General features: G+C 37.4%; 1 protein-coding gene across 4 annotated transcripts; it reads right to left on the bottom strand.

Moving 5' to 3' along the window:
• Positions 1–715: 715 nt before the first annotated feature.
• On the bottom strand, positions 716–58,578 carry LOC107870656 (DExH-box ATP-dependent RNA helicase DExH5, mitochondrial). Of its 4 annotated transcripts, XM_047413006.1 has the most exons (20): positions 58,009–58,144; positions 38,852–38,994; positions 37,042–37,196; positions 36,877–36,964; positions 36,398–36,625; positions 28,626–28,721; positions 19,619–19,807; positions 19,364–19,523; positions 19,159–19,289; positions 7,858–8,025; positions 7,511–7,783; positions 6,958–7,152; positions 3,578–3,781; positions 3,311–3,380; positions 3,076–3,224; positions 2,651–2,956; positions 2,308–2,367; positions 2,077–2,229; positions 1,832–1,942; positions 716–1,675 (listed from the first exon to the last, which is right to left on the bottom strand). In XM_047413006.1, the coding sequence occupies exons 3-20, from the start codon at positions 37,053–37,055 to the stop codon at positions 1,220–1,222; spliced, it is 3,051 nt and encodes a 1,016-aa protein (XP_047268962.1). In that variant the 5' UTR covers positions 37,056–37,196; positions 38,852–38,994; positions 58,009–58,144; the 3' UTR covers positions 716–1,219. The 4 variants fall into 4 exon arrangements, 3 of the variants coding, with proteins under 3 accessions (XP_047268962.1, XP_016572734.1, XP_016572735.1); XM_016717248.2 differs by lacking the exon at positions 38,852–38,994 and having other exon boundaries at positions 58,009–58,578; XM_016717249.2 differs by lacking the exon at positions 38,852–38,994 and having other exon boundaries at positions 58,005–58,135.
• Positions 58,579–72,089: the final 13,511 nt, after the last annotated feature.

Raw genomic sequence — 72,089 nt, forward strand, 5'->3', positions numbered from 1 at the left:
TTTTACTTCCAAGTGTTTTGTGTATAGCATAAACAACTAATAACTGATATTATTAGTGTTTTTAAAGTATTTATTTTTCTAAAAAAAAGTACTTTGTTGAAATAATTTTTTTATTTTTTTTTAGCTTTTGTTTTGTTTAAATCCGCAAAATCTCACAACCCGCTCCCGCATTATTTTTTAAATGATTATTTCAACTTTTCAACCCACCATACCTTGCACCGCATTGCCCAAAACCCGCACCCGCACCCCATTGTCATCCCGACAGAACACAAGTTCTTCGTGGAACCCAAGGGCGGAGCTGTAGGGGCAGAAGTCGAATTAAAACTCCTTTATCAAAAGTGTCGCCACGCAATAAAGTTAGAAATGATTTCTTGCTAGACATAATTTTTATATCCCCTTGACACAAATAAAGATTCTAGTGCAGATGTAAAGGGGGTCCAAAGTGCTTTAAATTACAAGTTCATATACAGAGTGTGACACAAGTAACAATATTTTGAAAGTCCTCCGTACGCTAATGAAGCATGTGGTACCTTCCACTAAACGAATGAACCTGAACCTTTTGAAAATGCTAACAGTGAGAATATAGCTTCTACATGCAAACCACTTGAAATCTGTGCGCGCACACACAAAGGATATTGCTCGAGGCTCTGCCTATATTGATCATGAGCAATCAAATAGCCCCGACATATAACCAAACAGGCGATAACCCTCCAAATAAGCATTCGAAAAGAAAAATCTGGATTGCTGAAATTCCAAAATTCTTAGAACGACCATTAATTGCAAAATAGGAGTCATTCTTAACCATTAATATATACAAAGGATAAAATCACTAAGCATAACAATACTGGAGCATTTGATCTGCTTCGCAAAAATATGAAGCATTTCCTGATCGCAAAGATATTGTAGCATTGGCTCGATGAGCAGACTGAACAGCTGCAGAGGCAAAACTGGGACAAGTCAACAGAGGCCAGCTTTGTTCCTCTCCCTCGGATTTAGCTTTACTTCCAGATATCAGAGGTAGTCTATTTTGCACTGAGCCCACAGCGTTCATTTGACTCAAGAATCAAAGCTGCCATTCATGGGCACCAGGATACCATACATTGTAAAGCTGCCAACACGGATGCTCCTATGAACCCGTCCCAAACAAAACCAAGGACATGAGGCTGTCCCAAGCATCACTGATGCCAATTTGTGATGTCCACTTTAACTGCCAACTCATCTATGCTTTTTTGCTCTTTTTAAGAAATTGAGACATCTGCTCAATGTAATCAGGACCTGCACAGTGCCCTTCCAACAACCAGTCCAGAGCCTCAGCTGCTGCATCTTTTTCAGCTTGCTTTTTGTTGTTGCAAGGTCGTCCCATTATCTGCATTCCATTGAACTCCACAGTAGCTTGAAACTGATTGTTATTAAGTTGCAATGACTTGTAGGTTGGCGTTGCATATCCTGCTCGATTAAGCAACGTCTGTAGCTGAGACTTGGCATTGTCACCTCCCGGACCACTTTCTATCCTTGACATTGTAGCTGGTGGTGGTGCTCCAGCGCATGGCTTGGAAGGAAGTAAAATCTGATGGTTAAAAATGAATCTGCCACCGCATTGATCCTCTGAGATAAGCAACCGTATTGCTGAAAGAAGTTCATGATAACCGTGTACATCCATCCTAGGATTCAAGAGCTGTAACATGTGGATTGCCAACTTGAGTTAAATATTATCTCAAAAAGACGAATGAAACCACAGCTTCTTCAGACTTGACAATACAGCATTTCATCTGTTCTGAACCAATCCTTAATCAGAACTGACAATAAAGTGAGGTAGTAAACGATCACTTACTTTAGTGTGAATTAACTCGTCAAGCTCTCTTCTTAGACTTCTGTACATTTCTGCTATGGTAGGGTCCATAAAGAACTCTAAGTATCCACCCAACATTTTCAAGTGACCGTCCTGTAAAAATGAAGTAAAACGATTCCACTCAACTGAGAGAGTATGTAAGCAGGTTAATTTATACTTGACTGTAACCGATACACAAATTTCCCTTCAGGATCTAGGATCAACAGAAGGCGAGAAGGGGAGCTCACCGCTTCCGCTTTTGTGATGGTTCCTCCAAATAGAAGCAGCACTGAGTCGGAGATAGCCGTAGAATCCCGGAGAAAGACAGAGTTTACTTTGATCTTTTCATTGAAAACCAGCCAAGGGTATGGTATCCTGGAGTCCCGGGCATTAACAGAGTTCTTTGCATACATCAGAAAGACAGTAAGATCAATGGGACTTCTATTAAATAAAACGAAATACTCAGCTAGCAAACTCACCGAGTGTAAAAACACCTGACCATCTTCCATTGTTTTCAATGAAAATGACTTTTCATTATGCTGCAAAAGCAATAATATCAGTAACATTAGAAGCAAGGATACTTCAATGCTCACTATATATATATATATATATATATATATATATATATATTTGCAGTTTCACTAAAGCTTCAAATCATCCATAAGGGCACTTTACTACTATAAAATTATACAATTATAATTATGGATACACTCCAGGTTGTTTCAAAATGAAAAGGTAGAGATGAAGATGATTTATGGTTAATGCAAATATGATCTCCACGATGCAATATTGAAGCAGATAAAGAAAGAAACCAGGTTTTACCAGTACAGAACAGATTCCAGGATACAACCCATAGCAGATAATCGCTCGAAGGAGATGCTCATCATAACTCCAAGAATTATACATGGTAATGTTGCTGTCAACAAGCCCAGTATCATTCAGCAAAGAGTAGAACTCCTTGCGAAGAGAATCAACAGCTTTCATAGACTGTGCAGACAGAAAATTCTTCCAGCAGTATTCATATCCAGCTAGGTCTCTTTCAGCATCCCTCCACCCCTCATATGCTCGGACAAGAGCAAGATGATCACTAAAATCACGTGAAAAATGAGCCTTAGCAGCCTCTGCAAGCTGAAAACAACAGCTAACATGTCAAAATCATTACTGGTCTCTCAAAAAAAGTTATGTCCATTCCAACTAATGGGGATGAAGCAAATAATGACTAACAGCAACACGGAGGCTCAACTTACATCTTTCTTGTCAAGTGGTGACAAGAAGGGATCTCGGACACTAAGACCAGAAACAATAGTTAATATCGGGTCCAAACAATTCAAAATTGCCCCCAGTATAAGCATTTTCCCGAGTTTAGGCTCCATTGGAAGCATTGTTAAGTAACGCCCTGCCATTGAACCACAACAAAGGCAGAGAAAAATCAGCGGACCAAATATTTAAGATTTGAATACGATTAAAATTCAATTTTCATACCTAAAACAGTCAAATTTTCACTCTCATCTAAAGCTCCAATGATTTTCAGATACTCAATAGCATTTTGAACCTATCAGCAAAACAAAAGAAACCTTCACTGAAGCAACAAACGGAGGTTGAACTTGTACCGTCCACGAGATGGTCTGAACTTATATCAGAGGCCAGTAAAATGTACTACCGAATAAAAATTGCTATACTACCGAATAAAAATTGCTAACATATTCATTACCACACAAGTAAGAATAATAAATCCGACAGGAGCATTACCGCTAATAACTCAGGAGATTGCAAAGCCCTTGAGAGGAACTCAGAAATACTACCAAGTTTCAAACTTTTAATTTGCAAACAAAGGGATTGCAAAGGAGTCCTCAGGATTTCCGGTAATTGAAAATCTGCAAAAGCATCATATACACATCTGGGATAAAGATGATAGCATTCTCCAGGCTGAACACGTCCGGCTCGTCCCCTTCTCTATCAGTTTCATGGGTAAACAAACATCATACAATTAAAATTTTGTCGGCAGTACCCAAAAGATGATTAGCATGAAAAGGGAGAACTTCCTTCTACGGAAACAGAAAGTACCAACAAGGTGTAAACTTGTGATGAGCAACAAAAACTGGAGCAGAAAAGAAGTGAAATAATTAAATAAAATACTTGCCCCCTTACTCATTTTACATCACATCATTATAGCAGTCGGTCATTATTTACCAACACCGGCATTTTGAGCTCGTTATCTGTGTGTGTTGTGGTGAGTGTGTTTTCATACGTTATAAGAATCTTATTTTTCTAAGCAATTTCCTTCTCTTTTGCATTCAACTCAAACTCCAAGCTTTTTGCAACCACAGGTCCAAGGACCTATCTTGCTTAGACCCGGGAACTCTTGGTCTTGACATTAAAAGGACTAGTAAATAACAAACTTGTTTCACACAAGAAGATCCATGAAGGCTAATTTAAAGAGTCCTTTGAATGTATAGTCGGGGTTTGCTTTTGTTCTTTTTTTCTTTTAAATGCTATTTTGGATGTAACCACAGCACTTTCAGAGCTGGCTTTTGACATAAATAATGCTTACGCCTTCAACAAAGAAATTCAACTATGACTACGATTGTTATGCAATGACAAGCTAAAGCTACAGCTATACTATTGTATATAATGTTGTTTTTGGTCTTTGGGAAAAAAAAAAAAAAATCTGGTGAGTCCAGTCCCTGACAAACTCTTTGTAGTGCTAGTTACCTTGGCAGTATGTATCAATGAAACCATCTGTCCCAAATTATAATGATCACTTACCTTTTTTTTTCGTATAAAGATAATGACCAATTCACGGGTTCAAGGCTTGGAAACAGCCTCTAGCAGAAATGAAAGGTAAGGCTGCGTACAATAGACCCTCGTGGGAGGGCACTTCCCCGTACCCTGCGCATAGCGGGAGCTTTAGTGCACCAGGCTGCCCTTTTTATTAAGAAAATAAGGACCACTTAACCATCTCTATCAAAACATTAAAAGTCTACTTAACCTTACTGCATCTCCAAAAACGATCTCACTTTCTTGAAGAGTAACTTCTATTCAATATTTTATAGCCAGAATTCTTATCCAAAAGCAATATTTTATAGCAACACTTGCAATTGGCATTCACGGGCGTAATGAAGAGCAACCACTCGAACGTGAGAGCAAACGATCACCCAACAAATGAATATACTTCTAGTTTCTTTTAAAAATCAAAAAGCACCTCAATGGTGCTTTCCCATTTGAATACTTACCAAAACCATTTTTTCAGCCTTCCTCCTGATAACCTTTATTTTCAACTTCATCATCCAATTCAAAATAGACATAAATTATAGGACAGCTGGAGCGCATAACTTAGGGGCTTTGTTAGACTAAAAACCATTACATTCTTCAGCTTCTATCTCATTTGCAGTAGCTATATATGGCAGGATTCACTACCAAAACGATTGCCAAGGGCTAAATGCAGAACAAGTGCAGAGGTCTTCCTTTGATAAGAAAAAAAAATAGTCACTCAACTTGATATTTTGAGGCCAGTTATAGATATAAACTGACATATGGATGATGATTTGGACCACAAAAGCAGGGAAAGAATTATAAAGAAGGCTGTTCCTATTGGCAGCTTATGGATAAATGAAGATAGTAAACTGGACAAGAAAAAGAAGTATAGCCTAACAATCCGACCAAGAATACATGAATTAAGCTGCCTAATACACCAAGGGAGCAAAAGCTTCACTGAGAACCATTATACTCAAAAACATTTTTCTCTACCCCTTTTTTTAAGCTGATGGTATTGAGCCAAGCTTGGGCGAACCTCGATTATTCCACCAACTACCTGCTACCCTCACCAGCACAAGTACTGAGTAAACCTACCACTAAGGCTTAGGCATATGGAAAAAATCACCTAGCGTTTTTCCTTTACTGATATGAACCTGAGGTCTTATGGTTCTCACTTCATTGACCACTAGGCCACACCTTTAGGTGCAACCATTTTCGCTACCTTAAGTTGAAGAACATGTGTCTTTTATAAGCCTCACATAAATCATCCTTAAAAGGGCTATCACCAAATATATACTATGACGATTGACTTCTAAGACAAGTAGGAGTTCAAATGAAACTGAAAAATATTAATGTCATGGGTAGAGATCCAGCAACGAGATCCCCATACAATGAATTGTGGTACCAGTCAAAAATTATCAGACCCTTGAATCGAAGGACTTCCAAAAATAAAACCTAAGGTTAAAAAAGTACCGGTCAAGTCTGAACTTCAAATTGAAATGTGCATTCATCAAAGAAAAGGTTCAAGTGTGAGGATTCAGAAACGTAATATTCTAAGTTGCTTGGACTCGGGTGGGGAAGTCCGATACAGGTGCAGATCTAGAGGTGGTATCCTTAATGAGCTAAATTTTAAGATTCTGGGATACGGATCTAGGTATGGATATGGATGCGGCGATTCGGCTAAAAATAATTCAAATATCTAAAAATAAAGTTCTAAAACCTAAATTAGGAGATATCATGTGGAGAACTTAGGAGAAAATGGAGAAAATATTGATAAAGAGGAGAATCCTACTAAAAGGAGATAAAAGGAAAAGGAGTGGTATAAAAATTTCTATATACAAGTTACTCAATTTTCTTCAAAGTACCAAAAATCGGTCACTCCTTTTCAGTCACTTCTTTTCATTGAATCAGTACGGAATTATCTATCGATTTAGGTCGATGTATCCAAAATCAGTTGACCAGATCAGGTATGGATCCCACACCCACGCCAATGTCGTGTCGACACGGGTGCGGCATTGGAAGTGAAGAATCCGAGTAACTTAGGTGATATTCATATGAAATTTCAACAGTTTGTGGATTTCCATCTGGTGATGCAGTGTCATCATCACAAATTAGTAGATCACTTACAGAACTGAAGGGTTACACTGTTATCATTATTTCTCAGCTAGTCAATCTCTCTATTCACAGCTATCAAGTGTTTCTTCCCATGTGCACCCTTCCTCTTCCCCTCCCCCTCCCACACTGTTACACTGAACCAGAAAAAACAATCATCACAAAAATTCTAACCATCATATTATGCAATTTATTATAAAAGACATATATAAAGGTATCTTTGAAGCAGATTCAGAAACAAAAGGACCAGCAAGGCTTCGTACTTGTCGAGCTGAAACCTTTGAAATCCAAGAAGGAAGCAAACGAGGAGTATTATTAAGTGCATCATATGATGTCTCTTTTGCCTTGCCACAGTCAATAACAAAAACTACATCATCGATTGTGATACTGGTCTCAGCAATATTTGTAGTCAACACAATCTTCCTCACCCCATCTTCAGGCTTGTCAAAGATTAACCTCTACATGTAAGCAACGATTAATGAATAAGCAGCACATAAAGAGCTTAGACAATAAACTGGACAATTGAGATCATGAAATCCTTTTTATTTCAGATGAGTAGGAATTAGTAAATTATAGAACCTGCTCAATCTAACAAGTCAAATGGTAAAAAAAAAGCAAGTACCAGTTAATGGGCAGAACACCTATTCCAATGACCAAACATATAAAGAGAACAGAAAATATGAACTGACTTAGTAATGCTTATACTGTAATATTAGATTAGTAACAGAAGACTTATCCTTGAGAAAAGCTTGTAACAAACATATAGTTTACATGAAGGCAAATGCAAGGTAAAAGCATTAATGTAAATTTCTTCACCTGCTCTGTACTTGCCATAGAACCATGGCATGCCAATAATAAAACACGGGTCGTATTCCCCAAGATGGGATGACATTGTAGCTTATCCTTCAAAGAACTTATGTCGTCCCAACCAGTCATAAAAACTAAAACAGCACCAGGCCTTTCATTCTCACAAATATGGCATAGAATATATTCTATAAAATTGAAGCCTATACAATCAGGATTCCAACAAGACAAAGACTCTTGTGTCTCAGGGCTAAATTCTTGGAAATCAGCAGCTCTGAGAGTGTCCTGACGACAAAGAAAATATCAGCAGAGAAGTAGTAGTAAATGAAAACTGTGGAAGTAGCTTTTAAATTAGAAACCTCGACAGCAGAAGCAATCTGGCTCTTCCTTTTTCTTGGAGCTTGCTTGTTCATTTTCCACACTCTCTCCTGACCATAATCATCAATCTGATTGTCCGGCGTCAACCTGTACCCCGACATCTCCAGAATATTTTCCAGGAAATGAGTACGAACTGGATATGTAAATCCCTGATAGAGACCATGGGAAAAATTTTCAAAAATAATGTGGAAGCAATGTAAGTATGGATTAAATTGTATCCAGGAAAAAAAGGGATGAAATGTGGATTCACTGTCTGGTTCCTTACCAAGATAGCAAACAGGAATGATGTTAAATACCAATGCTCTACCCATAAGAGAAGAAATGAAGTATATCAATACTCAATTAGGAATATACACGTCCTGAACAGGAAAATTTCACTCCTATTCCTTTCAGCCACTTGGAAGGTCTCTGGATTTTCTCTATATTTAATAAGCACCGCAAAATAAGATGTTGATCGAATCCCAATCTCAACTATTATTGTCAAAATCATTCATGCAAGTAATCATTCTAGTTTTTTTTTTGAGGGATAAATTCAACTATAAAGATATTACACTACTAAGCTACAGTATGAAGGTTTGGGAGAGGGTGTTCATCGACATAGAAAAGGCATACAACAAAGTTTATTGTTCGACCTCCTTGGTTACTAGACCTATATTTCACAAATTCAAGCCATTTGAAGAATTACTTTAGCCTATCCCATTTTGACCTACCAATGAACATGTTGAATCAACTAACCGTTTACTCCAGAAAGTTAATTGTTTGACAGGCCAAAATTCCCAGAACAACCTCTCACCAAGATTTAGAAGAATCTATTTCAGGGTTGAAATTTTCGCATCAATAGCCCTAACCTAATTGTGATCTTAAATGTTACTAGAAAAGAAGTATCATCAATAGTAACTACCAGCTAGCATAAGTTGTTGCTCTCTGTCTCAACTCTCAAGTTATATGCTTCACTTACAATTTGAAGATGTCCTTGAATATTTTCATCCTTTTAAGATGTTTTTCCATAAAGTACTTTTGTGTAATTTTATATGAAGGTAACTTGGATGGACTTGGAGTTTAATATGTTCTTGACTGTTTATTAGTTATAAAGGAAGAGTGATACGATTCAAATGGCCGCCTTAGCTTTCAATGACATCATTCGAAGTCAGTACGTGAGGCATCAAGCTTTGGTCAATTTAAGGAAATGGGATCCTACATGGAGGGGCCGATTTGAGTACACCAAAGAGCAATCCCACGTGCGAAAGATTGCTTGGAGCATTGAAGATTGAGGACTCATGGTTTTGGGCCTTTATTAAGGACATTTTGGTTACTTGGCCTTGTCCAAGTAGCACTCCATGACCACCCCTTTTCATTAAGGGTATTGTGGTCATTTTGTTATGTAATAAGTTAGACTATAAATAGGTGCTATTAGTTCATTTGCTAGTTCGTTTATGAAAGATGAAAGATTGAAACACTTGAAATCCTCTCTCTTGAGAGTAGAACACCTTAGTAGAGTCTTAGTTAGGACTTGTAAAAGTCATCCTTAGTATAGGGCTTGGAAAAGCCAATATTATTCTTTGCTTGGAAACGGTGGATCTTGAGGTGAGTCGATTACCTTGGCGGTCACCGTAAGAGTGTAGTTTTGATTATTACATTTATTAGGGGTTAATGTTGAAATATACTTGGTTCTTAATCTTGTAATAATCTTGGTCTCACTATCTATCCTTTCATTATTTTGCAAATCCGTATGTTTTTGTGTTTGTCATCTTGTATCCCTTTGTGTTGCTTGTTCTTCTCACGTTTTGTGGACTGTTTTGGCATCCTGGTGGACTGATTTGTATCATTTGGTATCAGAGCAAGGATTGATTTTGTTCCAACAAAATCAATCTTCGGCTTGTTAGTTGAAAAATAAAAAAAAAAGTGTTGAAATCCAAAAATCTCAAAAAAAGAAATCTGTCCTGTTTTTGTATTTGAGCTGAAGTTTGAGATTTAGATTTAGGATATTTTAGTGTGTTTTGTTGTTTCTAGTGTTATTTCCTTCTTCACTAACACTTATAGAGTCTAGATCTAAATTTTGAGTCATTTCCAAGTTGTTTTTGAACTTTGAAGGTTGCTGTTTTTTTGAGGATTGGTGGCTTGAAAGAGTGTTGTTGAAGTTTGTTGTTGAGATTGTGGCTTAAAAACGTTTTTTTGGATGTTGTTGTTGAGGGTTGGAGCTTGAAAAATGTGTTGTTGATGTGTGGAATCCAACTTGAACCATAGAACTCCAAGATTCAAAAGTTGTGTTCTTGGTGTTCTTCACCATCTTCATATTTTGTTGAAGAGAAAATGATTGTTTGATCTTACAAATTGAAGAAAGAGAGTGTGTCTTGTTGTTAGTCTTGAAAGACACAACTCTAAGACATCCAAAGGGGAAAGGGAACGAAAAGGTTTCAAAAGTTGTCTTTCCAAAAGGGAGAAAGTCCACCTACCAAGACTTACAAAAAAGGAAAGAGCCAAAAGTCTTTCAAAAGGTGTTTAGCCAAAAAGGTGCAAAAAAGTCAAAACATTTTTTGAACTTGAAAAAAAAGGCTCCAAAGTCTTGTTGTTACCCTCCCATAGCCGAAATTCCACCATTCCCCACTTGGAATTTGATTAATACAATTTGAAGACAAGAAAATTTCTCAAACTTTCAACAATTTTAACGTCCAATAGGAGGTTGCCATGTCATCACCCTCAAAAATGACACTTAGGCTCAAAATTTCAGATTTCTAAGTTTCATTTCTTGTTTCTTTAGTTTCAATTTTCTTGATCCTAGTACTAATAGACAAACTAGTAATCACCTACTAGGTTGTTAATTAGTTTTTGAATACGTTTCTTTCGTATCTTCGTTATTTGTGTGCTTTTTTCGTTTGTAACTCGTAGTAACTTCTTTGTTTCAAGTTCGTAAGTGAATTTTGTTTTGTGTCTTGAGTCAATCAAAATAATAATCCATTCCGGCCGCCAAGTAGGATTGACATCTTATTGACTACCGGAGTATAAGCAACTTTCAATATTTGCCGCTCCAATTGTGAGAATCACAAAGGTGAGTGTATTGAGTAATGGTAAGGAGCTTTTACTACTAATCTTGTTTGTTTTATTTTGTTTGTTGTTGTCTCTTTTTTTTGTTTAGGTACCATGGTTGCCCATAATTTTAAGGCCACGTGTAATCGCATCCATGCCGATCTTGAAGATATGCAACAGCACATTGAAATTATATGCCAATTGTTACCCAAACTCTTCCCCCAAAATCCAATTGTCCAAACAACTTGCGATAAGATCTTTATGAAGCAAGTTGTTGCCCAATCTTGTGATGGACTTTCACACCGAGGTAAAGACGAACATAGTCATGAACTTCAAGGTAAAATGGCTGACCCTTACACTTTTGTGCATGTGAATGATAATTGTGTGGCTAGTAGCCCATTGAGTGTGAGTTATAGCTTGCCTATATGTGAGTCTATTGTTTCTTTGCCACTTGCTGATGATGTACTTGTTGTGAGTGTGGATACACTAGTTGACCCTATTGATGACCGAATCGACTCTTCTTGTAAGATCGACTTATGTCCACCTAGTGTTGAAACCATTGTGTTGAATGAAAGTACATCGTCTTGTGAAATTTATGTTGATCAACTTTTGTGTGAAAATTGCCCACCACTTGAGGATGTGTGTGATGTGATTAATGAATCTCAAGTGTGTGATGATGTTGAAAATATTGATCAAAGGAATAGGAGTGAACCCGAGAGCTATTCTTGGGATAATCTTGCACTTGAAATCTCTTTGAAACTTGATATTAATCTTTTAGAGAGTGATGAATGTGTTTGTTCCGAATCTGCCCGTGAAATAAATCATGCTCTCTTAAGGTATAATGTCTTGTTTAAGAATGATATAACCACTCCTAATGAACCTAGTGGTGAAAATGATGGTATAGCTTGCCTTAGAAGCTATAGCCGATATGCTAACCCACTATGGTGTGACATTATTCCTCCTAAAGATGAAAATCTCTTCTTGGAAGATGAGAGTACTCTTAAGGGTACGGAATGTGTGGTTTTGGAAACTACTTCTCCTTCTACTTTGTGTGACTTTATTGTTGAGAGTACTCATGGTGATGATTGTGAAACTAGTAGTGAGTACACACATGAGGGCACCTTAGTAGAAGTTGACTTGAGTTTTACCTTTCTCTACTTTCTATTTGCTCTGGATAATATGTATGCTATTGTAGAGAGTATGCCGTTTAGTTTGGGGGGAGACCACGGGAAAAGGGAGTATTGTCTAGACCCGTGTCTATGGTCACTTTTCCCGTTTGACCCCGGTGCCAAATATAGAATTGGTGATGATGGTGCACCCAACTTGTTGCTTGGTTTACATGACAAGCAAAGTATCATTTTTCGTGAATTCTATAGCCAAATCCTTTGTGCATTTTTCATTAATTATGTAATATTTAGTTCAGAGGATCCTTGGTTATATTCTAAATATGTGCAACCTTAGCATGTTGATGAGATTTGTCGTGCTTACCCTAACCCTCATGCCATGAGGAGTTTGTATTTGTGTGTTCTTTCTTTGGTTTTGCAAGGTTTGGATTCGAGGTCGAATCCTTTTCAAGAATGGGAGGATGATACGATTCAAATGGCCGCCTTAGCTTTCAATGACATCATTCGAAGTCAGTACGTGGGGCATCAAGCTTTGGTCAATTTAAGGAAATGGGATCCTACATGGAGGTGCCGATTTGAGTACACCAAAGAGCAATCCCACGTGTGAAAGATTGCTTGGAGCATTGAAGATTGAGGACTCATGGTTTTGGGCCTTTATTAAGGACATTTTGGTTACTTAGCCTTGTCCAAGTAACACTCCATGACCACCCCTTTTCATTAAGGGTATTGTGGTCATTTTGTTATGTAATAAGTTAAACTATAAATAGGTTCTATTAGTTCATTTGCTAGTTCGTTTATGAAAGATGAAAGATTGAAACACTTGAAATCCTCTCTCTTGAGAGTAGAACACCTTAGTATAGTCTTAGTTAGGACTTGTAAAAGTCATCCTTAGTATAGGGCTTGGAAAATTCAATATTGTTCTTTGCTTGGAAACGGTGGATCTTGAGGTGAGTCGATTACCTTAGCGGTCACCGTAAGAGTGTGGTTTTGATTATTACATTTTTTAGGGGTTAATGTTGAAATATATTTGGTTCTTCATCTTGTAATAATCTTGGTCTCACTATCTATCCTTTCATTATTAAATAATCCGTGTGTTTTTGTGTTTGTCATCTTGTATCCCTTTGTGTTGCTTGTTCTTCTCACGTTTTGTGAACTATTTTGGCATGTTTTGGCATCTTGGTGGACTGATTTGTATCAAAGAGAATATTAAAGTAATGGTGGAAAAGTTAGTTCTACACAGACATATACACAGACATATAAAAATTTAAAAATTTGAATGATTTAAAGTATATAAGCTCATGAAAGTTGTGAGTTGTATAAAAATGGAATCAAGTCAACATCTTGGATGTCCAAAATAGAAAGAATGACGCATAAATTGGGTCTGATGAAAAGAAAGGAAGGCCAAATGCTTTGAAGGAAGATGAAGCTCAATTGACAAGAGGTCCAGATCATTTTCTTAACCGTGGTGCCGAGGCCAACTGGAGCTCATCTCGACTAATTCCACTAGGTACCTGCTACAATATGCAAAAGTAAGGACTATATAGGAGCACCTGAAGCTGTCAAAGTAAGGACTATATAGGAGCACCTGAAGCTGTCCCCCAAAAAAAGGCAAAGGAAGAAAGAGGAAGGAGTGGTGAACTGACGAAGTGAGTGCAGGTGGAACAGAATACCATAGGAAAGAGTCGTCTGATAACAAGGATGCTGAATTTAATAACAACGAAACAGGGAGAAATTTGTTTTAGATTTGATCAGGGCTTTCTTTGGGGCGTCCTCACGCTTGGTTCTTCCTCAGCTACAAGATTTCATTCTTTTTTAACTTAATTCATCTCAAGTCTGTTTAAAGAAAATTATTTCACTTGTTAAGTTGTATTGTATTGTTTTAGTCATTGTGTTGACCTTGAAACAGTTATATGTAACCAAATTTGTGATTAATCTTCTTTCACTTGCATCTTTCATATAATTTGCCCTTCAGTTATATGCAAGTTATTTTTAAAATGTGTATATGGATATATCTTATTATATAAGAGGGAGTTTGAGCATAAGCACACACCTCATGGTCAACATGCTTGCTGACCATGAGGGCAATTATGAGATTCACAGAAAATTGTGCCTTTTTGTGTTGCACATCATTGAATGAAAATTTGGACTGTCGCTTAAATTGACTGTAACCCCATGTGTATTTAGTAGTAACCCCATGTGTATTTAGTTTATTCTGAATGAATCCACTGTAGTAGGATTTATGGTCCCTTTTATAGCAACTTTTTTCCCTTCATTTTTAAATTTATTTCATTATCAATTCAGATACTTTTTGGTAAATATAGTCAACACCGAGTGTTTTTTAAAATGTATGGAAAGGGGATACTCTGCTCAATGGACACGTGGTGTAATCAGAGAGTACTTTCTATTATTGTACGGTAACCTATTTATGAGATCCTTAGCACTATTCCACCATTTTTTTTTCATATTTTTGTGGTTTTTCCAATACTCCTCCTTAAACATTACACCCAAACAAATTAGAAATGAGGAAATAAATATTTTTCAATTCTTCAAATATGAAAATATTCTTGCAAAAAAACAAAACCCCCTAAAAAGAGGATTACTCAATTTTATGTTTTTATGGGATAAATTGGATAAACTTAATTAAAGACCACTAAAATTTTATTTGGATTGAGAAAGTCCTTTCAATATATAAATTTCATAATATGTATTGGTTCCCACATTTTAACCAAGAGAGATATTTGCCATTCTGCAATGTATTGAAGGAAAAAATGAAAATATGAAGAGATGAATAGACAAGGGAGAGGAATGAAAAAATGGCTAATGCTATTTTGCACAATTTATTGATAAAATCAAACTTAAGTATTGATTTTTATAAAAGCTATCCGGTAAAAAAATTATTTTTCATCACCCCTAATTAATTATTTTAAGTCAGACAACAACAACACACCACTAACCTTTTGAAGTAGAGAGGTTGCTTCCGAGAGACCCCGGGCTCAAAACAAAGAGACAGTAAATAAGGTCGTAATAAAACATGAAACAAGATGAAGTAATAGAAATAAGGCACCCACAAAGTATTACGATACACTAACCAACCGCAAGCACGCACCTCCCCCAACCCACCTAACTAGAGACTCCATCTTATGAGCAAAGTCCTACAACCACTAGCAGGCTACCCCAAAGCGCACCTAACTACGGGGTACGACTCACCCCACACATTAACCTTCTACGCTAATCCGTATTCTCCAAACTTTCTAGGGTCATGTCCTCAGTAAGCTGTAACTATAACTGCTCCAAGTCCAGTCTAATCACCTCCCTCCAATATTAGAAAACTAATGATATTTAATTAAAAAAGGTAAAATAGAAGCAAAATGATGAATAACTCTTGATGTTTTAAATTAACGTCTTATATGGGGCCCACTTAAAAAAAAACACAAGTATTTTTATAGTAATTTTACTAAATCACTTCTAATTGGTGAATATAAGTCATTTAAAATAAAAGGATAAAATAGATACGAAATGATAAATAAGAAATAGACGGATAAAGTAGTTTTCAATAGTAATATTTTTGTCAAAAAGAGTATGGGAGTAGTACGATTATTGAGATCTATGTGATTAGATTAAAATAAAAATTAAATACATAATTATGAGCTAAGATCTGAATGATCAAAATTTTAATTTTTGTTATGCAGAAATAAATGAAGCAGCCTTGGTGTATTCAAGGGGAGGTGCCTTGGTGTATGCTTTTTGCAGACGATGTAGTTCTGATAAATGAGACTCGAGGGGGTGTGAATGACAAATTAGAGGTGTGGAGGCAAACTCTTGAGTCTAAAGGGTTCAAGGTGAGCAGAAGCAAGACAGAGTATGTGGAATGCAAGTTTAATGACGTGAGGCGGGAGAATGAGGTAGTAGTAAAGCTGGAATCACAGGAGGTATGTAAGAGGGATAGTTTCAAGTATCTCGGGTCCGTGATCCAGAGTAACGGCGAGATTGACGAGGATGTCTCGCACCGTATTGGGGCGGGATGGATGAAGTGGAAGCTCGCGTCGGGGGTGTTGTGTGATAAGAAGGTGCCGCCCAAGCTGAAAGGCAAATTCTACAAGGTGGTAGTCCGTCCGACCATGTTGTATAGAGCGGAGTGCTGGCCAGTTAAGAACTCCCACATCCAAAAAATGAAGGTGGCAGAAATGCGGATGTTGCGCTGGATGTGTGGGCTGACTAGAGGGGATAGAGTTCGGAATGAGACTATCCGGGAGAAGGTTGGTGTGACTCCAGTGGAGTGCAAGATGCGGCAAGCCCGATTGAGATGGTTCGGACACGTGAAGAGGAGGGGCATGGATGCCCCGGTTCGTAGGTGTGAGAGGCTAGCGTTGGATGGTTTTAGGCGGGGTAGGGGTAGGCCGAAGAAGTACTGGGGTGAGGTGATTAGGCAGGACATGGAGCAGTTACAGCTCACCGAGGACATGACCCTAGATAGGAAGGTCTGGAGGACGCGAATTAGGGCAGAAGACTAGGGCCGGTTTGGGTCGCTAGTGTAGGGAATTACTTGGTGGGGGTTTTATTCTTGTTAGGATTCCGTGTTCTATGTTTTATTACGAATCTGTGTGCTTTCCTCTGTTTTCTAATACTTATGGGTGCCGTATTTATGTTATGTAATCTAGTTCTGTGCTTTACTATGAGTTTGTGTGGTATCTCGTGACTTGAGCCGGGGGTCTATCGGAAACAGCCTTTCTACTTCTTTAGAGGTAGAGGTATGGACTGCGTACATCTTACCCCCCCAGACCCCACTAGGTGGGAATACACTGGGTTTGTTGTTGTTGTTGTAGAAATAAATGAATCATAAAACATATAAAAAGGGGAATTAATTTTTAAATTTTGTTTTTATTACTTTTTTGCTTTCAATTTATGTTACACCATTTGATTTGGCATGGAGTAGAAAGAATGGAATGCTTTTGCAATTCTTGGTATAAAATAAACCTTAAATTTTGTGTGGTCATAAATCATTTCATTGAAAAATAAAACTAAAATTTTAAAAACAAATTCCTTTTTGAACGAATTAAAAAGCAAAATATGTCACATAAATTGAGACAAAAAAGTAAAACTATTGGGCCCGTGCTCAGCACGGGAAACATGCCACTAGTATCGATATAATTTGCTTTTTATTTATACTCATATATGCTTTCTCTAAATGACTTTGTGTTAGAACCTGTTTTTACTAACTAACTGGGTTCATGGAGACTTAGCGGCATTCATCTGTGATGATATATGAAAACAAATGCATGAAGACAAATGCATATACACAGTATAGACAATCAAGTGATATGAAATACGAGAAAATACATGTCAGGAAGAACAAAAATTTAACTGTGTCCAAAATTTTAACTTTGTATGCTCTTTGCAAACGATGTAGTTCTGATAGATGAGACTCGAGGGGGTGTGAGTGACAAATTAGAGGTGTGGAGGCAAACCCTTGAGTCTAAAGGGTTCAGGGTGAGCAGAAGCAAGACAGAGTATGTGGAATGCAAGTTTAATGACGTGAGGCGGGAGAATGAGGTAGTAGTGAAGCTGGAATCACAAGAGGTAGGTAAGAGGGAGAGTTTCAAGTATCTCGGGTCCGTGATCCAGAGTAACGGTGAGATTGACGAGGATGTCTTGCACCGTATTGGGGCGGGATGGATGAAGTGGAAGCTCGCGTCGGGGGTGCTGTGTGATAAGAAGGTGCCGCCTAAGCTTAAAGGCAAATTCTACAGGGCGGTAGTCCGTCCGGCCATGTTGTATGGAGCGGAGTGCTGGCCAGTGAAGAACTCCCACATCCAAAAGATGAGGGTGGCAGAAATGCGGATGTTGCGCTGGATGTGTGAGCTGACTAGAGGGGATAGAGTTCGGAATGAGAACATCCGGGAGAAGGTTGGTGTGACACCAGTGGAGTGCAAGATGCGGGAAGCCCGATTGAGATGGTTCGGACACGTGAAGAGGAGTGGCATGGATGCCCCGGTCCGTAGGTGTGAGAGGCTAGCGTTGGATGGTTTTAAGCGGGGTAGGGGTAGGCCGAAGAAGTACTGGGGTGAAGTGATTAGGCGAGACATGGAGCAGTTACAGCTCACCGAGGACATGACCCTAGATAGGAAAGTCTGGAGGACGCGAATCAGGGCAGAGGACTAGGGCCAGCCTGAGTCGCTAGTGTAGGGAACTACGTGGTGGGGGTTTATTCCTGTTAGGAGTCCGTGTCCCATGTTTTATTATGAATCTGTGTGTTTTCCTTTGTTTTAGATTACTTATGGGTGCCGTATTTATGTTATGTAATCTTGTAACCTTGTGCTGTGCTTTACTATGTGTTTGTGTGATACCGCGTGTCTTGAGCCGGGGGTCTATCGGAAACAGCCTTTCTACTTCTTCAGAGGTAGAGGTATGGACTGCGTACATCCTACCCCCCAGATCCCACCAGGTGGGAATACACTGGGTTTGTTGTTGTTGTTGTTGTTGTTGTTTTTAATAATTCTGTTGAAATTTAAAAAGAAAATAGTACCATATGGAACCTGTCATCAGATATGGTTCAGTAAATGATTTGCTCCATAATGGTTTGAAACAAATAGTGTTAAAATATAGATTGAATTTTCATATATAAAAGTTTTAAGAATTAAAATATGATACATGTAGTTTAATTGATAAGGAGAAAACTGATGTACAAAATATATAAAAGTAGCAAATCTCAGATAAAAAGATCTTGACAAAGAGAAACACCTCACACTATAGCATTTTTCTGACACCACATTATTCAAATATAATTTCTTATCTAACGACCTTTTTAAGAATGGTAATATTATTTCTTATATAACAACTGTTTTAACCTTTTCTTCTACTACTACCAAAATAATACAACAACAACATACCCGGTGTAGTCCTACAAAGTGGGATTTGAGGAGGGTAGAGTGTATGCAAACCTTAACCCTACCTCAGAGGTAGAAAGGCTGTTTCCACTACTGAGAAATTAACATTAAACTTTCTGCATAGTTCAAACTATGTCTTATCACTAAAATGGGATTCAGGTAGTACACAAGAGGGAGAGGAATGGGACCATTGGCATAAATTAATGTGAAACATCAATTGAAAACGCAATTAGTCAACCAACTTACTCACCGGAATGTGGACTAGTGGAGCCCCATCAAAGTATGACGAGAAAAGCTCTGCATCTAAGGTGGCACTCATCAAAATCAACCTTAATTCTGGCCGGCGTGGGAGTAAATCCTTTAGAACTATTAGCAGAAAGTCTGGGACAATACGTACTCATTTGTTAGAAAGTAGATCCATGAATTCCACAATCTCTTTAAAGACAACTATATACCTTCATTCATTCCACGCTCATGAATCTCATCCACAATTACATGTGTGATTCCCTTCAGATTTCTATCAACTAGCAGTCTTCTTAACAAGATACCAGTGGTACAGAAGAGGAGTTGAGTGTCCCTTCCTTTAACACCTTCTAGCCTAACTTTATATCCAACCTGCAAAGACATCAAAGAAGACAGAATACTTGACTCAAATTTAAGTCATGCGTGATGTAATGTAAGCCAGTTAATTTGCTAGTACATAAACTCACTGTTTCACCCAACAACTCCCCTCTCTCCGCAGCAACTCTTTCAGATACTGCCATAACAGATATTCTTCTTGGCTGTGTACATATGATACTGCACAAGGCTCCACGAACAGACTCAATTTCAGACTCTAAAATAAATTGTGGAATCTGTGTGGTCTTCCCACAGCCAGTTTCACCAGAGACAATAACCACCTGTGCACGCGGAAAAGCTTGTCCTAATATCAGCATCATCATGAGAAGTTTTAGAAAAGATCAAGCCTTTGCGAAAGCATTTAACTATTTCATGTTTTCTTTTACACAGTCCATTTTGAACTATATCAGTTTCCTAAATAAATTAGAAAAAAACAAAAAACTAACAGCCAAGAGCAGGCATCAACACTCTTCAAATGCAGAGAGGTCATTTGCAGACAAAGCTAACACCCAGCACTGGTTAGAAAATAGCGTATCAGAATGCCAGACGAATTTGATAGAGCTTCAACGGGCTCCAAGAGCTGTATTTCGCCGTGGCGCTGCGACATCCAAAAGGCGACGTCATTGCAAGAAAGGTGACAAGGTGAGGCGACAATGGCATCGCCTTTTTAATTTTTTAAAACAATTAGGGCTTTTGGGATAAAATCTAATTTTAGGGCTTATTTTCCTATTTTGGCTCTACCAACTTACTCGATTGGCGACTGCACCTGCTACCATTACCATCTCTCAAGTTCGATTTCGACTTCGGCAACCGGCGGCGGCTACTCCGGCCACTCCAGCTACTCCGGTAAGGATTGATTTCTAATTTTTCTTTCTTCTTTCTTATTCTTCTTAATCCGGCGACTGAACTCCAGCTACTACTTTTCTTTCTTCCTCTTTTTCTCTTCTTCTATTTTTCTTCCTCTAACAATAATACAGTGTTACACTTTCACTGTAACAATAAGCATAAATGTACTATGTAAAAAAACTTATTTTTAATAACTTATATAACATAGTATGATAGTAATATACTAATTAAATGACTTGATCATTTACAACTATTTCAATTTCAATGGCATTTTAGTATTACTTGTTTTATGGATATTGAAGTGTTAAGTCGTTCAAGTTCTAGACTTTTAGCATCTATCTACTATTTATTTTTAATTCTTGACTAGAAATATTTTCTAATATATTAGTGCTGTTGAAATTTTGATCATTTATATATTATTTTTATTTTTTTGTATTAATTATCTCCACACTTCAAAAGGCAATTGCTTCGCCGCGTGGCAAAGCGAAGCCTTGTCGCCTCTCGCCTTCCAAAACACTGGCGATTACTAATCCATGGTCCACCATCTATCCAAGGGAGTGAGGAGTCACGTTGGATAAACAATCCTAGGATTAGGTGTCAAGAGATCATCTTGACATTCACCTATAAATAGGACAACATCAAACCTAGCCCAACCCTTCTTTCTTCCTTCTGACATCTTAATCTTATTCTCTTTCTCCTTCACTCCACTATGGAACAACCTACAATCCCCACCCCTCTCCAGGGACACTCGTCGCCTCATCTTTTTCCCTTCACCTTCCTTGCCATAATCCCGCCTTTCAATCCCGTCCCTCTCAGTTTCTCCTTCCTACCAATTTCCTCTTTTCCCTCTCTTCCTCCCAAATGCATGTCATTAGCGCGCGCGCGCGCTCTCTCTCTTAGTCACTCTCAATCTCCGTTCTTATCACATAATCTCATTCTCTATCTCTCTCTCTCACTCCTATCTTCTTTTTGTTTTACTTTCTATTTCTTTCAGTTTGCAACAATCCCCTTTTATCTCTTGTTGTTTTACTTGATTGTAATATATAACTGTTCAATATCAATTGCAAGAATTTCTGGAGGAATTCTTAATGACCTTTAATGTCTAGGGTTGGCTACTCAGATTCTTTCACACAATACAACAACACCAACAACAACAATCCCAGTGTATTCCCACAAAGTGAAGTCTGGGGAGGGTAAGATGTACGCAGTCTATACCACTACCTCCGCAGAAGTAGAAAGGTTGTTTCCGATAGACCCCCGACTTAATACCAGAACCAAATTTCAGTAGGCTCATTCTCTCATTTCTAATCCAGTTATAAAGTTGCTTTAGTATATCAACATGAGATTCTCTCTCTACCCAACCGTTTGAGCTACTAACTCTACATGACTACATCAGGCCCTCTCTATACTCCAAGCTCACTTTTCAATGTCCTCCTCTCTCAACGTCAGCCTATTTCAACCCTGCTCTCTCCACTCCATGTCCTCTTCTCTACATGTTTAGCCAAGCCAAAAAAACGAAAACAAAAGAACAGATATTTTATCCCATGTTAATCCTAGTGTTCCGGAACGTGTTAGAGATATAATACTGAAACTGCCCTTGTCAAAAACAAAATGTAATACTGAAACTGTTCTAAACTGTCTACGAGTTCCAAAGGATAATCATCCTGGATTTCAATACAACCAGTTCATTAAGATTTTGGGTTGAAAGCTCACATTTTTTACCATGTTTCTCATTATTCCCTTACGTTTTTGCTTCAAAAAGTTTGTAGATAATAAAGATTTCTTATAAAATTTGAAAGAAAAAACAAAATAGATCCCGGTAGACTTTTGAAAAAACGCAGGGGAGACAGGTATGAAGTTGTTGACTAGATTGTTAATGTCATTCTTAGGACAGCTAAAATGCCAGAAGAATACAGGTGGAATATAATGGTGTCGTTGTATAAGAATTGTTAAGTATCTCACATCGGCAAAGGTATGGGTAATTGGTCTCCTTATATGGATTTGGACAATCCTCCCTTCATGAGCTAGCTTTTGGGGTAGAGTTAGGCCCAAAATCCATTCTTTATCAGAGCGTTCGTGAGAAAAATATCATTCCGATGTCACTGTGTCGTTTTCCAGTAACAGAAGCCGTTGTCCAAATAAATATAATTTTCGTCGGTGTATTTCAAAACAAACCAACACCATCATCATGTTCGGAACTTCCCGACGAGCAAACCCCAGTCAGGCTCGCCGAGAGTAGGCATCACACGCGCCGCCGGAAGATATTCTCTGACGAGCTCGTTAGTCCAGGCGCCAGCGCATGCAGTATCTTCTAGCAAATTTTCCAGCAATTTCTTTTTGTCAGTAGCCTCGCCTCTTCGTTACGAGGCTGCTTATATGATTAATTGTTGATTCCGAGAAACTTTCGGATATCAGATCTTATATCCGGTGACCCTTCTTTTTCCGGCCAAATTCCGGCAATATTTCGTTTTTCCTAATTAAATCTGAATCTTAATGAGGAGATCAGAAACTCAGATGTCAGAGTTTATAAAGAATTGACGAGGGGAAGGTCGATTTGGAAGATCTCGACCTAGGTGTAGTTATTGTATTAGGCTTGGACATACACGTGGAATATGTTATTCTTTGCATGGTCGACCACCTAAAAATGCTCATATTGCTCAGTCTAATACCACAGGTGATCAATGGGTGTATTTATCCGACAAGGAATATAATGAATATCTTCAATATCGAGCAAGCAAGTATATATATCCACCAATAGCCTCAACTACACAATCTCCTACCTTTGGGATCATGGGTTGTGGACAAGCCAAACCCCTATCTTCTGTCACTTTAGATTTCGTTCTTTATGTCCCTGATTGTCCTTTTAATCTTGCATTTGTTGTCGTTTGACACGTGTCCTTCATTGTAGTATAACTTTTTTTATGATTCTTTTATAATGCAGGACCGCAAAACAGGACATAAAAATTGGCATAGGACATGAATCACCAGGCGTTTACCATCTTGCCTCCTCAAATTCCTTTATAACATGCTCCGCTACAAATCCTCCCGACCTTATTCATAAACGTTTGGGACATCCAAGCCTATCCAAGCTACAAAAGATGGTATCAGAGCCAAACTCATCCCAAATCTTTGTTCACCGATGTTGGCCCCCATATTATATTGTCCACGCTCCATATTATATTGTCCACGCTCTAGTCTATCCATATTAGATTGTGTCGTGTCAACTTTGGAAACACACTCGTGCTACATTTTCACGCAGTATTGAGTCGCTCAGAGTCTATTTTCTCATTAGTCCATTTAGATATTTGGGGTCCTAGTAGAGTCGGTTCACCCTTAGGATTTCGTTACTGTTACTTTTATCGATGTTTTTTCAAGATGTACTTGGGTTTACTTGATGAAAAATCGTTCCGAGTTATTCTCTATATTCAAGAGTTTTTGTGTTGAAATACGAAATCAATTTGGTGTTTCTATTCGTGTTTTTCGTAGTGATAATGCCTTAGAATACTTATCCTCCCAGTTTCAGGAGTTTATGACTCATCAAGAAATCATTCACCAAACATCATATCCATAAACCCCTCAGCAAAACAGTATATCAGAAAGGAAAAATAGGCATCTCATTAAGACTGCTCGCACTCTTCTCATTGAATCCCATGTGCCGCTATGTTTTTGGGGCGATGCAGTCCTCGCATCTTGCTATCTCATTAACAAAATGCCAATCATCTTCGATCCAAAATAAAGTTCTTCATTCCATACTATTTCCTCAGTCACATCTCTACTCTATCCCCCCTCGTGTTTTTAGGAGCACATGTTTTGTTCATAACTTAGCCTCGGGAAAAGATAAATAAGCCCCTCGTGCTCTCAAATTTGTCTTTCTTGGTTACTCTCGAGTTCAAAAAGAGTATCGATGCTATTCACCTGATCTGGGTCGCTACCTTATATCCGCTGATGTCACATTCTTAGAATCTCAACCTTACTATACATCTTCTAATCATCTTAATATCTCTGAGGTTTTAACTATACCTCCAGTCTTATCCACACCAATCTTTGAGGAATCTACGGTTACTTCGCCATCTATAGTGCCACCACTTTTGACTTATCACCGTCGCCTACGTCTAGCATCAGTCCCAGATGATTCATGTTATGCGCCTGACGCTTCCCCTACTGCGGACCTGCCTCTTCTTAGCCAATCAGTTGCCCTTCAAAAAGGTAAAAGATTCACTCGTAATGCTAACCCACATTATACTTTCTTGAGTTATCATCGTTTGTCATCACCCCATTATGCTTTTGTATCATCTTTGTCCTCTATTTCCATCCCTAAGCCTAAAGATGAAGCACTTTCCCATTCAGGATGGAAACAAGCTATGATTGATGAGATGTCTGCTTTACATATGAGTGCTACTTGGGAGCTTGTTTCCCTTCCTACAGGTAAATCTATTGTTGGTTGTCGTTGGGTTTATCTAGTCAAAGTTGGTTCAGATGGTCAAGTTGATCGACTGAAGGCTCGCCTTGTTGCCAAAGGATATACACAGATATTTGGGCTTGATTATAGTGACACTTTCTCTCCCGTCGCTAAAATAGCATCAGTCCGTCTTTCTCTCTATGGTTGTCGTTCGTCATTGGCCTCTTTATCAGTTGGACATTAAGAATGTTTTTCTGCATGGTGATCTTGAGGAAGAAGTCTATATGAAGCAACCACCTAGTTTTATTGCTCAGGGGAGTGTAATAGCCTTGAATGTCGATTGCGCAAGTCACTCTAAGGTTTGAAATAGTCCCCTCGAGCCTGGTTCGGAAAGTTTAGCACAGTTATTCAGGAGTTGGCATGATTCATGGTAGAGCTGATCATTCAGTGTTTTATCGCTATTCTGAACCAAATCTGTGTATTTATTTGGTGGTTTATGTTGACGATATTGTTATCACCGGCAATGATCAAGATGGTATCACTAACTTGAAGCAACATCTCTTTCAGCATTTTCGGACTAAAGACCTTGTCAGCTTGAAATACTTTCTAGGTATTGAGGTTGCTCAGTCCAGATCAGGTATTGTTATTTCTTAACGCAAGTATGCTTTAGACATTCTTAAGGAAACAGGAATGATGGGATGTCGACCCATTGACACTCTTATGGATCCAAATCCTAAACTTCTGCCAAGAAAGGGGGAACCACTCAGTGATCCTAGAAGGTATAGGCGGCTAGTTGAAAAGTTGAATTATCTCACAGTGATTAGACCTGACATCTCTTTTCCCGTGAGTGTGGTAAGTCAGTTTATGACTTCTCCCTGTGATAGTCATTGGGATGCAGTTGTTCGTATTTTGCAATATATAAAGTTATCCCAGGTAAAGAACTACTCTTCGAGGATCGAAGCCATGAGCATATCATTGGATATACAGATGTCGATTGGGCGGGATCACCCTCTGATAGATGCTCTACACTCTACATCTGGATATTGTGTTTTAGTAGGAGGTAATTTGGTGTCCTAGAAAAGTAAGAAGCAGTGTGGTTGCTCGATCTAGTGCCGAACTAGAACATCGAGCAATGGCTACAGCTGGATCAAGCAATTGCTGAGAGAACTAAAATTTGGAGAAACAGATAAGATGGAAGTTGTATGTGATAATCAAGCAGCCCTTCATATTGCATCTAATCCAGTTTTCCATGAGAGGACCAAGCACATAGAGACTGATTGTCACTTTGTCAGAGAAAAGATACTCTCGGTAGATATTGTTACAAAATTTGTAAAGTCAAGTGATCAACTTGCAGATATCTTCACCAAGTCCCTCACCAGTCCTAGTATTAATTACATTTGTAACAAGCTTGGTACATATGACTTGTATGCACCAGCTTGAGGGGAAGTGTTAGAATATGAGTAGGAAAAGAAATAATATACAAAATCCTACTTGGAAAAATTGTAATGTAGTGTCTATAAATAGTGTCAATGTAATTATGTAGACACACGATTCAATAATATTTTTCTCCATTATTTCTCACACGAACAAAAGTGACATTCAGAATTGCAACTACCATAGGGTATCACGCTACTAAGCTATACTATGAAAGTTTGGGTAGGATGGTCTAGATGAGGATGAGGAAGGATATGTCTGTCTCTGAGAACCAATTGGGATTCATACATAGGCAATCAACTATAGAAGTCATTCATCCTGTAAGGAGATTGCTAGAGCAGCATAGGGACAAGAAGAGATACATACACATGGTGTTCATTGACCTAGAAAAATCGTAAGATGAAGTCCCGGTCCCCTAAGATGTTTGGAGTCTAGAGGTGTACCAATGGCTCACATCAAAAGCAATTAAGGACATGTAGATGGAGCCAAGACCCGGATTAGAACAACGAGAGGCAACTCAGAACACTTCCCAATCGTGATGGGGTTACATCAGCGATTAGACCTTGGCATGTTCCTATTTGCCTTAGTGATAGACAAATTGAGACAATATATTCAACAGAGGTTATTGTGCAATGGAATTAACGATAGGTTGAAAGTTTGGAGACATACCTTAGTTTAAATTTTTCATATTGCGCACTGGGGTGCAAGTTTAGTGATGTGAAGCATGATGCGAAGGTGGACGTAAAGATTAATGCACAACTAATACCCAATAGAGAAAGTTTAAGTATCTTGGGTCCATTATGCAAGGAGATAAGGAGATTGATGATGATATCCCACATTGTATTGGAGTAGGGTGGATAAAATTCCTTTGTGTTTAGGATATTGTGCAATAAGAATGTGTCACCAAGGCTTAAAGGTAAGTTTTACAGAGTGGTGATTAGACCAACATTGTTGTATGGGTAGAAATTTGGCCTATCAAGAACGCTCGCATGAATGTAAGGGAGATGAGGATGCTCAAATGGATGTCTAAGCATATTAGGAGAGATATGATTGGGAACAAAGTTATGCGGGGCAATATAGGACTAGCCTTTGTAGCAGACAAGATAAAGAAAGTTAGGTTGAGATGGTTCAAGCATGTGAAGAGGAAGTGCACAGATGTGCTAGTAAGGAGTCGTGAGATGTTGGTTGTAACAAGAGCTAGGAGAGGTAGAGATAGGTCAAAGAAGAACTGAGGGAGGTAATTAGATAGAGTATTGTACAACTTCAACTTACTGAAGACATGACCCTACATAGGAAGGTGTAAGGCTTAAGGATTGGGGGAAAGGTTAGCAAGTAGCCAAGTGTTGTCTCACTTAATGTGGAAGAGGTAGATAGCTCGACTCATTTTCTCTCCCCCTAATAGTAGTAGTATTTAGTAATAACATAGTTTTTTCCCTTCGGTGTGTATTACACTATTACTATTTGTTATTTGTTGCTTCATTTGCTTTGTATCTTGTTGTTGTGCTGTCATATTTTTCCTGCACCCTATTTTAAAAAGTTGTCTTTCGAACCAAGGGTTTTTTGAAAACAACCTCTCTATCCCACAAAATTAGGGATAAGATCTGCACACACCCTACTCTCCCAAACCCCACTTGTGGGATTACACTGAGTTTTTTTAAATAAAGGGGATTACGCCCGAGTATGTTGCAATTGAAAAAAAGGGACGACCCGGTTCATACCTACTCCGTAGGTGTCGGGGATGGGGGGGGACCACTCTGGGCCTGACCTACGCGCCCTCACCCCAGCTTCGCTGGAGGGGCGTTTCGAACCCCCGACCCTGGCACACCACGGTAAGCAAGCTTACCGCTGAGCCAAGGCCATTAGAAAGAACAATCAAATTTGTATCAACTAGTTGTGACAGATTTACTTTGATGATGAATATTGCAGAAAAAAATTTCAACTAAAAATAAAAGTTCTTTCAAAAGTACTTTTGTTACTAGATTCTAGAATTTTAAATTTGAGTTCAAGCTGAACGTTGGGGTGAATAGTTGCCAATTTTTCCGGTTAGTAGTCCAAAAAACCTATCATTAGACAAAAGAAAGTAAAACTACATTTAGTCTCCTGATTACAGTCCAACATGCCTGGATTCTAACCATGGGATCTCTTGCTTTCCTACCAACCATCCTGAATGAATTTTAATTGTTAAAAATATAACAATAGGTTTTTTACTCTTATAGAATATTATTTGATGATAGCTTCACAATCATATTTATTTATGATCTTATCCAAATGTATCATAAAAACAACAAATCAAAAGAAACTCTCCCTTTCTTCTTTTTATCCTTTACCAGTGACGTAAAATGCACATGGCACATGGCACTGCTCTAATGCCGTTATGACAAGCCAAGTGGCGAGGATACATTTCTCAAGATCTGACATACCTGGTTCTTTGAAATGGCACTTAATATTGTGTCTTTTCCCTTATACGCAGGTAGACTACTACGAAATTCTAGCATCTTCCTACCCTCAGGTGATTCCTGTAACAAACACGAATGTTATTCCACAAATCGACACAGGGAACCAAAAAGAAAAAAGAATACTGATAAAATTTTGAAACATTGTACAAACCAACAAACATACCACACTCGAAAAGAAAAAAAAAGACTATAAAACGTTACAAACTGCGGCGGAACAGCATAGAGCATATAGTGCAGGAAAGATCTAAGTGAAGGGATCAAAGGAACAAATTCACAGCAGAGTGTACACATACTGCTCTCCCTACAAACAGTTGAGACAACATACCCATACCCAATGTATTCCCACATAGTGGGGTCTGGGGAGGATATAGTGTACGCAGACCATACCACTAACACAGGTGAAGTGTAGAGAGGCTGTTTCCGATAGACCCCGGCTTAGGACCGATAATAGTATAACAAACACAAAACATAAATGCATATAAACTAGTACAGTATGCAAAAAATAAACTAACACTGTTAGCCAAAAGATAATACTAAAAACTATCCATCCAAAATCATACACATCACTCAACACCATGAACAGGAAACTTCAGACATAAATAAAGAACGTTACTATTACCGACGCAGTCCCACCCCCTAACCCTCTACAGTCTACCCTAATCCATGTTCTCCACACCTTCCTATCAAGGGTCATGTACTCCGTAAGCTGTAACTGCTCTATATCATGCCTAATCACCTCCCTCCAATACTTCTCCAGCCTACCTCTACCCCGCCTAAAACCATCCATAGCCAGTATCTCACACCTCTGCACGGGAGCATCAAAGCCCCTCCTTATTACGTGCCTGAACCAACATAACCTCACTTCTCGCATCTTGTCCTCCACCGAAGCCACTCCCACCTTCTCCCGAATAATCTCATTCCTCGCCCTATCTTTCCTAATATGGCCACACATCTACCACAACATCTTCATCTCCGCAATCTTCAACTTTTGAATGTGCAAGTTCTTAACTGGCCAACACTCCACTCCATACAACATAGTCGGTCGGACTGCCACTCTATAGAACTTTCCTTTAAGCTTCGGGGGCACCTTTTTATCACATAAAACCCCCGAAGCGAGCCTCCATTTCAACCACCCTGTCCAATACGATGCGTGACATCCTCATCAATCTCTCCATTGCCCTGAATTATAGATCCCAGATACTTGAAACTCTCCCTCTTCTGAATGGCCTCTTCTGAATGACCTGAGAGTCCAGGTTCACAGCCACGTCAGTCTCCTGCGACCCATCACTAAACTTACACTCCAAGTACTCCTGTCTATGTCCTGCTCAACCAAAATCCTTTAGACTCGAGGGTCTATCTCCAAATCTCCAACTTATCACTAACTCCTCCCCGAGTCTCGTCAATTAGTACCACATCATCATCAAATAACATACACCAAGGCACCTCCCCTTGAATATGTCGCGTTAAAACATCCATCACCAAGGCAAATAACAAAGGGCTAAGAGTCGATCCCTGATGCAACCCTATCAAAATCGAAAAGCGCTCCAAATCTCCACCTACAGTCCTCACACGAGTCTTCACGTCATTATACATGTCCTGGATCGACCTAGTGTATGCCACGGGAACCCCCTCCAGCCTCCAAGCACCTTCATAGAATCTCTCTGGGAACTCTGTCATAAGTCTTTTCAAGATCAATAAACACCATGTGCAAGTCCTTCTTCCTCCCACGAAAATGCTTCACTAATCTCCTCACAAGGTGAATGGCCTCAGTAGTCGAGAGACCTGGCATGAAACCGAACTGATTTTTAGAAATTCGTTTCCTAAAAATTTTCCAATATTGGTTGCTAAAGTTGTCAGACATATATTAGATTTGAAGATATTTTTTTCCTATGAATAGAGGTATTATAGGTTTGCATAAAAAATCACTTAAAATTAAGAAATTCCACCTTCTTGCAATTCAATTGAAGACATAGGGGACTTTTTGCTTGACATCTTGAACAAGGATCTCTCTTACGATTTGTTCTTAGTTTCTCTATAAAAACTAAGCTTTTATATGAACTAAAACATTTTACAACGCATAAACTCCAGCTAGCACCAACATTTATGTCAAATCTTCCCGCACCTAAGCTTCAAAAAATCGAATGAGACCTGGCAATAAAGAAGTGACCAATTTGCTGAGGAACGAAGTAGCTCGCCCGAAAGAAGAGGAACAAGGCTTCATGTTTTTACACATCCTAATTCAAGACTCTAAACCAGAAGCTTATCACGACCATCAACTAAAACCAAAGCCCTCGATAATTTTTGATAGGTCAGATTCTTCATAACTCAAATATGATTGATATGTTCCTACCTAGGCATCAAATTCACCAAAAGTCAAAGATGACTAATATTCTTCTTGTTTATATGCCCAAATATTTCTGGTAAAACCAAAAAAGAGAAGTGCAGTCTAAAATAACGAAATGTGAGCCCCTCAACAGTCAACAAAAGAAAAGAGAACTAATGGAGAAAGAATGAGAGGATACCTACTTATGAAAAGTAAGGGCGTCTGGAGAAAAGGGATGAAAGCAAAAGCAAGGGCATGGTGTATTATATCCTACAACTGTTACCATTTTCTCAATTAATTGGGAATGTTATGTATAATCGTTTAGAAATAAACATAAAACGTGTTTCCAACTAAACAACAATTATAACTTTTGACTTGAGCATGTTGCGACCTTATCTTTTACAAACATACTCAGACTCTTAAAAAATGTCAACAGGCGCATGTCGAATTCTCCAAAAGTAGTGTATTTTTGGCACTATAATTAAGTACACGACTTCATGGATCTTCCATCTCTCACCCTACGCATGTTAGAGGAAAACAGCAAGTGAACAACAATTTTTTTTCCTTCTTGAGAAGTTAGAGAAAAGATGATAATTATTTTCGAACAAAGATGTGCAGAAATAAAACAGCTACTATCTAGTTATGTCATCAACATTTTAAGGGTTGCCCCAGCAACAGTATATTCAATTGCACCTACTTAAGGAAGCATTAGAGATAAAAGTCTTTATTGAGTTTTTTCCTTGCAATAGATTGTGCAAATCTCCTGGCCCCTCACCTCTTGCTCCTAGTGTCTTACTAGATTAACAAAAAAATGACACTACCTGGTGTATCTATAAATGATAAGAGGTCCATGTGCAAGGATGGTGCTATACAAGCCCTAGGAAGACCATCGTCGCCAAGGTCTCAAACTAAGGAGTTACAAGCAAAAATTATTCAGCTTCAATGGAAAATAAAAAAGATGCTTAACATGGAAGAGAGAATTATGGAGAAGAATGGGCCAAACACTATACATATTTCATGATTCAAGTCCAAGCCCAAGAGGAAGAAGATTGGGGCCAATGAGCAGCAGCCCAAAGAACTTAAAATCAACCCCACATGGGGCTAAAAATTATTCCCAAAATGAGCTTGAAATCCTCACACAAAAGGGAGGAAAATTCACGTACAAGTCTTGGAAGGGGCACACGTTTTTCGATTGAAATATGGAAGTCCACCTTATTTCCTTAGGGAAGAATTTTTGAAATTATTTTTACATGCTTTTCTAATTTAAGTTTCCGAGTTAGAATTTTATTTATTACAACAATAAACCCAGTGTATTCCCACAAAGTGGGATCTGGAGAGGGTAGAATGTACGCAGTCCATACCGCTACCTCCAAAGAAGTAGAGAATTTTATTTATTATTTCCATAAAAGCATATTTTAATCCCATGCTATTTGGGATAGAGTATTCCCTATAGGTGGATTTTGTTATTTTTCACGCAATATTATTATTATTGCTATTAATTGAGAGTTTCTCTTCTTTACATCTTTGTGTGTGGCTACTTGAAATTTATCTTACATCTTTATAAGAGGGTGTTTGGATAAGATTATAAGTTGGAAAGGCATTTTTTACTTTTAGGAGTGCTTAAGATTATTCGGGAGAAGGTGGGAGTTGCCTCGGTGGAGGATAAGTTGCGAGAAGTGAGGCTACGTTGGTTCGGGCATGTGATGAGGAGGGGCCCTGATGCTCCAGTGCGGAGGTGTGAGACTCTGGCTAGGGATGGTTTTAAGCGGGCTAAAGGTAGACCGAAGAAATATTGGAGGGAGGTGATTAGGCATGATATAGAGCAATTACAGCTTACAGAGGACATAACCCTTGATAGGAAGGTATGGAGGATGCGGATTAGGGTAAAGGGTTAGGGGGTGGGAGCGTGGAGGTAGTAATAGGAGAGTGCTCTTTTGGGTCTGGAGTTTCTGGTTCGTAGTGTTGTGGCTGTAATTTGGGGCTAGTGGTGTTGGCTTTTTTGCATCCCGTACTAGTTTATTATGCACCTATCTTTTGTATTTGTTATACGGTTAGTTTGTTTTGTGTGTCATACTAGTTTATATGCGCCTACTTTTTGTATTTGTTATATACTGTTATTGGTCCTAAGCCGGGGGTCTATCAGAAACAGCCTCTCTACTTCTCTTGAGGTAGTGGTATGGTCTGCGTACACTCTACCCTCCCCAAACCTCACTAGGTGGGAATACACTGGGTATGTTGTTGTTGTTGTTAAAAAAAGCCAATTTTGGCTTTTTAAAAGCCAAAAGCTAGAAGTTATCCATTCCCTACTTTTTTTTAGCTTATAATCCATTAAAAGTTGACCAAGTAAAAGACATTTTTGTCCCTTATAATTCTTACTTATTCCAAAACTACCCTCGTGTCACCCTAAAACACACTTTTCTTTCACTACAACACACTTCTTGTATTAATTAAACATTTTCACTTTTTGTATTTATGGCGAACTTAACTCTAGCCATAGTAGTACCTCTTTTGTATGAAACTTCTAATTTATGAAATATGATTTTTATGTATTATTCTCATTCTTTAATATATTTTTTTTAAATTTTGACAATTATTATTGTATAACATATGAATTTCTCTGAGAAAAAACAACTCACCAACCAAGATACATGGAGAACACTCACTGAAGATATACAACTTCATGAACCATTAGTGAAAGATTCATGTATATTTGACGATGCAACGTTCGTATTTGACAAGGTTTTAATAGTGATATAGTCATTACTCAATCAACGAGTAATATATTTTTTAGTAAGTCATTTTAGCAAACAAATAGTATCATTTGTGACCAACTATTCATCTAGTAATGTAATTATAATGATTAGTAATGTGAGAAATATAAGAGAAAAATATTATTGAATTGTTGGAGCTACATTATTACATTGAGGCTTTATTTATAGACAATACACTTCAATCCTTTTTCTAATAGGACACTACATTACAATCTTTTTCCAAATAGGATTTTATATATTATTCCTATTTCTACTCATATTCTAACACTCCCCCTCAAGCTGGTGTATAAAAGACATGTACCAAGCTTGTTATGGATGAAACTAATATGAGAATCGGTGAGAGACTTGGTGAAGATATCTGCAAGAAAACTGACAAGGACTGCTTTGGACGTCTGGGAGACCTCAATTGAAACGGAACAAACTGACAAAATGATCCGAAAAGTAGTAAATATTGCCGTAAAGTTGATGTGTCGCTGGAAAATTGCCGAATATTGATATAAAATATACGGGTCATCTCGAAATCAAGAGACGATCTTGAACATGAAAGTCACCGAAAACTTAGCCGAAACATGCTCACACGTCGGATTATTAAATTTGCTGGCTGAAAAGTGACTACAATCTGAGGAAAAATAAAGTATATGGGTAGGGTTGGAATAATGACACGACCCTGCTGAAAAAGAGAAATATGTGTAGGGTCGGAATGATGGCACGACCCTATTAAGAAATAGAAATTATATGAGTAGGGTCGAAATGACGGCACGATCATACTGGAAAAAATAAATTATATGGGCAGGGTCGGAATGATGACACGATCCTACTGAAAAAGATCTGAAGAGTCACCAGAAAGACGTACGGAGCTATGTAAAATAAATCTGAGGAGTCACTAGAAAGATGCATGATGCTATGCAACTCAGATATGAGACAGTAGTCCGGAAAGATGCACGGAGCTACGCAAATCAAATATGAGAAAATAGTCACCGAAAAGAAGTACGGTGCTAAGAAAAATAGATATGAAAAAGTAGTTACCGGACAAATGCATGGTGCTATGAGATATGAGAAAATAGTCACTAGAAAGATACACAGTGAGTCAGTGACCCAACTTTTGCTGACATAATCATTGGCCAGACGGGCGGTATATATGGATTATAGCCGCCCGCCGGCAGCGGAAACTCTTTGATTCTTTACCAAGATCGTGGAAGTTTTGATACCATGTGAAGAAATATAAGAGAAAAATATTATTGAATTGTTGTAGCTACATTATTACATTGAGGCCCTATTTATAGACAATACTTTCCAATCCTTTTTCTAATAGGACACTACATTACAATCCTTTTCCAAGTAGGATTTTATATGCCATTCCTATTTCTACTCATATTCTAACAAGTAACATATATATTTTGTTTGATGATTTAAACTCTTTTAACCAAGAAAAAAGATTTTTTTAGCGCACAAATTTAATAGTCATTCATGAAAAAATATATATATAGTGTATATATATATAGTGTGTGTATATATTAGTGTGTGTATATATATAGTATGTATATATATAGTGTGTGTATATATATAGTGTGTATATATATATTGAAACTAAATTAAAAATACATATATTAATTTTAATTTGAATCACTTTAGAAATAAAAATTAATAATAATCAACTCTACATATTATTATTAATAGCTTTAAGGGTATTTCAGTCATTTTGACCAAAAAAAGTGCTTAACAACACTTGTTTACCAAATACATCAACTTTTTTTCAGTTTCAGTACTTATATCCAAACACGTAACTGCTTATTTTTAAAATAAGTTTCAGCACTTTCAAAAACACTTTTAAAGAACTTTTTAAAAGCCACTTTTTTCAGCCTATCCAAACAGTCTCTAAGAACAATTCTTTAAGGGATAAGATCAATTCATTAACCATAAATCCTTGGTTCTTATTCGTAAACTAAAGAAGGTAATTAGTTGTATACTAATTATTGTCTCTAATTTCTTCGAAATTACGGGTCTATATCACCTTCGTTTCGTTTCTTAAACTGGTAACTTAGGGGTCTAGATTATCTTTTAATGTAAGTTCTTACATTGACTCTATTAGTATCATAATTCGCATTAATCCACCAATTTTTTAATACTAAAATCAATTAGAGTTCTTGGCACTTGATTTCGAAATTTGGATATTTTATTCTTAATTTTTGCCCATCTTGTATTTATTGTCCTTAATCTTCATATTTTCTGATTCTGCATTATTTCTTGTTTGTTCAAGTATCCCAGTTCTTATCAATAAACATTTTGACAGATCAGCTAGTGTAATTTTATTCTGGTTTCTTCTTTGGTACTTGATTAACACATGCACGTACTTGTATTGTTACACCTTCAGCATGTTATTGGACAGAATGCACTCTCAACGCCTATTTTCATTGCTTAGTCCAGACTCTAGACAAATTAAGAAGCCTGTATCATTGCAGCATATTTAATTCTCACTCCATGATGAGGTTTCAGGCAGCAAAAACTACGATTATCATGTCTGAACTATAGAAAGTAGACCAAGACAACCAGCACCTTGCTTAAAGAAGACGAGGATGGGAGAGGGAGATAATTCTTAAATTTTACAGATGTTAGCGTGCTTTAAAATTTTGAGGTTATTGAACCTGCCAAGTTTGCTGCTCTGTTTGCATTTGTTTACTCCTTTGCCAAAGGATCTTCATAGAACCCTTACTTTGAGGAAGTGCCTCTGACTGCTCAAATAGACCCTCATCAGTAGCTATACTGCCATTACTGCTTGATCGTGAAAGTACATCCGTGCTCCTTGGCTTACGAGACAAATATTCTCCAAGAAAAACATCTACTCGTCTGGGTAAACCCGGAGGCAGGATCACCTGACAATTGTTTAGAGTTCGCAGTCTTATCAGTAATGAGATCAAGGACAGGAAAGAGAGGTAGAAGGGGAGAAGAGGGAATACAGGAACCAGGAATGAATTAAAACCAAAAAAGTCTGATCTAGTAGGAAGCAACAGGAATGTAAATCCAGACAGAGACAATCAAATAAGAGAAAAGAGAAGTGGAAACATTGATGTTGAGTCAGAATTTAAATTACTGAATGAGAATATCTAAGAGGTCAAGAACACACCTCTCTCTGAGGACGCTTATAATCCAAATCAAACCTGTAGTTAGGTAACGGAAGCTTGCTGACAACAACTACTTTTGAATATAAGTTGCTGCAAAGGAAGGTGGCATTTTAAAAGTCCTGTACCAAAACAAATGCAGAAACAAGACACTTCCTGATCAAAGATACCTATATAAACCCATTTTGCTTGCTAAAGCTGATATTTGCTCATAATCACGCCTATCCTTTTTCTCCCTTGAGAGCACCTCTTGTTTATCATTGTTGTGTAACAAAGCAGTGAGCTTCCATTTCCATGCTTCAGCGTTATCAGATGTGGCAGCACCCTGGAATCCATTTAATGTTATAGGACAGTCAGATGGCTTATTTTTGTGATACATGAAGATGGAAACAATTAGCTGTAAATGCATGCACACCATAACATGGATAAGATTAGCTGAACATGAGAAGTTATTTTAAATAACAAAGCAAACATTCGCTAACACATATAAAACCTAATCATCAGATCAAAATAGAAAGTCAAACCTCATCCACGTCAGGAATGCTCCAAATAGAAAAGATGCCAGTCAAGCCTAAACCTATGGGTTAAGGTTGATTCCTTTGGATTAATGGTCAAGTTCAAGCAGTTTTATCAATGGCGAGTGCCATGTCGCCAATGGCAAATGGCAAGGCGAGGTAGTGTCGCCACCTGCCTTCGTGGTGATGCGACCTGCGAAAGGCAACACCAAGGCGAGGATAGCGACATGGCGTGGCGAGGCAAGGCGCTAAAGGCGACGCCTTTCTCATTTTTAAAAAAAAAAATTAGGGATAAAAGTAATTTTAGGGCTTTTTTCCATTTTGCTTCAACTGACTCAAAGCTTGGTGACTGCGACCAAGCCCTAAGGCAACTGCGAGTCTGCGACGACTGTGACTGTGAGAGATTCCGGCGACCGTCTGTGCCAACTCCGGCGGCAGCAACTGGTAAGGGTTGTTTCTTTTATTTTTTTCTACTTTCTTCTTATTTTCTCGACTGGTCAGTACATAGTCTACTGATTTCTTCTTGATTTTTTTATTTTAACAAAGAGTAACCCTGTAACTGGTGGACACAGTTACCTGGTACGTACCTGTTGCTAGTGGGAGGTGGCAGGTATCCCATGGATTTAGTCGAGGTGCGCGCAAGCTGACCCGGACACCACGGTTATCGAAAAAAAAAAAAGCGTAACACTATAACAGTAAATAGTCTATACTCCATATGTAAAAAGTCTTACTTTTTTTATGACTCATCTAATATACTAATTAATATCGTAATTGTTCGATGACTTGACCATTATTCAATGGCGTCTCAATCTACTAGTGGCAAACAAAGGGACATTGGATGGAATTATGGTATGCAACGACCATCAAAAGATGCGGTGATAGTAATTTTTATCGACGTACTATCAATGGAGGTATTTTTGACTTGAAATATTTCCTAATATATTTCTGCTATGAAGATTTTGATCATTTATATATGCAATTAATTATTTTAATTTTTTGGTATTAATTGTCGCCGCACTTTCAAAAGGCGATCGCCTCGCCGCGTGGTGAGGCAGAGCCCTGTCACCTTTCGCCGTCCAAAACATTGAGTTCTAGTTTCCACCATGTGTGTGTGCCTATCATCCAAGTGTAAGTTGATTCATTCACAATATGTCCAAATCAGTAATTCCATCATTCCAGCAGCAGAGAAATGCTGACAACATAGATGTGTAGTTAAGTTGACACATGATATATTAGAGCCACAAGAACAGTTTATTCACTGCAACTTAACGGAGAGGTACTAATGCCATATTTATGCTTAAGCAAGTTGTAGCGTTTTTCAATTAACTTTTTTATACAACTGTGGCGTCCGGACTATCTTGTTTGCACCTCGACTAACTCCACGGATATCTGGTGCACATCGGCACAGGTAATTGGTAATTGATAACTTTATCTAACAAGGACAGGACAGATCGAAAGAAATCACCTTCTGTTTTTGCTTCTGGTGGGACTCGAACCTTCTCAGAGTTCTCAATCCACTTCCTTGACCACTAGGTCACACCCTTGGGTGTAAGTGTAACATTTTTCAGTTAATTGCTTTTAACTACATATATCTGAACAAGAATATGACTGCAGCAAAATCCAGCATTAGTCGTTTAAAACAATCCATTAACTCCAGAAAAAACACTAGTGCAACCACTGATCAGCATATTACTTGATAATTAGGCAGGTTTCAGGACAAGTAACTTAAGAGCATATCATGAAGACTAACACCAATTAGCATTTAATCCATATTCAGTAACACCAGATAGGATGAAGATATGATATCTAACTCAACATGAAGAATGCCACTAAATTTCCCTGTATATGATAAAGAGTTACAGTACAATCTATTTTTCCTAGAAAAGGTGATGCAATATAATCCTATTGTGTGGTGCACCAAGTCAACAAACTAAAATATCTCATCCTATCATATACTACCTGATCAAATATGGCATTAATAAATAAATAAAAACAGCTAAATGTGGAGAAGCACCAACCGTTGAAGAAAGATGTTGAGGAGGAGAAAGAGAGATGAAATCTTATAAAAGAAATTAGAAGATTTACAAGGTCCAAGAAGAAAAAGATGAACAGCCACACTGGTGCAAAAAAGGTCATAGATCCAACCAAAAAAATTTAAAAAAATAAAATAAAAATAATAAAAAAAAATAATATATATATATATATATATATATGTAGACACCTAATTTCGTCCCTCCCCGATGTCGTTTTACTCATTTTTACCTTATCCTACCGTGTACCCTCACCCGTGGGATAATCCCTCCACAAAATGACAAAAATAACAACCCCTAACTAATTTTGTTTTATCCTAATATTCTAACAACCCACCCAATTAAAAAAACAACACCTACCTACCCTATCCTAACAAACTCTACCCCACCTCACCACTACCCCCTACCCCACGTGATCCCACCTACCTCACCACTACCCCACCCTCACCTCATATATACACACACAAAAGGGACCATCATCTGGGGGAGATTGGCTCACGAATTCACACACACAGATACACAGTACCACTTTTCCACTTGCAAAAACAGGAATTCACTCACTGAATTCCCATAGTACATAGACATCACTCATCTTCAACCCCACAAAAATCTCACATACACATACACATACACACTGGAGCTCCGGTGTAGTGAAAACACGACGTCCAGCCCTTTGTTCCGTCCGAATCCGCGTCAAACCGTTTTTCCGACCTCGGAATCTGGTCTGTTTTCATGGTTGTCATCGTCTTCTGCGTCGCCGGAGAGGAAACAGTGAACAGTGAGATCGAGAAGGGAGTGACAGATCGAGAGAGAGAGCTGCGCGTGAGAGAGAGAGAGTAACGGAGAAAGAGAATCGAGACGCAGTAGAGAATCGAGAGGGAGAGATAGGGGGGAATCCGGTCGTTGTTCAAGAAATTCCGGCGAAATTTTTGCCGAAATCGGTGACCAGTTATCTGTTTCTGTGTACTCAGTTTCGCAGTCCTCAAACTCGCCGGAATCTATTGCTTTTGATGGACGCTACCGCTGTTAAAAGGAATTAGTCACACTGTCTCAATCGTTTTCTTACGAAAAATTTCAATCGGGTTGTTGTTCCTCCATACGGAGTTGGGTTTCGTCGTTGTTGAGGTTCAATTCGGGGGGTATTCCGGTGGTAGCTTTGTCGAACAATTCGGGATTGAAATAAAAATTGAGGTCCAATTCTATCTCCTCTTTCTTTAAATTTTACGTAATTGTGAATAATTTGTGCTTAAATGCTTGAATCTTCGTTGGATGTATTGTTTGATGTTGATTTTAGATTTTAAAAAGTGTTTTGATAACTGGAAAATTTGTTAACCATGGCTTGAGGATTAAACTTGTTGATTTGGGGGTCGGGATCGAAAATTGATAATTGAATAAGTTGAAGGTTGTTGTTTTGATTCATTACTGAATATTGTCGAATTGGATAGTATCATGATAGGTCAAGTGGGTAGGCAATCGTAGGTTCGGGTAGGCAAAGTTTAGGAATAAGTGTTTCGTTGGATGTTTGAATGTGCGTGTGAATGTTTCTTTCTAGTTTATCGTATTTAATTCAAATGTATTCATTTAGCCGGGGAATGCCCCGAGATCACTTGTATTTGTTCACCGGGGAATGCCCCGACGTATCATGTTGGCAGAAAATGATCGTGATGAAGGCCCGCGGCATCGGGTAAGGCATTGGAGCTTAGTCTAGATTTAGTTTAGACTAGGATTTATATTTTCGTATTTTTTTATTTTTTGGACTGTATAATTGGACTGGACATTACATTTTGGATTGTTTTGTTCTATTTATCGTTTGATTGTTTTGCGCGCTTTTATGTGGTTTATACACTTCGTAGTGTCAAAAATAGTCGATACACTTTACCAAGCGACCGTGGTTGAACCACGGGATCGAGAGGTACCTCACACCTTCCCCTCGGTCAACAGAATTCCTTAGCCGGAATCTCTGTTCGCAAACCAGTTTAAAGAGTCAAATGGTTTTGAAAAGGATTTTCTAATGGTGACTTGGCACACCAGATTATGCCAAGTGGCGACTCTGAATAAAAAAAAAATGTAAATAATCCTTTTTCGAAACAAATTTTCATTTTCTTGTCACTTAAAGTAATAAAACCCTTTCGAACTTAAAAATATAAATCTTTTGGAGCACGTAAAAAGGGGGTGTGACAGCTCTGGCGACTCTGCTGGGGAGTCAATGACAAGTTTTCAGAATTCGAGCTATTTTTGGAGTTGTATCGGCTTTGTTTGGCATTACGAGTGTATAAGCATTGTTTGTGATTATTGTTGGTGTTATTTTCACTTTTGTGCGTTTTCGTGCTCTTTGTTTATAGTATTTATCCTATGCGTTACCGCTTTATATCTGTCATCATGAGTCCACCACCGGCCTTCTTTCTGCAACAAGTCCGCAGTACACGTGTTGTACACAACCTCTAGTTGAGTCACCCTTATTTTAAGAAGGGAGCCGTCGGTGTTATGGAATAGGTGGAAAGCAAAGCAGCCACTATCGACCATACGCTCCCCCGAACAGCCTTGTTAGTAAACTACAACGTAAGTCAGCCTTTAGGTCATGCTTATGTGCATCATACGGAGACCTAGCGGGACCCACATGGCCCTTTGTAGGAGACTCCCCTCTAAAGCATCCCTACGTGCTAACTGTTGCATTTTTTAAAGGTAACGTGGTCATTTGACGGACTGATTTTTTAAAAAAAAAAAATTGTTAGGAGTAAGGTGCGTAGGCAAAAACGAAAAAGAAAAAAATAGAAAAAAAGTGAGTCGAAAAGAATGAATCAAAAGGAGTGTCGTAGTTTATTTTAGAGTTCTTTATGGCTTTTGTTCTTCACGATCCAAAAACTCAAAATGATTTTTTACGTTTTACATTTGTCTTCTCAAAGTACCGTAAATTCAAAAAAAAAAAAAGAGTTTTGTTTGCCTTTTCTACTTATTTGTCAAAAACAAAAATACCAAAAAGATTTTTCTTCATAATTGGTGGTGTCAGTGTCTAGCTGAAAATTCAAAATTTTTTTTTTTCGTTTGTTTTTGGTAGTGTCTTTTAAGTTAGGGTCAATTTATTAGTTAATCGTTAATTGTCTGATCCGGATGAACTACGCATACCTGATTCCTTTCCCTCGGTTTGGGATACGTAGGCAACCCCTCGGTGGGTCCGGTAATCTTTGTGTTAGCCTTTATCTTATTATTAGCTTAGGTCTCTCGCCCTGTAATCTAGAGTTGTTCGCCAAGTAGACTAGTACTTCTGTTCGGCAAATGGGAGTCATGAATGTGGTCTGTCCCATCGACATAAGCTTGCGTCAAAAATCCCAAGGGTTGGGAATCTTCTACTCCTGTCGAATTTTTGAGATAACGTCTTGTGTGTTATTACAGAATGAATTTGTCCACCAAGTCTAGAGTTCTGATGGTTGTCAAGGTGCCCAAAAAGTTAATCAAATGGTGGAAAATGTTTAACTATGTTGATCAGCAGAAACTGATTAAAATATTATGTGATCTTACGGAACTTCTGCATGTTACCCCTCGTCCAGATTTAATAGAGGCTTTGTTGACCTTTTGGGATCCAAGTAGTTTGGTGTTCAGGTTTGGGAAATATGAAATGACTGCTACTTTGGCAGAAATATCCGGTTTGTTGCATTTGCCCTATATCGAGAAGGATATGATCCGAGCACGAAATCATACTGGCGTGAGATTTTTGCAGTCTTGTGGTTTAAAAAGTAAGGGTATCCGTTTGAGTTGTTTAAGTGATTCGTGGGTTTCCTTAGATTTTTTGTTCGCTAGATTCGAACCCTCTGAAGGTTTTGATTGCTTTTGGGATGAATTTCATGTGACTAAGGAGAAGTGGGAGAGAAAGCGTCTTGAAGTCTTCACCCTCGCTTTGTCAGGTACTTTAGTGTTTCCACTAGAAGAAAGACGTATTAATACCCATTTGCAATCTGTGGTGATGGCCCTATTTCATAAGGATCAAAAAGACAAGGGCATTAATCAAAAGGGCAGGTTCACTCTCATACCCATGATCTTAACAGAAATATATAAGGCTTTAACCGAAGTGAAGGGGGGAAGGAGATTTTTTTAGGGCAGTAACCTGATATTGCAGTTATGAATGATGGAACATTTGCATGCGCCTTTTTTAGTTAGACCAGACATGGTAGACCGTTGTATTCCCAATCGAGTGAAAGCCATGGACTCCAGGTTGTGTTTGGATAAATTCTCGCTACCCGTGGGAGTCGAGGCTTGGATCGAATTTCTTGAATCAAGAACCGGGGATAACATTTTGTGGACTTATCTGTGACTTCGACCGAAGATAATCTTGTTGGGTTGTCAGACGCAGCTCCCTTTAGTTATGTTAGGGCTCAATTGCACTAGACCATACAGTCCTTCTAGGGTAATGCGCCAGTTGGGTAGGCGGCAGGACGTGCCACCAGCAGTTGATCTTCTGAAGGATGTTGAGTACTTCAAGGACCAAGCCTTAGGTGAGAGCAAGTATGAGCAGTTTTGGAAGCATGCAACAAAGCTGGGTGTGGACACACTCAAAAAAAGTTTGGATAATCCGGGCTGCACTCAAGGATACGGGGTTTGACTTCAATCTATCCCTCGGGGTATCAGTCAACCCTTACCAGCGCAGCTTAGAGGGAGAATACAGGAAGACTGCATAGTAGACGACCATCAGGATGAAAGTGTAGGGTCCAAAGTGGAAACACTGAGAGTTCAGTTAGCAGATTTGTTCAAGACGGTAGAAAGGTGTCAGAATAATCTTTCCAAGTGCACTCCTCATGAAGCAGGAATACGGGCCCGAAGCTTCCTCCCCGGTATCAGGGTGTCTTTACAGGAAATGCTACAAAGTTTAAATGGGAGAAAGAGAACTTCAGAGGCAGGTCCATATCAGCCAGGGTCATCACGCAGAGCACCAGTCTGAAAGAGCACTTCTTATCTTTATTCAGTTTGAGTCTTTTATGTGTCTGTCATTGTAGGGCGGTGTCTGTTTTAAGTCGAAGTCAAGTTGTTTTTGGTATTAGAGTCTTTATTAGTAATTTCACCTATATCGTCTTACGAGTCTATAATGTTGTTTCGTATTTGTTGTTTAGTTTTAAAGTGGTCCCAAACTTTTGTACGTTTTGTTGTTTTCTTTCTTCAAAATGTTATGATGCTACGTGTTTCCTTGGTTTGTTTATTTTCGTTTACGCAAAAAAAAAAAAAAAATGTTTATGCACATGCTGCCCGAACTACGCAAGATCTGGTTCATGTACAACATGATACGTAGGCAACCTACTTTTGGGTTCGATCTAATCATTTTGTTTCGTTGTTTTTCACTATTTTCCCTCTTTTAAAGAAAAACAAAAGCCATAAAAGAATGATAAAATAAAGGTAGATAACGAGAGAAAAAAAAAAGAGCAGAGATGGATACGAAAAAATAATAATAATAATAATAAGTGTAGAAAAAAAGTGTAGACAAAAATCAGGATGATGTTAAAATGACCTCGCTACCCTCAAAACCTGGTAGAAATGAACATGAATGTAGGACAATTTTACCAATGTGATTCCCATGCTTGTTGTGTGCCCTAATCCTAACGGATGTCGTCTTTGATGAGCATGTTCTTTCAGATAACAGTGGTAGGTTTGTAGCACTCTGGCTAGTCACCCATACTTCACTAGATCCAGAGCAAAGCTCGCCATAGCTAGCAGGGAGATTGAAAATTCGCTCATTGACCCGGATCAGGATCACAGGGAAGAAAGTTCTGAACACAATGATGAGATAGTAAGGCTCAGGCAACAATTGATATATTTACACCGGGCATGGGCCAGCGGAATGCCTCCTCCTCCACTCCCTGAAGGTCTTGGGAATATCTCTAACTGCCCACCGCTCTCTTAGGCACAATTCTCTGCTCCTACTGAGTCACCTGAGCACGCGCCAGGATTCACTCCGCGACATTATTATCCTGGCAGTTCTGGTGTGCCCTTGGCAGCTCCCCAATCAAGACCAGCTGCTCAGCCAGCGCCACCGATCACATCGGTATTCGTGGCTCCGCCACCACATAAAACTCCCATATATGTTGTGCGTCCCACAATGAGGCTTCCTAGGTCTGCCAGTGAGTCAGTACTGAAGGTTTCAGATAGTCAGTATTACACCCCGGAACCTACTTTGCAAATGAATGAACCGTATGGGTACACTCAGCCGCCTGCATTTCCATTTGATACGGAGAAACCTGCCACAGCAGAGGAACAGGATACCATAGCCCGAAAATTGAAAAGTTTAGAACAAGCTATGAGGAATTTGCAAGGAATCGGAGATTATAGGAGTGTTTCCTATAAAGATCTTTGCATGTTCCCAGACATCAACCTTCCCCCCGGTTTTAAGATGCCTAAGTTCGAGAAGTATGCAGGACACGGTGATCCCGTTGCACACTTGAGACGTTATTGCAACCAGTTGAGGGCTGCAGGAGGAAAGAAAGAACTGCTCATGGCCTTCTTTGGCGAAAGTCTTTCTGATCTGGCCTCAGAATGGTTTATCGATTGAGATATCGATAAATGGAACAGCTGGGATGATTTGGCTTCTGAATTTGTTCAACATTTTCAGTATAACATCGACCTGATTCCGAACGAAAAATCCTTGGTCAATATGAAGAAAAAGAGCACTGAAGGTTTTAGGGAATACGCGATAAGGTGGCGTGAACAGGCCGCCAGGGTAAAGCCTCCAATGAAAGAAAGTAAGTTGGTAGAAGTTTTCATTCAGGCGCAGGATGAGACCTATTTTCAACATTTACTTCCGGCAATGGGAAAGTCTTTTATGGAAGTCCTCAAAATGGGGGAGATGATAGAGGACGGAATTAAGACCGGCCGAATAATGAATTTTGCCGCATTAAAAGCCACCATACAAGCGATTCAAGGTGGATCTGACGCATTTGGAGGTAAAAGGAAGAAAGAGGATGTGGCGACTGTCGTAGCTGGAACCCATTCCTATCCCAAAAGACCACCTCGCCCCTATCCCCAATCCCAAGCCCAAGTCTACGCCCAAGCTCCATATATTCCTCCCCACCATTACTACCCCTCTAGACCCAATTTTCAGCTTAGTCCCGAGTATAAGAAGGAAAAGGCGGTCAAAAATCAATTCACACCTCTTGGTGAGTCATATGCTAGCTTGTTTGACAGGTTGAGAAAGTTGAAGGTTTTAAGCCCAATTCAAGAAAGGCTTTCAAATCCACCGCCGAGGAATCTCGATTATTCTTTAAGGTGTGCGTACTGTTCTGACATGCCAGGCCATGATATCGAGAAATGCTGGCATTTAAAGAGAGTTGTCCAAGATTTAATTGACACAAATCAGATGCTGGTCCAGGCCCTAGAGGGTCCAAACATTAACCAGAATCCGCTGCCAACCCATGCTGAAGCCAATATGTTAGAATTGATATATGATGGGAAAGAGTCTTCGAGGGGTTATAAGCCTATTGTCAAGATACAGACCATTGAGGAGAAATCGGTGAATGTAGCAAAGTCTTTGAAAGCAATGTCATTGAGCCAGGAAGGAATGAGAGAAGATAAAGCCCAAGAAAGCACAAAGAAACCCCTGATCACAGTACAAGGTGCCAGAAGGTATGTTGATTTAAGTCAGGATAAACCTAAGTTGATAGTGGTGGGAGCTCTGAGTCAGCCCATCTTGACGGTGAAAGGAGCACTGGCAGCGCCTATTGTCCTCAAACCGGTGACCCAACCTCAGATAGTTGATGCAAAAAAGGTTCCCTGAAATTATGGACGGACTGTGATGACCTATCATGGGAAAGAAATTGTGGAAGATGTAGATGAGGTAGGGGGTTTGACTAGGTCAGGAAGATGCTTCGTGCCTGAAAGCTTAAGAAAGTCCAAGCCAACGGTGAGTGGACCGTCATCTATCAAAAAGCCTATCACCGAAGAAGAAGCCGAAGAATTTTTGAAAAAGATAAAATTGCCAGAGTATTCAATATTAGACCAGTTGAAGAAAACCCCTGCTCAAATTTCCCTTTTATCTTTGTTGTTGCACTCCAAGGAGCATCGTGATGTTTTACTGAAGGTATTAAATGAAGCATATGTTCCAAGGAAGATTACAATCAACCAACTTGAGAAAATGGTTGGAAAAATCTTTGAGGTCAATCGGATCAGCTTTTCTGACGATGAATTGCCTGTTGAAGGTACAGGGCATAACCGGGGCCTTTACATTACAGTGAAGTGTGAAGATTTCGACGTCACTCATGTTATGGTTGATGGAGGTTCAGGTGCAAATATTTGCCCTATTTCTACTTTGCAAAAGTTGAATATTGGTGCTGACAGGATTAGGCCCAACAATGTATGTGTTAGGGCTTTCGATGGTGCAAAATCAAATTCCATTGGCGAAATAGAACTAATGTTGACCATAGGCCTGTTGAGTTCGCCATAGAGTTTCAAGTATTGAATGTAGACTCCTCTTACAATCTGTTGTTGGGAAGGCCGGGATCCACAAGGCCAAGGCGGTTGCATCTACACTGCACCAAATGATTAAGTTTGAGCATGACAGGCAAGAAGTAGTTATTCATGGTGAAGGAGATTTGACAGCCTACGAAGATTCTCCCTTGTCTCTTATTAAAGCAAATAACGTAGAGGAGACATTCGTCTATCAAACTTTTGATACAGTGCCAGTGAATCGTATCCTTGAATGGCAGGCTACACCGGGACCGCAATTGTCTTCTGCTTCTATCATGATGGTGAGTGAACTTTGGAAATACGGATTTGAGCTAGGAAAGGATTTGGGAGCGTCTCTGCACGGTATAGTTCATCCCATATGTCCGAGTGAGAACGTGGGCACGTTTGGTCTGGGATTTGAGCCTACGGCTGAAGATCTGAAGAAAGCCAAGGGAAGGAAAAAGGAAACATGGTCACTCCCTCGCCCAATGCCACTACTCAGTGAATCATTTGTTAAGAGCGGTGTCACGAAGCATGTGGAATTTGAAGTTGAATTGGTTGATGACTTCCAGAACCTTTTTATTGAAGTTGACATGGTCGAAGCAGGAGAAGGTACCAGTATGGCAGACGTGCAATTCATAGGTCCAACTGTCCGACTCAATAATTGGGAAGTCACTCCCAGTCAAGAGGGAGTTTTGGTAGTTTATTTTGTTTTTCTTTCTGTTTATCCGAGTTATTTCAGGGTTGTAATTCGGATTTTAGTTTGTTTATGTTATGTTGGCATCTATGTTTAAACGCTTCTATCTTTCATTTAATGAAATGCAATGTCCCTTTTGTTTCGTGTCTAATATATTTTGTTTTTCTTTTTTTACACAGTTCTCTTTTTGCTGATTCTAATGACATGACATGCATGCGGAATTTTCAGCCTAATCTTAAAATCCAAACTAATCAAGATGTAATGAAGCAGGATGGGGAATATGATGAAGAAGAAGCACTAGAAGAAATAAGCAAAGAGTTGGAACAGTTTGAAGACAAATTGAATCCTAATTTGAATGAGACTGAGCCAATAAATCTAGGGGATCAAGAAGATGTTAGGGAAACTAAAATCAGTGTACATGCTTTGCCACAGCTAAAAGATGGAATGATTCAAGCATTAATTGATTATAAGGATGTTTTTGCATGGTCTTATGATGATATGCCTGGTTTAAGCACTGAATTAGTGGCTCACAAATTGCCAACTGATCCCGCGTTCCCTCCTGTCAAACAGAAGTTGAGGAAGTTTAAAACGGATGTAAGTATTAAAATTAAAGAGGAAATTATGAAACAACTTGAAGCCAAAGTAATTCGAGTAGCTCGCTATCCCATGTGGTTATCCAATGTTGTTCCCGTACCAAAGAAAGATGGCAAAATTCGAGTGTGTGTTGATTACCGTGATTTGAATAGAACAAGTTTGAAAGATGATTTTCCACTGCCCAACATCCACATTTTGTTAGACAACTGTGCTAAACACGAGGTTGCCTCTTTTGTGGATTGCTATGCCGGATATCACCAGATCGAAGACATCTTTTATCACACCATGGGGAACCTATTGTTATCGAGTGATGCCATTTGGTTTGAAGAATGCTGGAGCAATGTACATGAGAGCCATGACCACTATGTTTCATGATATGATGCTTAAGGAGATTGAGGTCTATGTGGATGATGTGATTATTAAGTCAAAAAGTCAGGCCGACCATGTTAAAGATTTAAGAAAGTTCTTTGAAAGGCTTCGCAGGTGTAATCTCAAACTCAACCCGGCAAAATGTGTATTTGGAGTTCCATCTGGAAAGTTGTTGGGGTTTGTAGTCAGCCGTCGGGGAATTGAATTGGATCCCTCAAAAATCAAAGCCATTCAAGATTTGCCCCTGATGAGTTTGCTTGGTAGACTGAACTACTTTAGCAGGTTTATTGCTCAACTCACAACCACTTGTGAGCCCATATTCAAGTTGCTGAAAAAGAGTGTTGCGGTAAAATAGACTGAAGAATGTCAGGAAGCGTTCGATCGAATCAAAAGACATTTGTCAAATCCGCCCGTGCTGGTACCCCCGGAGCCTGGTAGGCCTTTGATCTTATATTTATCAGTCATGGACAATTCTTTCGGTTGTGTCCTGGGTCAACATGATGTCATAGGCAAAAAGGAGCAGGCTATTTATTATCTTAGTAAGAAGTTCACCGCATATGAGGCCAGGTATACTCTTCTTGAAAGGACGTGTTGTGCCCTAATTTGGGTAGCAGAGAAGTTGAAGCATTATCTCTCATCCTATACTACTTATCTCATCTCCCGCATGGATCCTTTGAAGTATATCTTTCAGAAGCCTATGCCGACGGATCAATTGGCAAAGTGGCAAATATTACTTACCGAGTTCGACATTGTATATGTAACTCAAACCGCCATGAAAGCCCAAGCCTTGGCAGATCATCTTGCTGAGAATCCCATCGTTGAAGAGTACGAGCCATTAAAGACATATTTTCCTGACGAAGAAGGGTCCTGTGTCGATGAAGTCGTTATAGATGTTGATCCTGGTTGGAGGTTATTTTTCGATGGAGCTATCAATATGAAAGGAATCGGAATAGGTGCGGTTCTTATCTCTGAATCGGGACAACATTTCCCGGTAACAGCACAACTTCGATTCTACTGTACTAACAAAATGGCAGAGTATGAAGCCTGCATTCTTGGTTTGAGGTTAGTTGTTGATATGGGAGTCCAAGAATTATTGGTGTTGGGAGATTCGGATTTGCTCGTCAATCAAATTCAAGGCGATTGGGAGACGCGAGATTTGAAGCTCATCCCGTATCGACAATGCTTGCAGGAGCTATGTCAACGGTTTGTGTTAGTAAAATTTAGGCATATTCCAAGGATTCATAATGAAATTGCTGATGCTTTAGCCACTCTGTCTTCAATGCTCCAACATCAGTGCATATACCGAGTCGTGATCAGCATGCTTACTGTAATGCGGTTGAAGAAGAGCTCGATGGAGAACCTTGGTTCTTGGATATCAAGCGGTACATTCAGTCAGGAGAATACCCAGCATATGCCACCAACGATCAAAAGAGGACTATTAGGCGTTTGGCTAGTGGATTTTTCTTAAGTGGGGGAATCTTGTATAAGAGAAGCCCAGATCTGGGACTTTTGAGGTGTGTAGATGCAAAAGAAGCCTCGGCAGTCATGGTTGAAATACACTCTGGAGTATGTGGGTCGCACATGAACGGTCATATCTTGTCAAAGAAGTTTCTTCGAGCAGGTTATTACTGGCTTACTATGGAAAGGGATTCTATTCAATTTGTTCGAAAGTGTCATCAATGTCAGGTACACGGTGATCTGATACGTTCTTCTCCTGTTGAGTTTTGCATGCAATGGCCTCTCCATGGCCGTTCGTGGCTTGGGGAATGAATGTGATTGGACCGATTGAGCCGAAGGCATCAAATGGGCATAGATTCATTTTAGTAGCCATTGACCACTTCACAAAGTGGGTAGAAGCAATAACTTTCAAGTCAGTGTCAAAGAAGGCTGTGGTAGATTTTGTTCATGCCAATATCATTTGTAAATTTGGAATTCCTAAGATGATCATTCCAGACAATGCTGCCAATCTCAATAGTCATTTGACGCAAGAAGTGTGTCAACAGTTTAAGATCGCACATCGAAATTCTACTCCATATCGCCCAAAGGCCAATGGTGCTGTAGAAGCCGCCAATAAGAATATAAAAAAGATACTGCGAAAAATGGTACAAGGGTCTAAACAGTGGCATGAAAAGTTGTCATTTGCATTGCTAGGTTATCGCACCACTGTTCGCACTTCAACAGGGGCAACTCCATATTTATTGGTGTATGGGACAGAAGCAGTCATCCCTGCAGAAGTTGAAATTCCCTCTCTTCGAGTCATTGTAGAAGCAGAGATTGATGATGACGAATGGGTAAAAACCCGACTGGAACATTTGAGTTTGATTGAGGAAAAAAGGCTAACGTCTGTGTGTCATGGCCAGTTGTATCAGAGGACGATGGCTCGAGCGTATAACAGAACGGTCCGTCCCAGGAATTTTGGAGTGGGTCAGTTGGTATTGAGACATATCTTTCCTTACCAGGTTGAAGCGAAAGGCAAGTTCTCCCCTAACTGGCAAGGTCCCTTTGTTGTGAAGAAAGTGTTGCCCAATGGAGCCTTATATTTGACAGATATTGAAGGCAAAATGGCAGAAATGGCTATCAATGCTGATGCGGTCAAAAGATACTATTTATGATATTTGATCCTTTGTTGAGTTTATTGTATGTTTAGTACTTGCATTCTTGAAGATTGATATGATGAAGGCATTTTATTCTTCTATCCAAACATAGTGTCATCCTTTGTTTACCCGTTTGAGCTTCGTTTTATTTTCTTTCATATCCCTCTTTTGGAATCAAAATAGAATCAAAGATAAATGTCAAGAAAATAAGAATAAAAGAAAGAGTTCAAAAATAAAAAAAAAAAATCAAAAATCAAAATCAAATCAAAACAAAGAACAAGCTGATGGAACTACGTGCGACCTGATTCTCCTCTCTCGGGAGTGAGATACGTAGGCTGCCCTATTTCGGGCTCGGTCCAACCGAATAAAGATTTAAGATTCACCCAATCAACAAAACTGGGGCATGAGTTAATGTGTGGTTTGAGTCGATTTCAAAAGTTGAAAGTCCCACCCCCACTTCAAGTATCGTTGAGCCCCTTACCATCTTTTCTAACCTAAACCAAAAGTCAAGTTACAACCAAAGAAAGTCCTTCAGATCAATTTTTGATAATGTTAAGGCTAAGCATGCAATGGATATGATGATACATTGTGAAGTACCACTTGTCTCCCTCAGCATAAGAAATCAGGAAAGAAATACAAAAATGAGAGTGTCTTATTGGTGAAAACCCCCGTGGGCATCATAAGGGGATGGTGAGTTGAGAGAAAATGAAAATGAGAGAGTCTTATTAGTGAAAACCCTTGCAGACACCATAAGGCGATGGTGAGTGGAGAGAAATAAAAATGAGAGTCTTATTGGAGAAAACCCTCACGGGCACCGTAAGGCGATGGAGAGTTCAAGAGAAAAGTGAAAAGTGAAAAGTGAAAAGAAAAAGATTTGTTGGCGAAAGTCATTTAAGATGTCGACAATCGAACGTGATGAATGAGTCCAATGGATTTGAAGAAGCGGCTCAGCGGCAAAGGCACGAACTCAACAACAAATGGGTAGTTTGGATAGGGAGATCAGGCAGCTCAATCCAAAATGCATGTCATACTCATTGGAGTTGGTTGTCGTATTCAGATAAGTTTTCTTTTTGAATATGGGACAATGCCCTTTTCTTTCATTTACATATTCATGCTTTTTGTCTTTTTATGTCATTTATCAAAATAAAAGTCACCATCATTTCTTTACATGTTAAGTCAAGTCTGTGTCAAAACAAGCAAGAAGGGATTTCAAAATTTACTACCAGTCTTTCCAATTATATGAGGAAAAGCCAAGGAACAGCCCAGGAAAAAAATATGATGGTAATTCAACACGAAGCAAAGGAAGTCTATCAACCGACAGGCTATTGGATTCATAGAAACATTCAGATTTGGGAAAAGAGTGCACCTCAGGGGCATGGTAAAATGAAAACCCATTGTTTGAGTCAGAACTCATTTCCCTCAATCTGGATCCGGGGCAATGATGCGGCAAGACAGGGCAAGTGTTAGCGATTTGGAACAAAGATGAAAGGAACGAGTGCTGGGCAGATACCTGAGAAGCCAAGATCTGCAAGCCACCACTAAGTTTTTAACTGACAAATTTTCTTTGTTGATATAGGGGCAAATTCGCTTCACTAAATTCAGCTATCATTGGAAATGCACATCCAAGGGATTTTACTTTCTGTCCAGGACCCTCCTGAAAAATAGGATTTTACTTTCTGTTCAGGACCCTCCTGCAAAATGGAAAATGGGATTTTACTTGATGTTCAGGACCCTCCGGAAAAATGAGATTTTACTTTATGTTCAGGACCCTCCTGAAAAATGAGATTTTACTTTATGTTCAAGACCCTCCTAAAAAATGGGATTTTACTTTATGTTCAGGACCCTCCTGGAAAATGGGATTTTACTTTATGTTCAGGACCCTCCTGGAAAAATGAGATTTTACTATATGTTCAGGACCCTCCTGCAAAATGAGATTTTACTTTCTGTTCAGGACCCTCCTGAAAAATGGGATTTTACTTTCTGTTCAGGACCTTCCTGCAAAATGGGATTTCTTTCTGTTCAGGACCCTCCTGCAAAATGGGATTTTACTTTCTGTTCAGGACCCTCCTGCAAAATGAGATTTTACTTTATGTTCAGGACCCTCCTGAAAAATGAAATTTTATTTTATGTTCAAGACCCTCCTTAAAAAATGGGATTTTATTTTATGTTCAGGACCCTCCTGAAAAAATGGGATTTTACTTTATGTTCAGGACCCTCCTGAAAAAATGAGATTTTACTTTATGTTCAGGACCCTCCTGAAAATGGGATTTTACTTTATGTTCAGGACCCTCCTAAAAAATGGGATTTTACTTGCTGTTCAGGACCCCCATGAAAAATGGGACCTTACTTTCTGTTCAGGACCCTCCTGGAAAATGGAACAACGCTTTCAAAAATGAAATACTACTTTATTATAGTTCTTGTTTGGGATAATTTTCGTTCTAGTTTTAATTTTGGGTTTCAGGAGCCCGCCTGAAGAACAGGGTGATGAAATAGCAAGTCAGAGGCCCGCCTGGAGAACAGAGTGAAGAAATGAAAGTCAAGCAACAAAGTGATGAAATAGCAAGTCAGGAGCCCGCCTGGAGAATAGGGTGAAGAAACGAAAAGTCAAGCAACAAAGCGAAGCAATTGAAAGCCAAGCAACAAGTTGAAAAAAATTGCAAGTTAGGAGCCCGCCTGAAGAAGAGGGTGATAAAAGTCGAGTCAAGAGCCAACAGAAGCTGTATAGATAGGATTTTTGTAGTTTCATTTATGTTTTAACTTGTAATTTTCATTTTTGGATGTAATAACACAGCCGCGGATCGGAACCTCGATGGAACCTCACTCGACTCTCCAACTCGATATAGTCCATCTCCTTCCGATCCTTGGAGATACTTGTCACTCGATCCTCTCATAATGTGAGTAGATGGGATGTCTTAAGTCAAAACCCGGTTGTCCTTCTTCCTTCTGTTTCTTTCTTTGGATAATGGTCGAGTCAAAATTTGGTCTCGCTGTCTACTTCTTTGTCTGAAAACACTTCATGTTTACATTCAAAGGGGGCATGATGTAGACACCTAATTTCGTCCCTCCCCGATGTCGTTCTACCCATTTTTACCTTATCCTACCGTGTACCCTCACCCGTGGGATAATCCCTCCACAAAATGACAAAAATAACAACCCCCTAACTAATTTTGTTTTATCCTAATATTCTAACAACCCACCCAATTAAAAAAACACTACCTACCCTATCCTAACAAACTCTACCCCACATCACCACTACCCCCTATCCCACGTGACCCCACCTACCTCACCACTACCCCACCCTCACCTCATATATACACACACAAAAGGGACCATCATTTTTTGTGGACATTACATTTTGAATTGTTTTGTTTTATTTATCGTTTGATTGTTTTGCGCGCTTTTATGTGGTTTATACACTTCGTAGAGTCAAAAATAATCGATACACTTTACCAAGCGACCGTGGTTGAACCACGGGATCAAGAGGTGCCTAACACCTTCCCCTCGGTCAACAGAATTCCTTAGGCGGAATCTCTGTTCGCAAACCAGTTTAAAGAGTCAAATGGTTTTGAAAAGGATTTTCTAATAGTGACTTGGCACACCAATTATGCCAAGTGGCGACTCTGAATAAAAAAAAATGTAAATAATTCTTTTTCGAAACAAATTTTCATTTTCTTGTCACTTAAAATAATAAAACCCTTTCGAACTTAAAAATATAAATCTTTTTGGAGCACGTAAAAAAGGGGTGTGACAATATATATATATATATATAGATATAGATATATAGCTCAGAATAGAGTGAGGACTGAATTTGATCTGTCTATTTGTTGATAATACTTGCTTAATTCAGGTCAACTCATAACACACTGTAAACCATCCATGCTCAAGCTAATATGCATGTGATGATTGTAATGCACTTCAGTGCTAAAACACATAAGATCCCTGATTACATCTTTACTCACATAGGGTGGCATCATAGATCTAAAACTCTATATTCAGTTATGCAGATTTTTTTTTTTTTTGATAACCCAGGTATCCGGGCCAGCTTTCGCGCACCTCAACTAGTTCCACGGGATACCTTACCTCCCACCAGCAGCAAGTATCAAGCACCGAAACAAATGGAAGAGCAAATTTCTTTTAGTTCAACAACACAATGTATCACCTTCCCTCTAATACACCTCTTTCGTTCACCCTAGACCCGACCACCAATATATAGGACATGTCAAAAATGAAGACTAAAGACAAAGATTCAAGACAGCACAAAGATGCGATGTCCACGGAATTTTAAATTAAAATGTAGGGTACATCACACAAAAACAGGCTCTCTACTTCACCTGAGGTATGGTTGTGTACACTTTACCCTCCCCAGTGGGTATGTTGTTGTTGTTGTACATCACCCATAAACCAAAACAATATTCTCTAGTCCTTAGATTATGCAATATTCTCTATTCCATAGATTATGTAACTACTCAAGTAAGCTTACATAATACAATCATGACCCAAATTTAAGTTTAACATAACATAAACACTATTTGAGTTTAACTTGCACAGCCATCGAGTTTTAATTGAAATTAGGCAATAATTAAGATGAAATTAGCCAATCATCTTTTCCCAATAAAAACTAGGCCATCATTGAGATTTCCAAAGTTATTCATTTCCTAAGACCAATTAACTTGTTCCTACTGAATAAGATTGAATCATTATATAGCAATTCAAACATAAACCAATAAAGGGGGAAACTGTTGGTTATCACACCGACGCAATCCTTAAAATCAATTGTATAGACAGCAATTTTAAGCATAGCGAATACTGAATTTGGACCCCAAGATTCTTCAAACTAATTTGCACATTTAATTGCCCAAGCTACCTCGGTATATTAAATACTCCCTCCATTTCATTTATTCCTACTTTCCTTTTTAGTTCATTTCAAGAAGAATGCCTCTTTCCTTTTTTGGCAACTAATTTATTCTAACTTTCGACGTGGCATGTTTAAGACTACAAGGTTAAAAGACATTTTGGTACATACAACATATCTTTAGCTTAAGACAATAAGATTCAAAAATCTTCTTTACTTCCTCAAACTATGTGCCAAGTCAAAACCAGACAAACAAAATGAAACGGAGGTGCATCAACACCTCAATCACAGACTAGTTGAGGTCAACAATATGAGTCATATCTATACATTCTTCTCTAATCAGGCAATTTAATTGAAACCCTTTGTCCAATTAACCCTTAAGTTGGGTACGAATGTAATGCATGCCTAGGGGAACACAGCTCAAAGAACATTTTCTTTATTTGTATTGTATTTTTTTCCTCCTTTTTTTGTAACTATGGAAATGTTCTATTGTTATTATCTTTCCTTTTCTAAAAACTTTTTAATTCCAACTATCTGGCATTTTTAAGGAAAAAAGATCGGCATATCTTTAATTTAATCAAGATTTAAACTTCTTTTTTATTTCTTAAACTCTGTTAAGTCAAAACAACACAAATAAATTAAAACGGAGAGGGAGTATGTTTTTATTCTTTTTTTTTTATTTTGCTTTTATTGCAAGTATGGAAATGTTGCAAGTACGGAAACAAATTAAAATAGAGAGTGAGTTTCCTACTTGAGCTATCACTAACGATTTATCAAAACAAACGTGAACTATCATTTGTTCACCTTTCCTAAAATTGATAGTTCAGGTGTGTTTTGTTTGTTTTGATAAACAGTTGGTGATAGTTCATAGTTAAGGTAGGAACTCACACACTTGATATCAAGTATGAAACTCAAAAACCAGGATACTTTAATTGTGTTTTTGACTACTAACACTTCTTTCAATTTTTTCCCTCCTTTCATTGTAACAATGGAAATGTTCTATCATTAATCAATTTCCTGACATTGATTGAACTTCAAAGTACTACAGACAGACGTTATCTCACCTACCTGATATGGCGTAAGCTCAGAAATCTCATCAAATTGTGGACTTCTCTTATGTTGCAATCGTACTGCTTGTTGTTGTTGTTGCTGCTGCTGCTGAGGCGGCGCCAAGTAAGGGTAGGACGACTTGACAGTATTGTTCGAATTAGGCTTTTGATGATCGATTGAAGCAGTAGAGGGAACAGTGATTAGAGAACGGAGCCGTTGATGTGGAGGTACGTAAACGGCGCCGCCGCATGATAACGGCGGCCGGTCCTTCATCGCCAACGACGGAAGCGGCGGTGGTGTAATGTTCAAGGGTTTAAGGTTTCTGTATGTGAATAATAATTGGAGAGTATATAGGCTCATACACTGTTCGAGTTCACTCCGGCGAGAACGTAACGGAGCTTCAGCGTTACGGCGGCGTTGTGGCGGTGGTTTGGTAGTTGGTCGGGAGTTGAGACTTTCACGGTGGTCGGCGACGGCGTACTGTTTAGAAAAGAACGATGGAACCGAGGATGATTTGTAAACTTAGGAAGGAAAGTTTTAATCACGTGATGTGCACGTGAGTGAGTATATGTTGAAACGGGTAGAGGGTGTACACGTAATTCTTTGGGAGGATGTGGAATACAGATAAGCGATTAAATTAAAAAGAAAAAAGAGAATCGGTTTGGATAGGCTGAAAAAAAAAAAGATTTTAAAAAAATTTTAAAAGTATTTTTTAAAAGTACTAAAATTTATTTTAAAAATAAACAGTTACGTATTTGAATAAAAATGTAAAAATTATTGATGTATTTAATAAACAAGTGTTGTTAAGCATTTTTTTTGTCAAAATATCTAAAATATCCTTAAAGTTGTTAACAATATGTAGAGTTGATTATTATTAAAAAAAATCTAAAATAATTCAAATTAAAATTAATTTAATTTCAGTATAAACATCATTTTCTAAACATGCATACTTACTTGATTTAATTCCACATTATTTTTTATTTGCTTTTCAATCACACTTATTTTCTACTTCTTGTTGTTGGTGTGCCTCTTTACAATTAGTTTATTTTATATGATTAGCATAGCAATTGAGTTCCTTAAGGACTATGATAATGAATTGACACCTAATTTGTACGTAAAAATTGTTTGTCATTGTCGCTTCTTAGTTATATTACTTCACATGTGGAACTTCATGACAAAGTCCTAGAATCTCACTCGTAAAATTTAAAATTTCATGATAATGATAAGTAAATTTTACTAATCACATAAGCTGAAATATGATTAGCAATTTGTAATTTGAAGATAAAATTATTTTCTAATAATTTCAGATTGTTTATTGAAAATATTGTATGAAATTGAAAAATAGCAAAAAAAAAAATTTCACTGTAATATAAAATTATTAATTACAATAAGAATAAAAAGAATTCTCTTATCAATCTTTTTTGTCACGAAAAAATTTAAATCAAAGTGACATTCATTGTGATGAAAGAGGAATATGTTCTGCTTCTACCTACAGACCTTTCAAATAATATTTAATATTTTTTAATTAATAAAATCTTTGAATAATAAAATTTGAATAACGAAATAAACTAATCAATCATAACATTACAAAGCTGCTAAGAAAAAAATTAAACTATGATAGAGAGCAGTCACGGGAGAAAGCAAGAAATGGAAAAATAAGTTAGAATAAGGAAGGATATTCTAATCGTTTCAAGAACATGCAAGGGATAATAAAGTAAATTACTTGGTCAAACTTAAAATAGAATTTAAGCCAAAAGCAATAAGTTGATGTACACCAACTTATAGTTTTTGACTTATTTTAGCTTAAAAGCACTTATTTTTAAGCATTTTTGTTGTTTACCAAATACCCAAATAAGTTAAAAAAAAAAAAAACTTTTAAGCTGGTTTGACCAGCTTTTAAGCCAATCCAAACACTCTCAAAGAATTATTCTTTGAATATGCGTTCATTTGAGAAACATATTTTAAAAAGGTAATTAAGCTTGAAGAAAAGAAAATTTGACGAATAAGCCTCTTTCAAGTTTTCAATTAGTAAAATGGTCTATTTTCATTTTCTCATTTTAAAATAAAATAAAAAATAATTTTAATAAAAAATTAGATTATAATAACATATTAAAAATTATGGAAGCTACTTACAAATATATTTAAAACATAAAATCCTAATTCATTTTTTCAATTTCAAATTATTTCTTTCCCTCTGTCTAATTTCTTCTCCTCCATTCTTATTGAAAACTCATTGATTCTTCAACTTTCTCATTTTTGAAACTCGTATTTTATTTCTAAATGTTCTGTCTCCTCCCAAATTTGTAAGTTTTTCTACTCTCCTTTAAATTTCATACCATTTTTAAAAAGATAAAAATGTTTGTTAATATATATGTAATCAGTCAGATAAAAAGAGATTGATGATTAATTCGTCAGATAAAAAATGAGCGATGATTAATTTGTCTAACTAAATACTATAATCAATTGGATATTGAATAGCATAGAAGACTGGTGTTGGATCGATAATCGATCTGTCTATATATTATTCAGATTGATAATCGATCTGTCGAATCGATAATCAATAAATTCATACATCGTTCGAATCGATAATCGATCGGTTCATTTATCGATCGGATCGATAATAGATCTGTCCATCGTAAATCAAGTTGAGAATTAATTTATAAAATTTTAAAAAGATTTTGGTGGGAGGAGTTTTGTTTAAATTCTATAATTTGGTGACTTGTGGACTAATTTGTAATTTTTAAAATTTGTAAATAATTTTAATATTTAAAAGTGGGTCATTTTCCTAAAAAAAAAAAAAAAAGAAACTTATGATACAGTTAATTAAAAAGCAGACTTAAAGAGACCATTTAACAAAGAATCCCTCGAAGAACTAATAACTTTATTTTGTCAAGATCGATATTTTATTGTTGAGTTATACCTCTTTCTCGTTCAATCAAAAAAGAGAATTGATTAATTCCAAGTTAAATGATCAAAAATCTTAATACTATTATTCCTACATTTGGAGTTGGATCCTTGTTTCGCGTTATTATAGATATAAAAATAATGATCAAAATTAAATTCAAATAAGACAAAAAATATCAATCTAAAATAAAATAATTATATCAATATGTAACAATCATCAATTTTAGTTCAATATAGCTTTTTTATTGGAAAAATTTATGCGACAAATCAAATTAAATGAAATAAATATTCATTTTTACCTCAAACTTCATAATTATTAACCGATTTAGCCTAAATAATCTTTTTATTATCTGATAAAATATTTTTTTCTTTCACAATCAATATTTTTCTTCTACTAATAAATAAGTGAGATTTCGCACAACTTACTAGACGTAGTCACTGAGACAAAGTCAACATAAGTTTATTAAACTAGACTGTACCATCATTTTGGAACCAAGTCGAGAAACTATAGAAAATTTCTTCACATTTTGATAGAGTCTGGATCTTTCATAATTACCACGTAAATGAGGTTAGATCTTCAACATAGATATAAGAGGCTTCTTAGCCGGACATAGTCACGGCTGCAAGAAGGAAGAAATTGTATTAAAAGCACAACAAAAGAAGAAAGAATAAACACCTTAAAATGGACAAAGTGCAAGACTTGAATCGTATTCAAACTGCAAGCTACGACTAATGCCTTTTTATTTATTTGCTAAGTATATTACAGGAGAGAAGAGAGAGCTAAAGAGAAAAATGAAAGAAAGAAATTAAAAACTTCTGCCTCTCCTAACAGAGATAAGGCATCTATTTATAATAGAAAAAAAAAATTTTTGCACAGTACTTTGTGGGACCCTGTGCACAATTTTTTCAATAATTTAGGTGGGTCGTCATATTTTGTCCTTATCTTTTCTTTTTGACTGATAGAGGAACGCCTCAACTTTTTTCATTTCTTCAGCATTAAGGATATTTTCTGGAGGAAGTGTTTGGATTCTTGAATTTCTTCAGATTCAACAGTTTCTTCACTGGTGAGGCTTTTCATGAATGTTTCTAAACATTGTTCGACCGTTTTTATAAGATTTTTCTTGGCTTCCTCTAAATATTTGTCAATCATCTCCATTTTATCGCCCTCATGGGCAAAGATTCTCCTGGAAATATAATTTAAATTTTTATCTTCCACAATATTCTTTTGTGGAGTAGTGTCATAATCAACTAGAGTTTTTTGAATAGATTCTAGCAATTCTTTCCCATAAGGAATCTTTGTGAGCGGGTCTTTTCTTGTCAGCTTGTCCCAAAAATTGGTATAGAACATCCTATACAGTCCGGGTATTTGTTCTTTAGTGTAGCCAAATTCGACATTCCATTTGTGTATCCATGAAATGGAGAATTCAATAAAAAATACATTTGATCGATTTAGTCTAAATTACAGACATGGTCAGAATGATATAATTCATTTAAAAATGGGAATACTTTAACCCATTTTTTCTATAAATGAAGATATTTTGCTGGCAAAATTTTTACTGTAGGGCCATGACATGTCCACCATTGGATGAACTAGTTAAGAATTTGATTTTAAAAAACTTTAGCACAAATCTTCAAAAACTGTGTGCTTGTGTTTTATATTGTTGTAATAAAAAGTTTGAGTGAATGCCTTGATATAGTCCCAATAGGTAAAACAAACCTTTGAATCTCGCATAGACATGGATTTTTCAGCCATACAGGTCGTGCTCAAATTTTTGGGAAATTAAGCTCATCCCATTTGATAGGTCTTCTTGTAGTGACTCTGGATTTTGCAAAAAATTTCTCAATTAGAATGGTATAATCAGAAGCATTATCCACTAATTTACATCGAGGATTCATTGTAGATAATAAGTGGTAATAAATACGATAGAATAAACATATAAGTTCAGATCCGGGCGCATAATTATAACCATGAGTTTTTACATTTAGAGTTAAAGCATCAAGAATATTTTGATCAGTCAAAGACAATTGTAAATTTGGTTGAGTATTGAAATAAACAGGGCCATATGCAAGAGTAGACTCAATATATCCCATCAGAGACTGTCTAAAATTTAAATTTCTAGCATGGCGCAGTGCAACTTGAAATGTCTCTGGAAGTCCCTTTAAAGTTAAGGGTTTAAAAGCAATTTGTACTAAGCCAATATGCATAAAACTATAATGATTTTTAAACATATCAATATCATTTTGATTAAGCAGTTTAATAGTTTGTTCGTCAGTATTTAAAACAATAGATTGTTCGGTGGTTTTTATTATTTGTTTATATTTGAATTTATCAAAAAATCCATAATCATAAATAGTTTTTATGTTAATTTTTGGAATTGTCCATTTATTTAAGAGATTCGTATTTTGAGGTAAGTCAACCTCTTCTAGTTTAGTACTTTTGGTACTAACTTCTCCCATATCCATGTTTGTCTTATAATGGTGATGCAATATATGAATGGAGCATAGATAGATTGTCTGATAGGCAAATCTCAATTCTTGTTCATCGTATGTTAATGTATTCTACTATAGCAAAAGCCACGGCATCTGCCGAAAATCGTTCAAGACGAAATGATGAAACTATTTGTAAAATGATAGTTGCTGATTTTACTGGCCAACTTCGTGGATGGTGGGACAACTACTTCTTAACCACAGAAAAAAGAAATGTCATTTTTACTGGTAGGAATAATACTCCTGGCGAAGATAACCTGGGTAGACCTTTACTTGCGGGTAGAGAAGATACGGTATATACTCTTATGCTTACTATTATAGAATATTTTGGAGGAAGATTTACCAACCAATATGAAAACATTAGGACACTCCTAAATGGTCTTAGATGTAGAACCCTAGGAGAATTTAAGTGGTAACGATAAAGGAAACAATCGTAATAAAATTTTACAAGAGAGTGTTTTCTCTCCACCTATTAAACATATGTCTCATTTTTCTTTTTTATCTTAATAAGGTCAACTTTCTCCATTGTTTACACTATTCTCTTGCTCTTTGATCTTTTTTCCTTCTCCCTCAGTTGATAGTTATTTTATTCTTTCCCTTTTTGTCATGGACGAAAATTAATAATGAAACGTGAAGAACTTTGTTGCACTAAAAAGGTCTGGTAATATATTCAAATGCATTGACAAATATTTTAATATTAATATTTTTTCTTTGATATTCTATGTAGATCTCACTTTACAATTTTTCATCAATTTGACACCTAAAGCAAGGAAAATCCTTTTCCTCTCAAGGTTCCTCCTCAAAACTTCATTAGTAACAAAAATTTAATTTTCTACTTTTAATTGTAAATTCTTTAAGTTTATCTCCTTTTATGAACTTTTTTGTTGTTTAACTTGAGAGTAAGTGTTAATTTTGTAAGTGGTACATCAATCTTTATTTTTTTTTCACCACTATTTGCTAGCTGACAAATTTAAAATTTTTCGGACAAGTGAATCGAGTTCAAGAAACACTTCGATGCGATTTTGACTTTTACTGTTAGTTTCAATTGAATTTCTTGATGGATATGTCACAAATCTTGCACAGCATGCATCTATAGTTTAGTTTGAAAATTTTCAATTTGAGTTTCCAAAATACATTTGGGTGTGTGCTTGTTTCTATTTGGCTCTATTGAGTTTTCCTTTCTAATGCATCTACTTTTTGCTTGCTAGATTTATTAGTGGATATCTGATAGTTTCTTGAGAAAATTGAAGGAAAGGTGTCTTTTAACTCTTGAATAAAGGATTGTGATATTGACCAATTTAAAGGGTCAAACATAATCAGGAAACTTGATTAAGTTAATTGTGGACTTGATTAATATTTTTAAAACCTTCTAATCTTTTCAAAAATACAAATTAACCCAACTCACACCCCTCTTCAATCCAAATCATCATCCGTCTCTCTCCTCTTTCTCAAAAACTTCTCTCAACCAATAGTTTTGCAAATTTCTCCTTTCAATTCTTGAGGATTTCGACCTCCGAGGACAAACAGTTAGGCTTTGAGTTCCTTTTCGACTTCAACCGTCAATCAACATGACAGTCTTGCTCTCCGGCCACAACAACTTCAAATTCTTTATCGTTCCCTTTCTTCTTTCACAGGTAAAAAATTATGGCTTTTTTAGTTTTGAAGAAAACGAGGAACTTGAACCAACTTCTCTTATAGTATTGGTTAACAATTTTAATATTTGTTGTTTTAATTTAAAATGTGGTCTAAATAAAACTCTAATTTCTGTTATTTCTTCTCTTGTCTTATTTTTGGTATTTCTTCTCTTGGCTTCTCTTTTCTTCTCTTCTCCTTTGTTGTCTGATTTTGAAGTTTAATTTGTTTCGCCCGTTGCTGAGTTGATTTGTTCTTGTTCTTAGTAAAAATGGTGATATTATTATTGTTCTGTTGAACAAAATCGTGCTATAATTTTTTCTCCAATATATTATCCATCTGCTGTAATATATTAACCATCTTATGTAACAGATTTAGCATATGATGCAACAGATCAACCATCTAATGCAATAGAGAAATCATTAGATTAAAATTCTAATGCAATAAATTAACCATCTGATGCAACAGATTAATCATCTAATATAATAGAGGAACTATCAGATAAAAATCTGATACAATAGATTTAGCATATGATGCAATAGTTTAACCATCTAATGTAATAGTTTAATCATCCGATGCAATAGCTTAAGCATATGTTGCAATAGATTAACCATCTGATGCAACAGATTTACTATCGGATGCAACAGAGGAACCATCAGATTAAAAATCTAACGCAACAGATTAACCATCTGATACAATGAAGAAATTATCAGATTAAAGATCTGATGCAACAGATGAACCTCTTATTGGATAAAATCCTATCAACTCTTCCAACAAGATATGTCCAAGACTTGATTTTTCTAATTGATCATTCATCTATCGTGATAGACGACCCTTCTGTTGAAAGAAATCTAAACAATATTGACCGTTGATAAGTATTCTAATAGATTACCTATATGTTACAACAAATGTGTGATCTGGTGCACAGACCATTCATCTTTCTCAACAGATAAGTGATATGTTTTATATTGTCGCAACAGATTACTCATTTGTTACAATAGGGTATTTAAATGTTCCAATAGATTACTTATATGTTGTAACAGATATGTGATCTATTTCACAAACCATTCATCTGTCTTAAAAGATGAGTGATATATTTTGTATTATTGTAATAGATTACTCATCTATTGCAACAGGTTAGTTATTTGGTGCAACGGATAACTTACTTGGTGCAACAGACGTGTGATTTATTACAACTGTTATTTTACTATTTTACGTGTTAGATTTACTGTTATCTTTTTTAATGATGCATTAATCAACTATAATATATTTTTATATTCCTGTTAATTTTAGATAATATGGCTCCCAAAAGAACAGAAACCAAATCAAGTCTAAGTAAAGGAACAAGTGAAGCAGCCAGGCTACATCCACCACTCTATGAGCTTTCTTTATAAGTATTATCTCAATTAGGAGCAGAATATGATGAACACGAGGAGGAGGAATGTTTCAAAAGAGATGATCCAAATGCTAATAGCCCTTCCACCGAAGAGTTAGTCAAAATCTTCAACATTGATCATTATCCTATGAGAATATAGTGCGATGGTGCCACAAATTTAACAGGTGATTTCTTGGTTAAGTTAGCCATGAGAAAATTTTTTGACGCCTTCAGAAAAATACTTCGAGAATAAAAATTGGATACTTATTTTAGGGACAACTGCTTTGGGAAATATCTTGATTTGCCGGAGGACAACAATGCTTGTTTCCAAATGAAAATGGTATATGAACTTCTCAAGCGTAGGTTTATGTATGGAAACAAAGATAAGACAAATGAGGTGTGGATAAATTAATGTGGCATGACTGTTTGTTTTGGTTGGAAGGAGTTCGCCATTGTTACTAGACTAAAATGTTATTCTCTTTCTCCTTCTCATGTTATACCTATTCTAACCTAAAAATGGCATCCCACATACCTAAAAAAGGTAAAGGCACATCCTGTGATCGTGATGACCTGGTGTCCATTATTGGTCCAAGCTTTAAAAACAAAAATTTGATAGAAGCGTTAAAAGGTAAAATTTTTTTAAAGAAGCACAAGCAATCATTGTGCTTGGTTTGATTTGTACATAATATTCTTTGGGGGAGAGACGTTAACAATAACATAAGTCATTGTTTAATAAAGCTCTCCGAGGATCTTGAGGTGTTTAACAACTATCCTTGGGGTTATGAAAGCTTCAAAATGACTGTCAAATATTTGTTGACTCCGTTAGCACCAAAGACAGTCAACTTATATGGCTTTCCATGGGCTTTCATGGTAAATGTTTCTTTCTTTTATTATGATATCATTTATTTTTTAATCAATAATAGTTTTGATTTATTGGCGTTATTTTATAGGTTTGGGTGTTTGAAGTCATTTCTTATTTGAGACAATAGGTGAACTACCAGGAAGAAGTTTTTTGTCCAAGAATCTTGAGATGGTTGTCGGCCAAAAATGATAAAAAGCAAAATTTCTTGATCTCTTCAACTCCTCGAAGGATGTAGTAAGTATAATTATAATTAAGTTTTTATTTTAATTAATGATTTTTTTGAATGGTGTAATCATCATTCTAATATATGTAATGATTTATGTTAGATTGTGCATCCGTCGCTAGTCCCGACCAATCGAGAGTTGAAGCTGTCATTTTTTTACTTTATGGTCTATACAAACTTTATCGAACCCTAAGGTTATTGACAGAATAAAAATGAAATTGTTTGGAGCAACAACCATTACAAGAAAAATAATTTTGGAGGGTGGGCTTGTTGTTATTGATGGTCTTAGTGGTGATGGAGTTGTTGGTGGTGGTAGTGGTGTTGTTGTTGGTGCTAATGATACTCCTCTTACAGTATTTAAAACAAACCATTATGAGTATGATCATGCTGGTTATACAGATTTTGCCTCTCCAATCGTACGTTCTGGATGCAAATGTAAAGATTGCAAGGCAAAACATCATGTAGTGATTAATGCTATTAATGCATTAACTGCTTCTATAAAGGAATTAACATCTAAGAGGGGTGTCATTCCATCAAAGAGGATTTTATATCCATCCACTCCATTAGAGATTCAGGCTAAGAGGAAAAGAAAATTAATTTTCAAGGCATTATTAAGCATCCAAAAAAGCAAAATTGCAACTTCTCTATCCGTGTTTTGCATTGAGAAATGTACAATTGCCAAAGGAGAGCAGCACGAGCTGAAGAAGGTGAATATATATATGTATATTCCAACTAACAAACAAACATATATCTATTTCAACAGATGACACATCTGCTGAAAATTATCAAACAGATATATATATCTGTTGCAACAGTTGACTAACTTATTGCATCAAATAAAGTATCTATTGCAACATATGTCTTATCTATTTTAGCAAATCAAATAGCTCTTCGTACCGCTTTTATTTGTACCGATAAATGACCTATCTCCTGCAACAGATGAGTCATATGTTGTAACAGATGGTTCATCATTGAAAATTATCATACAGGTCTTCCTTATGTAGAAATTTATCCCAACAGTTGATTTATCTGTTGCAACAGAAATATAATCTGTTTGGGATAATTTAAAACATGAGGAAGACCTGTTTGATTTGCTAGAACAGATGAGTTATCCTTTTTTCATTTTGTTGTATCCCCGTGATTAGCATTGAGCAATTCTGGCCTTTCAGGTGGATGTAGAAGCTACTGCTGAACAATATTGACAATATGCTACTCCTTTTATAGAAATATGGATAGCAGAAAGAGCTAAAATCGTACGTAAGCTACAATAAAGATCCACGGTGATCAAAGCCGAATTTCATAGCATCGGATGAAGAATAACTTGTCCATATTGCGTAGATCTTTATAGCTTGAGTCTGTCAAAGTAATAAGCTCACCCCTCTTTAGGAATTCTTAGCATCAATACTTAAATTATCGATGTATTTGTTTAGATTTGTACCCATAATTTTTTTTTACATTCCATTTATTTGTTGATTTATTTCAGCTAATTTTTGAAGGCTTAAATTTATTTTATTTTGTCTATGAATTTTATTTTTTCTTAGATTTGAACTTATTAATTAAAATGGAATACTAAATTCAAATATTGCAACAGATAATGTATCTGTTGCAGCAGATGGCACATCTGTTGGAAAATATCAAACAGATTTAGACATATGTTGCAATAGGTAGGTAATCTGTTGAAAATTATCAAACAGGTCTTCCCACTGTTGCAACTGATAGACTTAGACAGAAACATCAACATAATGCAATAGATGACCAACCTGTTGCAATAAATAAACTATATGTCAGAACAAGTAGAATATCTATTACAACAGATGAACAATCTGTTGTATTCTAAAAATTCAGCTTTCATTAGACATAAAAAATTATCACTACATGTAAAAAAGTGAAAGTGACTTGAAATAAAAAAGGCGAAACCCATTGACAGTGTTCAATTTAAACACCTAAAATAAAATAGATATCAAGTAGACAATGTTCATTTTAAACTCGTAAAATAAAATAGGCACCAAATGTGTTAGTTTGTCACTTTTTTCCCTGTTGGCTGCTCGTGTGTAATTCACGCAGCCAAGGCTCGTTGTACCCCCATTTTTGCTGATTTCGCCTCCAACGGTTATTTTTCTCCCATTTTCTTATATATTCATCTTCTTCCTAAATTTAACCCTAATTTCCAAATCATTTTTTTAATCTTTTTTTTCTTTATCCAAATTTATATCAATTATTTGCATTTTTTTCTGCGTATTTTTTTCATTTTTTCCAACTGAGTTTGACAATGTCGAGCTCATCTTCCATTATTTTTTTGTGACAAAGATTTTTGATATTGTAAGTTCGGTCATGAAGCTCTATTAAAGACTTCTTGAACTCAACAAAATCCAGGTCGTAGGTTTTTTACTTGTAAGATTTGAAAAGTAATTTTTTTTTATTTAATTAGTTGATTAATTATTGACTTGTAATTATTTTGTAATTGTGTTCTTGTTTTTATAGAAATTTGGTGGATGCGATTACTTTGATTGGTATGAAGAACGACACCTTTCACAAACAAATCGTGTAATCTAGGGCTTGTTGAAGAAAGTCAAGGCTTCTGAAGAGAAACAAAATTGAGCAAAAAAATTCTACATTGTTGTGGTTATTGCTACTGGTTTGGTGGTGTTAGGGACATGGATATTCAAGCCTAATTGCTGAAATTTTCATGGTAGTGTATTTACTACTAGTTTGATTTTGTCGAGCACATAGATATTCAAGCGTAATTGTTGAAAAATATCAAACAGATTTAGGCATATATTGCAAAATTTAGGTCATCTGTTGGAAATTTTCAAAATGGTCTTCCCACTATTGCAACAGATTAGACTTAGATTAAATAGAAATAACATCGACATAATGCAACAAATGATCTACCTATTGCAATAGATAAACTATCTGTCAGAACAGATAGAATATATTTTACTATAGATTGACAATCTATTATATTATAAAAATCACAACTTTAATCAGAAAAAATTATTGCCACTACATGTACATGTAATGTAAAGTGAAGTGTAACTTAAAATAAAAAATTATTATTTCACAGGTTCTTCTTTATACACAGGCTCCAAGCGTCCAGTTAGTACCCTATACGCCCAGACCTCTTGCAGGTTTTCCATAGAGTAGTCATCTAGAAAGGTCGTTGGCTCATCCATTTCTGTGCCGGTCAGCAAACATTTGATATGTGCAAGCGCATGCGAGCTGCACGCGAAACTGTTATTATTTTTTGGAAGGTTCATGCCGTTGTTTCAACCTTCAAAATCCCATGATTTCTTCATCAACACTTTCTCCGGCAACTGATACATCAGTTTACTCTACCTCAATAAGATGGGGAACAGGTCCATCCGTGGCTGCATGTGGACAAAAAAATAACTCCGTCGATGGCAGATTCATTGCAGTCATAAACATTAATATTTCCCTCATCGAGTAGTATCTTAACAGCTTAATAATCTTTCCCTCCGTGCGGATTTGGCCTATCCCCTCTAACATATCTTATCATTTCTTCATCCCAGTCTAATGTAGAAACTAACGAATCAAATCCCGCGCCACAGGACGATGCTAGATCATTGATTTGATCATACTTATCCTTGAGATTCTTTTAGATGCCGAGGTCTATTATCCTATCGGCAGTGTTATAGCTTTTGGGTACGCTAATTGCCTTTTCCTCATGAGGCAGAGGATTTCGTCAACATACTATGATATAAAAAGTCAATTTTTAAATAGGTTAGTAATTGTAAAAATGCAACGGATGGTCCATCTGTTGTATAGGGTTCTATGAATCAATCCAACATAACTTATGCAACAGATAGATAATAAGTTACAACAGAACCACTACCAGTTGCACCAGAATACACAACTGTTGCAATAGATTTTACATCTATTGCGTAACTTCTTCTTCATGGAGTAAATTAGAAGGATAGGTTAGGAAAAGTAAACTTACCTTGTCCTCGTACCGCATACGCATATCTGTCATAATCTGGAAGTCTTGGGGGAGAAAGGGAGGCCTGGGGTAATCTGGTACGCCTCGCTTAGCATTCTTGGCCCGTCGCAGATCCCTCTTCTCTTTGGAGCCAAGTTTCATGTATATGTCGACCTTCTTCAATGGCCTCTGAACTTTAATTATTTTTTATTTTGGACTAGAGATTACGTCACTAATTGCTCTTTTCTACCTCCTAACCTCCAGTGTAGGAGTGTATGACTCTTTCGCCTTCTTAGATGGTTTAACACCCCTCTTGAATTTGAATTCCTCGACATCTTTAGGGATAGCCTCTACTTTTTCAAAGAGTTTATCCTATCTATCCTTGCACTCTTCATATTTTGCAATGAGAACACGAAGGTGAAGAGGGGTGAGAGGGACCTGTGTAAGGGTGAGAGAGACCTGTGTAAGGGTGAGAGAAACCTGTGAAAGGGGTATTTTCAAATATATTTATTTTTTCTTGAGCATCAACATACTCATCATCAAGAGTGGTAGCAGCATAAGCATGCCTTTCACCAACACCAATAACTCTACCAGAAGAAGCTCCTGGATCTGCCTCAGTAGGTTGGTCATGAAGAGCCTCAACATTAGGCTGACCTTGCCTTACTGCTCTTCTTATGGC

The sequence above is a fragment of the Capsicum annuum genome, chromosome 5 (assembly GCF_002878395.1).
Source record: "Capsicum annuum cultivar UCD-10X-F1 chromosome 5, UCD10Xv1.1, whole genome shotgun sequence".
In the NCBI taxonomy this organism is placed as follows: domain Eukaryota; kingdom Viridiplantae; phylum Streptophyta; class Magnoliopsida; order Solanales; family Solanaceae; genus Capsicum; species Capsicum annuum.

Bases quoted from the DNA above. Each gene is read 5' to 3' on its own strand.
- LOC107870656 (XM_016717248.2), bottom strand. From the start codon at position 58,350: ATGAGCCTATATACTCTCCAATTATTATTCACATACAGAAACCTTAAA. The intron at 36,965-37,041 runs GTATCTTTGATC...CTTCCTTTGCAG, and splicing joins AGCAAAATGGGTTTATATAG to CAACTTATATTCAAAAGTAG. The intron at 3,225-3,310 runs GTATGAAAATTG...GTTCAATGGCAG, and splicing joins TGAAAATTTGACTGTTTTAG to GGCGTTACTTAACAATGCTT.